At 45.3% G+C, this 72,089-nt stretch overlaps 1 protein-coding gene across 3 annotated transcripts; it reads right to left on the reverse strand.

Moving 5' to 3' along the window:
• Window positions 1-18,651: 18,651 nt before the first annotated feature.
• On the reverse strand, window positions 18,652-54,326 carry LOC147888975 (uncharacterized). 3 transcript variants are annotated; one of them, XM_087392636.1, is made up of 12 exons: window positions 53,416-54,326; window positions 53,178-53,290; window positions 33,169-33,352; window positions 28,497-29,206; window positions 28,324-28,403; window positions 25,421-25,514; window positions 25,235-25,345; window positions 24,986-25,141; window positions 20,514-20,636; window positions 20,102-20,257; window positions 19,409-19,748; window positions 18,652-19,090 (listed from the first exon to the last, which is right to left on the reverse strand). In XM_087392636.1, exons 1-11 carry the CDS (start codon window positions 53,858-53,860, stop codon window positions 19,413-19,415), a joined length of 2,508 nt encoding a protein of 835 aa, XP_087248762.1. In that variant the 5' UTR covers window positions 53,861-54,326; the 3' UTR covers window positions 18,652-19,090; window positions 19,409-19,412. The 3 variants fall into 3 exon arrangements, with proteins under 3 accessions (XP_087248762.1, XP_087248763.1, XP_087248761.1); XM_087392637.1 differs by lacking the exon at window positions 18,652-19,090 and having other exon boundaries at window positions 19,118-19,748; window positions 28,324-28,391; XM_087392635.1 differs by lacking the exon at window positions 18,652-19,090 and having other exon boundaries at window positions 19,118-19,748.
• Between the last annotated feature and the right edge of the window lie 17,763 nt (window positions 54,327-72,089).

The following is a 72,089-nucleotide window of genomic DNA, read 5'->3' on the forward strand; positions in this document are numbered from 1 at the left end:
TAAAGGTTCTATTTTACCTCTTTAATTTCATGCACAGTTATCCCATTGTTAAGAGAACCAACTCCTTGCCACAAAAGTTCACTTTGATCTTATTTAAAGCATGATAAGAGATTCACATTGTGTTATTGAGCACAAATAAGCCGCCCTTTATCTATCCATAAGGCAATTAAGTTGGAATATCATTGGTAGTGAAAATTTGTCACTTACATGTACATTTGGTGACCTCTTGGCTGGTGTGAGTGTATTAAAAAAATATTCCCCACAACATGCATTGCAATGCTCTAGAATTTACTAACTATGTGTCTCTATTAGATCCCTTTGATGTAGCAATGTTGTGCAAATCTATGACTGATGTGTCCTCTATCTTTGTATGACCTTTCTAGCTTCATATACCTTTAGCCATATCACACTTGCATTTGAGCCAAAAGAACACCTTTTTCCATTGTGCCTTGTCCAGTCTTAGGCTAACTATGTGACAATTTTTGGAAATGCAGCCTAATGTACCACAATTGTAGCATATCACCCAAACATTAATTTTGTGATTTAAAAATTACTACGATAAAAAAAGCCTAGGATGCCTCCTTGAGCTTCCTTTTTGTTATGTTTATTAAGGGTGCCATCTTGACATCATGCTTGCATTAAATTAATGCAAAGTTTTTAGAGTTCCACAAGAAGACTTATGTGTTTCATGGGTTGGAGGACTTTGGCGAGACTTCAAAAGCACTTGAATTCAATAATGATGATGAACAGATAAGATTCATCACCAAAAAGGCTAATGATTTATATTTGCTTAATAGACAAAAAAGGAAATCTAAAAGATTCATTCATCTCCTTTTTTCCAATAAACTTTTGATTTTATATCACTAGAAAAGGCCTTTGTGGAAGTTTTAGAAATATTTTATATTTAAAAACCTTGTCTACTTTCAACATTGGGTTTGGGTGGAAATTTCCTAGAAATTTACCTTCTAAGCAAAGGCCCTAAAATGCTTGCATATCCTTTTGTAAATTGAAAGCATGACATAAAGTGTATGGAAATAGTAGTATGGACATGTTATTGGGTATTGGTGAACCAACTCTTCAAAAATCTATTTTATTTGTTGAGTTTTTGTTTTGGATTTATTAAAAAGTCACACATTTCCTTGATGCATGAGAATGTTAAGAAGATAATTGGGGGCCCCAATTCTCTCATCATAGCAAAATGGTAATCGAGAGGTGTTTGCAAGTTCTCAAATTGTCTATACCATATATATGTGATTTGAACAATTTCTATGTATTAGAATGTCAATGACATTTGTCACACATAATTATATTCTCTAAATTTCCTTTCCTTAATGGGACCCAAATAGGTTGCATGATTTTCTATATGAGAACTGTGATAGGCTTAAAGAATAAATGTGGTATGCTACGTGCAAAGTGAATTTCTTGTTTGGAACATGTCTAAATTATCACTTAATTACATTCAAACTTATTGAGAAGTAGATGGAGGAGCTGATAAGTGGTGATGGTAAGCATGCACACAACTTGATGATAGTAATTTGAAGAGTAAAGTGCCAAAAGTTGCTAATCACTTGCCAAATAGATATCCATTTTTTCATTCTCATGATATTAGGACAAAGAAAAAATTGCTGCATACACACACAAAAAATCAATTGGGAAATTCTTAAGCTAGAAGTTGCCAATGATTTGCCATGACACATTTGTCATACCAAATCACAAGGTGAGCATATGGTTAGCTCAAAGCAACTACTTTAGAAACAAACACAATGGAATTTGTATTAATGTCTATACATGTCAAAAAATACCTCATGCTAAGTCATGATGCACCAATTTGTGCTTGTGTGAGAATTCTATCTAGAAAATAAATTAGCCTAAAGGAAACATACGATTGTGTACATAAAAGAAAACGTTTGAGTGATATTATTCGATTTAAAAGGGTAGTACATGTTCCCAACCCACAAAAGTGTGAATATGCTTATGTAAGAGGTTCAAAGATTGAACGCAATATAAGATCAAGTATGCCTATGGAAGAGGTGCAGATATGTAAGCCACGCATAATATTCATACAATTATGGGAATTTAATTCAATTTCCAATTTGCAATCAATAGAAGTATTTTTAATGCTATTTTAAGCACAACCAAATTTGGCATGTATTCCACGATTCTTAGATAATGAAGCAAGTTTAACTATTCAAAGACAAAGCTTAATTATAATCCTTATGTGTTAGGCAAAGTGTATCCAACAAAGGTGTTGAAAGCTATGGATTCTATAATTACCATGCTTAGTTATAAGGGAAACAAGGAAAGGCTTGACCATTTGGAAATATTAGAGAACATTGAATTATAACTCTTAGATCGAGATATACCAAATCCATAACAAGATGAAGAAATTAATTTCAAACCATAGAGATCAAGGTTCACACATATTTTTTGGAAAGCAAGAGCCACATGTTGTAAAGGAGACTTAGATGTCAATATAACCTTGCAACTCATATCTTTTAGATCATCCACACAAAACTGAATAAATGCCATAATCCAACCAATCCAACTTCAATGTTTTAAAACTAAATCTTTATCCATGCTTTGCCAAGTTGAAGGTAGTCTTTTCAAAATAGTTAAAAGTGATTTTAGATTCATAGCATTCCCAACATTTCGAATTTGGAACTCTAATGTTGAGAATTTGGAAGCCTAATATTAAGCTCAGAATTTAAATTTGCAACTTCAAGAAAAAAAGAGCTAGATTTCAAATTCTCAAAATCTTATTTACACTCAATTCAATTGAGTATTAAATCTTGTGGATTATGGAAATTTTCAAGAATTGAAATCAAATCTCTCAAAATCAAAAGTTTGCATTGCCATGTTACCCTGAAGTTTGAAAACTAGCAAGTTTATTTTAAAAAGGCTAGTAAAATTAAATTAAAATTAGCAAATCATACCATTAAAAATCAAAAACTAAATTTTAATTCCATCGAAGAAAAAAAAAGCTAGTAAAATTAAATTAAAATTAGCAAATCATACCATTAAAATTTGAAATCAAAACTCTCAAACTCAAAATTATATGTTGCCATGTTAACTTGAAGTTTGAAAACTAGCAAGTTTTTTTTTTAAAGGCTAGTAAAATTAAATTAAAATTAGCAAATCATACCATAAAAAATAAAAAACTAAATTTTAATTCCATCAAGAAAAAAAAACCACAATCTTTAGCAAAGTTTTCAAATATTTTGTAGATTTGACACTGGCCCTACCTACCTGCATCCTTAACTTTCTATAAACAAAGAGAACCGTTTCAATGCTAAAGGATGATATGGTCAACAGATTTATTAGGTTTAGCCACAATGACCCTAACTCCGGGGACCAAATCAGACCTTATAGCCTTTACTATAGAAGAGGGTAAGCCAAGAAGAGGGGGGATCTCTGTGGCCGAACCAATGGAGGCTCCAATCATCACAAGGAGTTAGTGACCCGTATGTCATCCACTAGATTGAAGCCCATAGAAAAAGGTGTGAGAAAAGTCTTACCGTTATAAAGTGTCAAGGGGATAGCCTTAAGAACTATACTTGCGACATTGGGAGAATCAAAAACCAACCTTGCACAAACAATTAAACATTTGAAAGGTGGGGAGTGAGGGCTGAAAGGTAAGGCAGCAAGCACCTAGTCCATAGCCTGAATCCTAGATGGGTGGGATCCATAGATGTGTGTGAAGAAGGTGGTGGATCTCTTGAACAGGACATTCTTTTGGAGCTATAGCAGCTCATCTTTATAGAGAAATTTCATGTTCTTGTGGTTGGTAGGAAAAGACAAGGATTGGCTAAATGGGGTCAATTGAAAGTGGAAGTCTGACTAAAACAAAGTCATGATCCAATTGTCACAGAGATAGGAACTAGAAGAAGTTGGGGGAAATAGAGAGGAAGGGAGAGACGACAGAGTGGGGAGGGAGAAGTCAACAACAAAGGTGAGGGAGAAGTGGGTAGCAAAGGTGACAGAGAGGGAGCAGAGAAAGGCTAATGGGGAAGGTAGAATGAGAGGGAGAGAGGTTGAGAGGGAGGGTAGAAAATATGCAACAGGTGAGAGGCATGGAGGGAAAATGGTTCAGGGGGAGGAGGTGGAATGAGAGGGATAAAGGAAAATGGAGGGAGGATGGAAGAGGCGGAGGAGGTGGAATCAGAGGGAGAAGGGCAGAATGGGAGCAGCAAGGCAGGGAGCAATTTGTATAAAGGGGGAGAGAGGTGGGGGAGGAGGAAAGGGGAAAGGGGGAAAGGAGTAGGAGGTAGGATGGGAGGGGCAGGGCAAGAGGCGGGATGGAGGGGTGGGAGGGAGGGGCTAGAGGCCAATAGCAATGAGGAGGGCAAGGCACAGAAAGGGGCAAGGGATGGCAGTAGGTATAGCCATAGGGGGGAGGGAGGGGGAGGGGCTATGACAGTGGGGGAGGTGCAACAATAGAGAGGAGGCATGATGGGAAGCAAGGAGTAGCCTGGTGACATGAAAGTTTCCAAGCCTATGTTGCCGCAAAAATTAGGGTCACTATATGTTATCTTGCATACCCTTACAAGTAAAGGTGCTATTTTACCTCTTTGATTTCATGCGCAATGATCCCTTTGTTAAGGGCACCAACTCCTTACCATTAAAGTTCACGTTGATCTTATTTACAGCATGATAAGAGATTCACATTGAGCAGAGTGGGAGAGTGCGAGGATCTACTCCCCCATAAGGACAGTGGGAGAATGTACCTCACCCTAAGCACTTGAATTCTCCTAAGAGGTAGGACATAGGCTCTAGATATTGATGAACTTAACAATTTTGAGGATGCTCAAGACACTGAGCATCGGATAAGTGCTATGATGTTAGAATTGATTCTATACTGGAAAACTATATATAGGAACTAGTCAATTTGCTCATAAGACAAAAAGCTTTTAGAACAAAGTAAATGTACAAGATAGAGATGAAATTTGATGGTACCATTGATAGATACAAAGCAAGATTAGTTTCCAAATGCTATTCTCAACCCAAGGGAATAGATTATGATGAGATTTTTACTCATATTGGGTGGAAAGTACACCAATTGGATATGAAAATAACCTTTGTTAATGGGGACTTGCATGAAGCAATTTTTGTGCTTTTGTGAGTCAACCTGTTAGGAAGAGAAAGTATGCAAGATGCATAAGCCGCTTTATGTACTTAAACAAGCCCTATAAGTTTGTATGAAAAAATTTATACATGTATTTTTTTTAATTTTTTAATTTTTTGCAAAAAAAAATTATACATATTTGACTAGTCAGGGTCTAGAATAGTCTCACTGAGAGTATCTTTTTAAAACTATCTCAAAGGGACATAATGGCTCATCTTTTCAAAAAATTCAATTGATTATTTTAAGGCACATCCGTTAATCTAAGTAACCTTAGTGCATCTAGCTTATTGCCCCTTCCCCTACCCAATGGTGGTGTCCCTCCTCCCCCTCCTTACACCACCATCTCCCCCACCTTACGCCACACCTCCCCCCATCACCCTCCACTCCCATTCCTCTGCCCATCCTTCCATCACGTCCGCCTCTCCACCTTGTATATGCTAGTGCATGAACCCCGTGCTACCTCCTTCACATCTCATTAACCCCCTCCTGTCACCTCCGCCTCTCCACCGTGTATATGCCAGCTCATGAATATTGAACATCTCGCTACCTGCATCACCACCTTCACTGTGGCCGGCACTATTTTGCTTGCCACTCGTCGTCCCAGCAACTACTGCACCCACAGTTATAACCTCCAGCTGCTAACCCATTTCCACAATCAGGGAGTTCACGAATGTCAACAGGTCCTCCATGCACCTGTTAAAGGGGGTGGCTTTGGCATGGATTCTTTCAGTGATTCAAATTGGACTGGGGATTATGATACCAAACACTGAATTTATGGACATTGTTTCTTTTTTCACATTACATGCATTTCTTGCTTGAGCAAGAAACAATCCACTACAACAACATCATGTGAAGCTAAGTACAAAACAACCTCCACAATTACAGTAGAATGTCTAGCGCTCAGGAGATTCATTTGATCATGGTTTGCAATTATCTACTCCCATACTCATTGACAATCAGAGTACTATTGCGACAGTACAAATCCTACTTTGATATACGCACGAAACACATTGAGATACATTATCACTATGTTAAAGAGCGATTGCATGCAAGAGAGATCAATTTGATCTACTATCCTATACACCAGAATGTTCCAATTCTTTTCACCAAGGCTCTACCCAAAGAAAAGGTCGAAGCTCTTGCTGCCTCGCACCTCCTCCCACCCTTCTGCCCTCCTGCCAGTGCCCCCCACCTTCTTCTTCCCCTCTTCTCCCGCCTCTCCCACCCTCCTTCCTCTTCTTCATTCCTTCCTCCTCCTCCTCCCGCTTGCTCCCTCCTTCCTCTCCTCCCTCTACTTTCCCTACTGCCCTCTTCTTCTCTCTCCTCTGCCTCTTTGCCTCGCCATCTTTCTTTTCCTTTTTTCATTTGCCTCCCTACAGCGGGAACATTCGTGTTTATTACGATGAAAGAAAATCTTGGTGGTGACCTTTGGTCTGGCCAGCGGGGCTCTATGGCAGCACCCTCGACTCCCACAGCCATCAAGGTTCTTCTTTCCCCAGCTGACAAGCAATAGGTAAAGCAGGCAGTTCAGTCCCTCCAGGACAAGGCGCTTGTGGGCAAAATTGTGGGCCTCACGCCTACACAGAGACAAGTACGAGAGTGGATCCAGGCGAGCTTGACATTAGAGGGTGAACACATCTAGGAGGTCACCATCTATGGATGAGGTGTTTTTCTCATCCAGCTGAGCTCCTCTGAAACCGCCTCAACACTTGTGGAGCAGAGCCCCATACTCCTTGGCCCGCACCTTGTCTACCTCTTTCCTTGGTATCATGGGTTCACAGTGGAGGACATGGATACGACACACCATGTTCCACGATTTTCGGTTACACTCCACTTCCCAGGGCTCCCCAAGGAGTATCCAACTATCCTCCCTTCCATTGGTCGAGCATTTGGCTGCTTGAGTTCCCGCCAGAGACGACCTCCGTTCTAGCAAATGATGAGTCCTCAGGATCAGACTGGTGGTGGAGAGCCCGGAGTCCCTCCCAGAGTTGATCCTTCTCAAGACCCTGGAAGGGGGCACACTCGCCAAAGGGTGGAGATCTCCGGGTTATTAGGCTCGTGTCTTTGATGCAGACAGATGGGTCATCTTGCCAGAGATTGCCCCCGTGGCCTCCCTCGTGCACCTCCCCCCCCCCTCCACAGAGTAGGCAGAGTCAGCAGGCCCGAGTTCAGCGCCCTCTCAAGCAGGAGCAATAGGAGTCTCGGACCCCATGGGTTACCCCATCAGAAGGGAACTAGACGCAGGTTAAAAAGAAAAAGCAACCAAGCAAGCACGCCCGCAAACGCTGGAGATAGAGGCCCAATTGTAGGGAGAGGGACAGGGTTGACCGAGAGGCCTCGAAAGAGGAACAGTAGGAGCCATCTCCCCCAGTAGTAGGGGCCCTGCCCATCCAACCGATTCTCTAGCTTCGGAAGTTCAACCTCTGCACCCACCCTTGCAACAGCAACGAGCCCCAGGAGCTCCAGATGCGGCGATGGTGGAAGCCGCAGATGCTAGCCCGACGAGGACTGTGGAGGAGCCGATCCAAAGCCCCGACGAGCCTGATCAGCAGGGGGGCCTGAGGTCATCCTTTTCCCTCCTCCTTCCCCCCCCCCCTCCCCCTCCTCCTCTTCACTTCCCCCCCTCCAGGGTTCCCCCCGCCCCCTCCCCGCCCCCGCAACCCCCCCTTTCTATGGTCACTCTCACCACCCGTCCCTCGCCCTCTATCCCCCATGTCCCTATCTCTCCCTCTCCCGCTGCCCCCCTCTCCGCTTCAGTAGTAGCTTCTTCCACTTTGACACCCCTGCCATCAAGCAAGGGAACAATGACGTCCCCTTCTACTTCCTCATCACAGTAGTAGGTCCACTCAGAGAGGATCCTGAGGGACGAGGCTCGTCCTCCCGACCAGCAACTCCCAACCTCCAGGCTAGGCATCCCTTACCGCGGGACTTCTGGAGGTTAGGACCTTGGAACTATCTGGAGATTCCAGACTCATACCCTCTACCATTGGAGGTCACGCTCATGGTCCTTTAGTCCGGAAAGGGGGGTTTGATCAATGCCATGGGATCTCAGACACACCCCGTTTGGAGATTTCCGTTTGCCTCCACAAGGTTGAAGTGGTCCCTGGAGGTGTTTGATGTGTTTTTTACGCTATTTTGGGTAATCAGATTATGCTCATGATGGACGAGTGGATGGAACCACAGGGACTAGATCTTTGGTACGCCCATGGCATGGAGGTCAACTTCCAGCTGAGCTTCACGCGCGAGGAGCCGGTGTGTGGTTTGGCGACCAGTTATCAGATTGCCAATGGAGGCAAAGGTGGAGCAGGCACACTTCTGGCCTCTCCAAACGTGCACGGAGTTGTTTGGGGTGGAAGCCTCCTTCATGATGAAGTGGGCACGAAAGATCGGTATTGAGCCGGTCTCCATCCTAGTACGACGCCGCACAGACACTAACTACTCGCCCTAGTTACCCCCGACAAAATCACACAAGACAGTCTTTCTAGGACAGGCACCCACTCACAAGAGAGCCTTGTTCTCGACTCCCCTGTCCTCATCAGCTGGACCATAGTGAGTTGGAACGTACACGGGCTCCACAACTGTGTTCGTAGCCATCCGCAGTACTTGATGCTCCGGCAGGAGTTGCAGAGGGCAGTGGACATCCTTATGATTCAGGAGCACATGTTTTAGATAGCAGACATCAAACAACACCATCACCTTCTTCCAGGGAGAGGTCCATAGGAGTGGTCTCCCGCAGTTAGACGGAGCGGAGGGGTCTACATCTTAGTCTCACAGACTTAGGATTGAGAGGTCTACGATTAGGGCAAGCTCATTCCAGGACGGGTAGTTTGGATGGGAGTTCGGACAGGAGAGTCCAAGATTGGAATCCTGAACGTGTATGCCCCAGCGTGTAGACAGCACCGCCCAACATTTTGGAGGAGGCTGTCAGAGTGTCTTTCAGATGTCGACTCGTTGGAGACTTCAACAACTTGGAGTTTGGGAAAGACAAGCAGGGGGGCGCCTCGTTCTCTGAGATGCCATTAACAGAGCGTAGTGCCTGGGAGCAGTTCATTTTCATGATCAGTGGTAGAGACCCGTGGAGAGAGACAAAGTTCAGCAAGACTCCTGGCAGCCTTCTCTTCTCCTTTGGACAAAGGAGACATGATGGATTGCTCAAGAGATTAGACTGCTTCTATGTTGGGGACTGGGCATTACACAAAGGCGGCGCTAGCGGGATTCTGGTAGGTACCACGATGTCCGACCACTCTCTAGTGGTACTTCACTTGGATCAGCCCTGCCAAGGTCTCCCCCAGAAAGGGGTCCGCATTCCAGAGGACCTCTTGCAAGATCTGGAGGCCTACTTCATCCCCTCACTGGGAGTGACCCTAAGATGGATGGGAGTCTTGATGGGATACACTGGCAAATGATCAAAGTGGTGGGACACTTGGGGAAGGAGTGGCACATTGATCCTCCCAATATCTCAAAGTAAGACGCCTCTAGATTGCACCTCTGGCTATGGGAGGGTAGACCCCTCAGGGAGGGCCAGTGGGACCCAGGGGAGTGGTTCTGGCCCTCCAAGAGCGACCTAGCTGAGACAATAGATGAGGTGCCTTTCTTTTCCTACACCACACGGATTGGCAGGAGACTTCAGATGGACTCGTCAAGGTGGACTCCCTCAAGGGAGAGACGCTGGGTGACGTAGAGAGGTTCTGGCCCGGGAGACGTGGGGGAGTAGTTCTGGCCCCAAGAGGTTCTCGCTCCACGTTTTGGACACGATTGTGATCTAGCTTGAGGCCGAGGAAGATTTCATACTTCTTCTAGTGAGTAGCCCATGGAGGCTTGCCCATCAGCCCGTGGTTGAAGCAGATGCGAGTGGAGGGGGGACAGTGCCATTGCTGCTCAAATGGTGTCCTAGAGACTATCCCGCATTGCCTATGGAGATGTCGTAGCGCAGCGAAGATCTGGATGAGTGCCCTCAAGATCATGACATGTATGCAGAGTCTCCACAGAGACCACACCTGGGGGATGGTGCTTTGGTTGATAGAGGGAGGACATGCATTTTAGATTGATGAGATCTCCCCAACCTACCGAATACAAGGTCAGAGCATACAGAGGATTGCACTCCACGAGGCAGTCCACCCTGATACCCTAGCTCCTCCTCCTCCTAGGAAGGACAGTGTTTGGGAGGTAGCCACCATCACGGCTTGGAACATTTGGGTGGCTCGCTGCAGTCTTGTGATGGGAGAGCACCCGTTTCCACCCTCGGCTACCTTGGATACCATCTTGCAGGATATCATTTACACTTTACGGTCCACCTAGGAGCATGGGACTCCAAGCTCCAGAACGACTATCAAGGCGTACTCGTTTTTGCAACGCTTTGCCTACAAGTGTTTTCTACATCTTCACTCCGCAAGGGATTTGTTAGCTGTATAGCCCCCCCACTTGGTTGTTAGCCCCAATTCCAAAGATCCCCTAAGCAGTGAGCTAGGCTTCTCTGGAACAAGCCGATTTTCTGTCTTTCAACCTTTTTCGGGTTTTTCATACTAAGCACCTTCGGGGCTGTTGTCTTGTATGAAATCTTTCAAGCATTAATAGAAGGTTCCTTTCTTTGAAAAAAAGGAAAAAAAAAAAGATTGAAGCTTTTCGCAAAACTTTGGGCTTACTCGTGTTGGGTACATGAGATCATAACTTGTACATCAAGACATTAGTATATCAAGGCCCTACCACTGTAATTATTAGTTAGAAGGGTTAGGGTTTCTTCCTTATCTGAAGTTTTCCCCCTACCCACATAGTGGTTGAGTTTAGGTTGCCCTAGGGTTTGTCATGCTAACAACCCTTTACTCTTTCACTTCTCATTTTAGCAACTACAGTTTATGGATCGCCACATTTTGCTCTCTCCTCACTTTGTTCTCCGCTCCCATCTCCATCAGCCTGGTTATAGCCAAGATCTCAAGAACATGCACTAGTTTAGCACTACTTCCAAGAGAAGCACCAATCTGAAAGGGCGAGCAATTGAGAAGAAAATCTACATGGGAATATCCAAATTTAAACAGCAGCCATACCAGCCCAGCTCCGCAAAGAAAAAGACACAAAGAAATTAGGGTCTTGGGGGAGGTTGGGGAGGGACAGAGGGATGAGGATACATGTGTTCTTTGTAGAATATTTAATAACCCCTCAAGTTTGTGATTTAAAACAGCCCAAAGCCCCCTCCAGACAATCTTTTGGGGACAGCAAACGAGAACAGACACAGAAGGCCAGCAAGTGGGAAAATTGAGGAAGGGTTTCAGTTGTGCTCCTGCGAGCTTCCCCCTCCCCCCCCTCGCCGTTAGCTCTACCTCCCCCTAGCTCCCCCCCCCGCCGCGACCACCCCCACTCCTCCCCCTCCGCCCTCGACCCCCGTCCCCCCTCCCCCCCCCCGCCGGCCACCTCGCTGCCCCTCACCTCACCTCCGCTCCAACCCGCCCCCTCGCTCCAGCCCGCCCCGTCGCCTCCGCTCCAACCCCGCCCCCTCGCCTCCAACCCGCCCCTCGCCTCCGCTCCAACCCGCCCCTCGCCCCGCTCCAACCCGCCCCCTCGCCTCCGCTCCAACCCGCCCCCTCCGCTCCAACCCGCCCTCGCCCTCGCCTCACCTCCGCTCCAACCCGCCCTCGCCCTCGCCTCCGCTCCAACCGCCCCCTCGCCTCCGCTCCAACCCGCCCCCTCGCCCCCGCTCCAACCCGCCCCCTCCGCTCCAACCCGCCCTCGCCCTCGCCTCGTCTCCGCTCCAACCCGCCCCCTCGCTGCTCCCTCGCCATACGCCCCGCTCCAACCCGCCCCCTCGCTGCTCTTTCGCCCCTTCGCTTCACCCGCCCCCCCGCCTCCATTCCGCTCTCCCCGCCCTCCGCTTCACCCCTTCACCCTCGCCATTCCAACCCCGCCCCCCCCGCCCTCCCGCGTCCTTCCGTATTCCCCGCACCCCGCAGCCTTCACCCCGCCCTCCGTTCCGACCCCCCGTCCCTTCACTTCGCCTCGCCCGCCTCACCCCAGGCTCCACCTCCCGCTTCGTCCCCCTTCTTGGGTGGCAGCCTATTTTTCCTCATCGGAAGCTTGCAGTTAGTCTTGGCGGTATGGCGGCCCCCTGCCCGGATCCGGAGGCCCAGTCGGACCCTCCCTCTCCAGATACCTACCGCGTTATCCTGACAGAGCAACAATCATCTCGTGTTCAGGAGGTAGCCATTGACTTTGCTCGTACCTCTGTTTATGGTAGAGTCATTGGACACTCCCCCTCCAGGTCTACCATCAGGGACTGGCTCCAGTCCACTCTCCTGCTAGAGGATGGCCATATTGAGGAGGTGGCCCTTATGGGAAGGGGCATCTTCTGGCTCAAACTCTCCAATGAGAAAGCTGCGAGCAATCTGATTGCCGGTTCCCCCACATCGGTGGATGGGAAGATCATCATGATAGTCCCGTGGTACCGTGGATTCAGCGCAGCGGATTTCGATGTTCGGTTCCGTATACCTCGCCACCCAGTGACACTAGTTTTTCCAGGGCTTGCTACTGAGCTGCGGCCGATTGTCAGGGACTTGGGCTCCCATTTTGGTTGGGTTATGCACGACACCTTTGCCGACGCGGTGACCACAGCAGGAGCTCCCCGAGTCCGTGTGGCTGTGGCGGATCCTGCGACTCTCCCTGCACTGATCGAGATTGTGACAGGTGCCGGCAGCATCACCCAGAGCATGATAGTCACCGGACAGCCAGGTCAGTGCCTGCGGTGCCACGGCTTTGGGCACTTGGCGACTGCTTGTCCACGCTTCGCCAGCTCGTCTCGACCCTCCCCGCCCCCGCCCCCTCCGCCCCCACCCCCCCCCCGGACAGCCACGTCAGGAGGAGCCGAGGCAGTCGGAGTCTGGTCCAGAGGTAGTGGGCGGTTGGACCGAGGTTCGAAGGAAAAGAGGAAAGAACAAGAAGATTTCGGATAAAGGCAAGGAGGCAGAGGTTACCCTTCCTGCAGCAGCACTCCAGAGACCTGACAGGCAGATGCCCCAGGGACCTGGGAGAGCTTCTTCTTCGACGGCAGCCCGCCCTCCACAGCCTCAGATCCTCCTCTCTCATGCCCCCCCGCCTTCTCCCTAGTTTCCCCCCCCTTCGCCCGACCCGCAATTTCAGCCCCCGCCTCCTCCTCCTCAGTCTCCTCCTCCTCCCCCTCAGCCCCAGTTCCAGATGCATCCCCATCCCCCCCCCCCCTGTCCCCCTCGCCTCTCCTACAGAGTTAGCTGCACCGTCGGCTTTCCAGCCGAGTGCAGCCCCCGCTCCACCTCCTCCACCTTCTCCGCCAGTCGCCTCCGTGGAGTCCGAGTCACCTATCCCGCAGCCCCCTCCCCCTCCCCCCCCGATGGCAGGACACCCGGAGTCTATACCACCAGCGGAGCAGGCTTCCCTTCCCGCTAGCCCCTCAGTGGCAGACTCAGCTGGGTCTCAGCTCCAGGAGAGAGAGCTTCCTCGAGACTTTTACAGATCTGGCCCCTGGGACTACCTGGATGTGGCCGACCTTGGGACCTTCCCGGCTTGTCTCGACATTAGTATCTTCCTGCTCCGCAAAGGGGCGGATGGGAAGATTGCTGCCTTGGCTCCCAGGGATGGCCCTAGCTTCGCTTTCACGTTCCTCAGCGATGGCACCGAGACCTGGACAGACAACTCGGTTTGGGAGGCTCTCAGAGAGCAGACACACGCCCAGATTTGCTCTTGGATAGGCCCGTCCGGTGGGCAGCTCCTCGAGACTCAGTGGTCCGAGGGCGATGTGCGCTTGCGGTGGCGTTGCGCTGCCAAACGCTTCCGACTGATTGTGATCCTCAGACCCCCCCTGTCATGGCCTCTCCCCCAGGATGTCAGAGCTTGGTCCCAACAGAAACTCCGAACCTTCTACGGGATGACCACTTCAGAGATCTCGAGCTGGCTCGAGAAAGCATTTGCTCATGGCACCAGAGGCCTCTCGCCATTGCTGAAGGTGTTGAAGAACGGGCAGGACGACCCCGTCTCCCCCTCCAAACCTTCTCATAAGCGGCAGCGCCTCCATTCCGATATGTCTGATTCTTCTTCGACTTCGACCGCGAGCAGACAGTTGTTCGCAGCCCCCCGTCCCTCTCCATGAGCCTACACCTCGTATCCTGGAATGTGAACGGGTTTCACTCTTCGGGCACCCGTGGTCCCAGGAAGCTCATTTTGCGACAGGAACTTGAGCCTGCAGTGATTGGTCGATTGGATGTACTTTTGCTCCAGGAGCACAAGCTTTCTGCGGCTCATTCCCGTAGCTGCGGGAAGGTTCTCCCTGGACGCTCCTACACTTATTGGGAGCCTTCGATCGACGCACAGGGGAGGAGTGGGGGTGTCTGTACCTCCGTGTGCGAGCAGTTAGCCCAGGAAGTTTTCGGTCACGGCACGTTGATCCCAAGCCGAGCCCTTTGGGTAGGCCTGAATTTGGTGGGATCCAAAATAGGAATCCTCAACATTTATGCTCCCACAGACCTCCGATGCAGAGCCACCTTCTGGAGGACACTTACAGGGATTCTTCCAGACATGGATTCCTGGATTGTTGGAGGAGACTTCAACAACCTGGAGACCTTGGAGGACCAGCAGGGCAGAGATCCGGAGTTCACAGGTATGGCTCAGGCAGAGCAGTCAGCTTGGGACTCTTTCATCTTCGCGACAGGAGGGAGGGACAGTTGGAGAGACCCGTCCTTCCAGCGTTGGCACGGGAGCCTGGACTTCTCTTGGGGCTTCCGCAGGGAAGGAGGCAGACTCCTGGAGAGGCTTGATAGATTTTATGTCAGTGATTGGGCCATCAGCAGAGGCGGCCAGGCGGGTATAGTTCCAGGGACGACACTCTCCGACCATGCGCCTGTGCTCCTATCATTAGATTCGGCAGCCCAGACTCTCCCCCCCCGATCATGCAGGATTCCCGACTCCATCTTCTCGAGGGTGGACGTGCGCAGCAGCATTTGCAGTCTTTGGGACAGAGACTGGGGGGAGGGCGTGGATCTGGTAGACTCGGTCGCGCAGGCTCTGCAGGAGTCCAGCCAGATCTGCCAGCTCGCAGCCCTACAGGTTCGACAGGATTGGTGGGGCAGAGAGAGCTCTTCGGAGGGACCTCGCCTCCATTCAGCGACTCCAGCAGGCTTCCCCGGGCTCGGAGGAGCTTCGGATCCAGGCCCTTCGAGCCAGAGCCCTCCTGGAGGAGACCCTCCAGCGTCGCTCCGAGTTCTCCTATCACGCCTCTCTCCTTCTGGGCCCGGAAGGGTGACCGGATGTGTAGGGAGTTCTTCAGGACGCACGGCCAGAGAGCTGCAGGTGATCAGCTTCGGAGTCTCAGGACAGCGGATGGTCACATCGTTACGGATCCGGGGGAGGTCCTGGGGTTGGCCACTGACTCCTACAGGACCCTCTTCCAGCAGGAGCCGCTTGCCCCTCGTGCTAGTCGTGCCCGTGAGGAGGTGTGGAGGCACATTCCATCCCTGGTCCAGCCTAGCATGCAGGCGACGTTGGCGCCGTTCACCTCGGATGAGATGTTGGAGGCCTTGATGGCTATCGACGGACAGAAATGCCCAGGTAAGGATGGGCTATCCCGAGCATTTTTCACCTCCTTCTGGGACCAGATCCATCAGCCCCTCCTTGCAGCTCTGCAGGGAATTTTCAGCAACGGTCAGATGCCAGAGAGCCTTTCCTCAGGACTGATTTGCCTCATCCCGAAGGGAGGAGATAGACAGGAGATCCGCCAGTGGCGTCCGATCACTCTCCTTACCACTGCCTACAAAATCCTCGCCAAGATGATCAGTGCCAGAGTTCGGCCTCTACTCCCAGACCTCGTCCATGACACTCAGACAGGCTTTGTCCAGGATCGCAGTATCCTGGATAATGTCTTCACCTTTTCAGAGGCGGCGGAGTGGGCTCAGTACAGCGGATCACACCTTGTCATTTTACTTCAAGAAGGCCTACGATCGCGTGGACTGGTCCTTTTTGGAGGGGACTCTGGAGCGGCTAGGTTTCCCGGCAGGTTGGATTCAGGGTATCTCAGCTTTGTACAGGACAGCGTCTAGCAGAGTCATCATTGGAGGCAGGATGGGTGAGCGCTTTAGCTTGGAGAGATCAGTACGTCAGGGCTGTCCCCTGGCTCCTTACCTGTTTCTCTTCTTCGCCGAGGCCATGACTTACTACCTTCGGGCGAGGTCCACAGGGCTCAGGGGTGTTCGCCTTCCACTCCGGGAGGACACGGAGCTTCTGGACTCGGAGTACGCAGATGATACAGCCCTTTATGTCCAGGACGATGAGAGGATGCTAGAGAGGGTGCGGATGGCCCTGGAGGTTTTCTGCTCGGCCGCTGGTGCGAAAATCAACTGGAACAAATCAGTTGGTTTCCTCACAGACCCGGGGGCGTGTTCTCAGTGGGGGCGATTTCTGGGTTTCAGATGGATTCCACGTGGACAGACAGCTAGATACCTTGGCTTCCAGGTTGGCCTAGACACCACGCCACCTCAGCAGTTTCTCCCGGTGCTAGACTCCATCCGACGGAAGCTGGCTTTCTGGAGCACTGCTAAGCTCTCCCTTGCAGGTCGTGCCTTGGTAGTTAACCAGGTCCTCCTAGCCACGGCTTGGTATGTGGCTTCCTGCTGGTGCTTCTCGAGATCCAGCGTGGCACAGCTCAGGAGGTTGGTTCGGAACTTCCTTTGGTCTGGGGAGGATGGGCATAGAGATACCAGAGCCAGGGTGGCTTGGCAGACAGTCATTCTTCCGCAGGCCCCGCTCACTCAGCCCCACTCCCCACTCGTTCGTAGCCTCCTCATGGTTTGGAGGCGGCTCCGCCTCAGTCTCATTCAGTCCCCTCCCAACTGTCAGGAGGAGATCGATCGCCAGCCGCTTATCTGGAACGGTCAGGTCAGAGATGCCGAGGGCCTTCAGTTGGGGGAGAGATCACATATCAGGTGGGACGGTTGGATGAGGGGGCCAGCCCGATCCCTTCGTGTTTGGAGGGATACGTACAGACATCTGGAGATGACTGATCTTGCAGACGCAGCTGGAGGTGCACGTGGAGCCCAGGCGAGACGCACGGAGATCGACGGTGCGATCCCAGCTGCTTGGTTGGTTCCACCTGAGCATCAGATCCTCATGCCTGGTGACACCCGCTGGCTGGGACAGTTCACCCCCCGTGGCATTCCATTGGTGATCGCAGGACGTTTGGATGACTCTATCTCCTTCTTCGCAGTTTCTGGGGATGGACGACTCAGGAGAGAGGGTGCGCTCATCGACCCCCTACTCCCGTGGCAGAGGGTTCGGGTCGTAGGCCTCTTGGGGAAGGTCTGGCGTACCGACCCTAGCATCGAGCAGGACCAGGTGCAGCTTTGGCGTCTTTGGCTCTGGGAGGGGCGGGCCTTGTCAGAGCTTGAGTGGGACCCAGGAGAGTGGTGGTGGCCAGAGCTTGTGACAGGACAGGGGCCGACATCCTTCTTCGCTTACAGTACGACTCTGGGCAGGCGAGTTCTCGGGAGGATGCAGAGCCGCCCCCCCACCCAGCGACCCAGCTGGTACGCACAGGGTATTTCCAGGTTCTTTTTGCAGGCATTCTGGAAGGCCTTGTGGGAGAGCTGGCGGCCGCGGAAGATCTCATACTTCCTGTGGCTTCTTGCCCACAAAGGTCTTCCAGTGGGGAGCTGGTTGAGGCAGATAGGCCAGGACGGTTGCTGCCAGATTTGCCATGCGGATGAGGAGACACCAAAACACTGCCTGTGGAGCTGCACGCGCGCCCAGGAAGTGTGGAGGTGGACTTTTGGGATTCTTACTCGCGCAGCACCAGAGCTAGGATTGATCACTTGGGGCGCGTTCTGTTGGTGCAGCACCGCACCTGGTCTTCATCACTTATTCGAGGCATGCCAGCAGGACCCCACTTTCCTTATTACACAGGGGACGTGGGGACCGCTCGAGGGCATCCCACAGCACCTAGCAGAGGCTGATATAGGAGTCCGGGAGAGGCAGCCAGTCTGGGAGATTATTAGCAGCATCACAGGGTGGCACATCTGGACCTCGCGCTGCGCGTAGATCCTAGGTGGCACCTCCTTATCGACTGCCCAGATCATGGCGGAGATTTGGAGTGAGATTATTCATACTCTCAGAGGCCAGTGGGACCAGATTCAGGGAGACTCCCGGGCCGGTCAGGAGAAGCGGAGACGCTTCCTCCGGGCTTGGGACACACAGGGCCTCTTCTTCGCGCAGACTACGCAGGGCCTTCGGTGGCATTACTCACCACCCCGATGGCTGTTCATTCATACTCGTCTTATCCCTCCGTGAGAGGATGGTTTATTTTACTACCTTTTAGGGCTGCGTCCGATTTGTGAACGCAGCCCGTCAGCTATAAGCTGACCTCTTGTATCTTGTTCTCGAAGTAATATAATTAGCACTGTTTTTTCGGCAAAAAAAAGTGGGAAAATTGAGTGAACAGGAAAAAAAACACCATCAACCCGAGAAGAAATTAGACTCACCATAAACCTAAAGTAAAAAGAAATCTCAACAGCAGCTGCAGTAGCATCATTCCAGTCCATTAAGCTTCATAGCCAAGCCCTGCATTCCTTACCTTATCCAGGGTGATTTGCTCAAATTGTGCACAATGAACCTCCGTTTGTAATTGATCTGCTGTAACATGCAGATCAATATCACTCACAGTGACACACACACACTTTTTTTTTTTGTGAAATCCATTTGTCATTATATTACAATGAAAAGGAAGGAACAACGAGCTACAAACATCAGAGCATGTTATATGACAAGAAGGCAGGATAATCTATATCCAGAGCGTGCAGATAATCATAAAACGATTGTCGTAGAGAGGCTGGAAGACGTGATATTTAGCCACACGCACACGCGCTTGTGCACACACACATAGTACACTTCTGTCCTTGCTCTGCAATTACCCAAAACAAACCTGCTTCTATAATTAGCCTTCTGGATATCTTATGTCTTAACACAGCTCTGCAAAAATAAAACAATGCACTCAGTAGTATATATTGCAACATTGGAAAATGAACATGAAACCTACTTGCAAGCAAAATCCTGTTAGCCCATTGGGCTTCACTCCCAGCTAAATTCGTGTTGCAGAAAAATTATCTTGTGGGGAAAATCCGTCTTGCATTTAAAATTCCTACAAATAATTGGGACATTGAGCATCGTCCAATTTGCCTGGTCCTATCTAAATGTTGTAGAGCAGTAGCTGTAATACACTTCAGCCGGTAACATAAGCATGCACAGACTTGTATACAAACAAAGGCCCTATAATAAGGCTTGTCTTACATGGTCATTTGGGCAGGTAACTCTTGGGCCTGTAGTTGAAGTGCTTTTGAAGTTGGCGCCGTAAAATATTGCCAATGAACTTCAAGCGTTTTCCACACGTCTTAGGGGATGGCAAATTTGAGCCTGATCCTCCTTGGGAAATACTTCTTTTACCCTTGGCCTTTACATGATCTTCATTCTCCAGACTTGTCTGTGCTCCCCACAAAGGGTCCAGACTCTGACTCTCCCCATCTTGAGTGAGTCCCTTTTTATACTTTTCTTTCTCAGTTTCTTCATTGAACCCATAGGTCTGGTCTTCGAATATGGCATCCCAGTTTCCAAATCCATGTTTGAGGACTCCCTACATAAAAGCAAGGCTATAAAATTAAAACAATCCGAGGTTCCACATGAAAAATGAGCTGCACCCACATAAGCCTGATGCAACCATTTCATTCCAATTATTCATTACACTAACTTTGAAAATAAACAAGCATTGTCACATGGAGAGGCCTATACAATACATGCTTTGCGAGAGATCCAAACCCAATAAAAATTTTGGACTTTCAAGTAAGCACAATAATTCCAGAGATTTCTCCCCTTTGTCAGGAGTTGAAAAATGAAACAACTCTTCCCGCATGTTGGTTACACGAGGAAGTAAACCTGCATCACCTGAAGACTTTAAGAAGCAAACACGGGAGCAGGAAGGGAGAGTACCAGAACAAGAAATCTGTCATGGCTTCCAACTTGCCACCAAGATGGCAGATTATGACTTTGATGTATTGTCAAGCCCGCATCTCTCCAATCCTCAGGGAAAAGACTCACTGCTTGTCTCAGTATTTCAAACAATTCAAGCCTTTCCCTCAATCTCACCTTTACATGCACAACAGACCAGACATTAGTTCGTCTCCTAATTCGATGTATATGGTTGTCAAAGGTTCAAGCCAAACCATTTGACATGTCTTAGTTGATCCACAAGATAGCTCAGATTGAATAACTATTTATTCATCTTAGATATGCATGCAGCATATTTCAAGTAGTCTAATACATGACTGGAGTGCACCTATTGAAAGAAGCGTGATACAGAGGACAACAATGAAGCAATGCATTCACAAATGCAGGCCCTTACAGCACTCTTTTGAGTAAGCACTGCTGGTCCTGCTTCAGAGGCATCTCCAATATCTATGTGATTCTTTCCCTCACTGTCATCAGACGATCCTCCATGATCCACAGAGCCTGAATGCTGCACCTTCTGCCACACCCATCATTGCAATAAGCGCAAATCATGTTTGCACTTTGAAATGACGAATAGGCAAACGCATCAAACAAACAAACACAAACTGATCAGTTCATCACAAATATCAGGTGTCAGCTTCTGGACTGATGTTGACGATCGAATAATAGGTGGCATTGCCTGATCGAATCACTTAGGTTATGCCGAAACAAGGTCCAAATCTCTCAGTCTGTTAGGATGCCAGCTTTGAAGATGTGAAAATCCACAAAGAGGGCCCCGGATTCAGAATAATACGATAGCCATCATCCTGTCAATCTTGCCCTTGCGAGAAAAGAAGACCTCATCCTATCGGTGCTACTCCAATACCTTTCTGGGAATTTCTCAAGATAAGCAGTGGAACCAAATGCCGCACAGGTTTTTTCTCCATAAAAAACCTCCATACATTATACCAATTCACCATAATGGCACGAACCTTTTAAGGAGACACCGGCTAAATTAATACAAACAACCACAAAAGAAACATGCAACATGCCACCACAAACCTTATTGAAGCATTATCACGATTCACACTATCTTGATATGGTTCTGATAGGACGAGCTGGACAAGGGATGTCTCAGACCTAACACCTGCTTATTTCCACAAAGATATATACTTGAGCTCCTGCCATATACCTAGATGAATCCAGGAACATTCCCAAACTCATCCTCTAAAAGCACAACATAGTGCAGTTTCAATCTCACGATAGTCACTCATAAGATTGAAAACCATAAACTCCATCACGCATAGCAAGGACTAGCTACTATGACATCCCCACTGACATCATCAGCACCCAACAGTGGGTGTAGACCATAGTATAAAAGTATGCTCTCACACATACAAATCCACACACCCACACATACTTGAGCATCCATTTATACAAAGTCTTCGTACTGAGTTTCTGTCAGCACTCCGGAGGTGAAGGGAAAACTCAGTCATGACGAAGGCTAGCACTTGAGCTCATGCCATAGCTACCACTATGATAGCATAAAAGAATTGAAAAAGGAAATCTACATAGACCAATTTGAGTGTGTAGGAGAGGAAATATGAGAAGAAATATACTGTGGCATATACCTAAATATAAATCTGTTTAGGTTTCGATGAGAAAGCACTTCTGATGGAACCTGTAACACCTATCACACCCAAACTAGAATATAACAAAAACCTCTAGCAAGGTGAAAACTAATGAGACCCATGAGCAACCTCACCAATCACTGCTTAAGTATGGGAAAAAACAGTGCCCCATTGACTGGAACATCACGTTGCCTACCCACACATGAAGCCCGTCATTACGTAAAGCACAAGCTCTTATGCAGCATGGAGGCTGCAGTACACATTGTGTTCCAACAAAGCATCACCAGATCAATCATCAACTATTAACCTATCTCCTCTCACATTCAGGCATTCCGAGCCTCCGGATTTATTGGGTTCTACAGCTACTTGGTTACATAGAATCTGTATATGACATTGATGAAACTGTATTCAAAGAGGGCTGTGTGTTGGAATATGGAAGCAAGAACTAGAACTAGAAACTGAAAATGAAATAACAAGACTGAAAGACTAGAAATACCTTGAGAAGAGTGTAGACAAGACACAAGCTAGACTGATTGATTACAATGATGTGACCCATTGAATATATGGGCCAAAGTACAAGACATAAAGCAAGAGTGCTTATGGGATAATTGTAGAAGTGCCACATGGCACACACTCAAGACATAAAGAATAGACTTAGACTTAAACTTAGACTTAGACTTAGACAATAGTACACTTAGTGTGCACTTATCTTCAACACCCTCCTTAAGTGGACACTAGGAGTAAGACAGAAAGACAAGACTAGAAGACAGACATAAAGACTAATAGACTGAGAGACAAGATAGAAGACATGACAGACAAAGATCCTGAGACACCCCTCCTCAAGTGATATCCTCATATGGGTCCACAAGGGTAGGGACAAGATGGATCTAAAACACAGTCAGATTAATAGACAAATAGACAGATAGACAAGACTAGATAGACAGAAGACTGACTGTAGTCAAATAGAAAGACCAAGACACTAGAACCCCTTGACCTACATCATCGGTGGTCAAGGTGGTAGACAAGTCATAGAAGTAATCAGAAAGCCCATTTCTCATCATGTGAGGAAGGAACAGGAGGATCAGCTGATGGAGATGTTGCAGCAACATGGGCTGAGGTAGATGCAGGGGCTGATGTAGAGGTTTTGGAGTAGCAGTCCCTCTCCCGGTGATTATCACGGCCACAAATGGTGCATGGATGAGCCTTGAAACAATCCTTCTCCATATGATTAGTTTTGCCACAATGGGTGCAAGGCTTTCTTACCTTAGAACTTCCTTTCTTTGCTAAAAAGGCAGTGTCAGTTACCTTTCGTTGTTGAGTTCTTTCTTCCTCTTGGAGAGCATTGATGATACCCTCAAGAGAAGGATTATTATGATACTTGAAGGTAGTGACAAGAGTAGCATAGGTGTCAGGTAAGCTTTTAAGAAGCACAGCAATAGCAATGTCTTCGGAGATGGGAGACTTGACTGACGCAAGCTGAACCATAAGACTACGAAGATAATTGACATGAGAGGCTATAGTAGCTCCTTCCTGCATATGTAGATCAAAGAATGAGATCATAAGTGCAATCTTAGACTTTTTAGATCGGGCTCCAAAAAGGGTATCCAAAGTGATCCATGCTTGAGGAGCAGACTGTATGTCGGAGATGTGATGAATGTAATCATCTCCAAGGCCGAACAATATGATAGCATAGGCTTTGTCGTTCTTGGCAGTGACAACTTGCTCAGAGGGACCTTCGGGCGCAGCACGGTGAACAATGTCCCAAAGACCTTCTTTCATAAGATGGCACTTGATATTGATCTGCCAAGTATGAAAGCTGGACCCATTGAATTTGTCGATAGATATGAGAGAATGAGAGGAAGATGCCATGTGGGAAGGTCTTACCTCTTGCTAGGATGCAAGGGCAGTGTCTATTCCCTTACAATATTGCAGAAATAAATGAGAGGAGAGATCCAAGAAGCCGGTTCTCTCACCACTTTGTCAAGGCCATAGCATATGACAGCCCATCAAAGCAGGAGGAACCAGCAAAAAAAAAAGAGAGACTGCTCAGCAAACTGAAAGAGGCAAAGCACAGTACCTTAATCCCAGGCAGAGGTAGAGGTGCAAAAAAGGACGCAGATCTTCGTGTAGATGGAGTAGATTTCGAACAGCATCTCGAAAAATCGGCTTGTGTAGGTACGGATTCCGTACAGTCGTACGGACCGTACAGACAGCTGAGTACTGACGATGTACGGACGGCGAGCGGAGTACGGAGTATGGCCGACGTACGGACGACGTGCAGAGTACGGACGACGCTGTACGGATAGCAGGTACGACAGCAGGAGCGGGTGCTAGACTGCACAGATCTGTCGGTGAAAGCAGGTGTTGCGCAGATCTGGCGTGACAGCAGGGTGTTGCGCAGATCTGGCGCTCAGATCTGTGACTGAGCTGCGCAGATCTGGAGCGCAGATCTGGCGCAGAGATTTGGAGCGGGAATACACACAGCAGAGTCGCGCAGATCTGGAGCGCAATGGCGGGGCAGAAAGAGGGGAAAATGTGAAGAGGGAGCGCAGATCTGGAGCGTAATGGCGGGGCAGAAAGAGGGAGAAATCTGAGAAGAGGGGCAGATCTGCAGCGGGGGAGAGATCTGAGAAGAGGCAGACTGAGGGGAGAGAAGAGGGATCAACCTAGCTCTGATACCATGTTGGAATATGGAAGCAAGAACTAGAACTAGAAACTGGAAATGAAATAACAAGACTGAAAGACTAGAAATACCTTGAGAAGAGTGTAGACAAGACACAAGCTAGACTGATTGATTACAATGATGTGACCCATTGAATATATGGGCCAAAGTACAAGACATAAAGCAAGAGTGCTTATGGGATAATTTTAGAAGTGCCACATGGCACACACTCAAGACATAAAGACTAGACTTAGACTTAAACTTAGACTTAGACAATAGTACACTTAGTGTGCACTTATCTTCAACACTGTGACCTATAAAACACCCAAGACCTTCTGTCCCTTTGCCCCAGGCGTTATTGACAATGGCCCCATGACCTTCTGCAAAGTCTTTACGTATATCAATGTCCAGAATCCATGGGCTGCACGTTTACATCCAGCCTGCTTGTGTCATCACAGCACCCCCCCCATATCAAAAGGTAGAATAAAAAATATAATCATATTTTCATGCACACACAAAATGAGCGTCTATCCAGTCTGAAAGCGAAGATCACACTCAAGCCCAGGAGATCAAAACAAAGTTTTATGAATTGACCTCTTGTGAATCTGAAGTCTCCAAAAGTTGTGTCATCTCTTTGACTAATCCATCATAGCATGCTTCCAAACTTGACTCTTTTTTATTCTTCAATGGCCTCACACTAGCTTGATCTTTAAAAAATTGCCAGCATACTTCATCTTCATGACCTGGTGTCTGCAAAAATTAAGAATCTACTTTGAAAGGGACGTTCCTTGTCCCAAAAGGACAAAATACTGTCAAATACTATAGAACTGCAATTTCACTTACAACAGGGAGGCCCCAAATAAGTAATATACGAAGGAAGTTCAACTTCTCTCGCTTGCTCCATGTCTGCCCTTGCTTCATTTTTCTTCCACTTCCCTTTTGGACGTTCACAGCCTGCAATTAGCAGAACTTCAGTCTTTCATGCAACCTGTGCACTATGCCCTGAAACTAAGTTCTTGATTTTCATACCTGTTCACCAATACGGCCAATATGCTCCACTAAACGTTTTAGCCTTCGAGTGAGTGTATTGGAATCAGGCCAAGATGAATCACCATCACCATCCCTGTATAGTTATGCTACTATGAGTCGTAAGCCAGTAATGAAACTTTAAGCCATATGAAATCTACTTTCTTCCAAAATAGTTTCCCCATTTCAAACCATATTTCACGCTTGAAACAAAGAATTCAATACACTCAAAGCCGTGGCATTACAATATCAAATAAGTAAACTCATCTTACACTTATCAGACTGCTGTACATAAGACCAACTAATCACCTTCCCCATCAGTCAAAAAGAAAATGTGCAATGAGTCAAGAATGCACATGAACTATTCACACTAGCAACCAAATGCAGTGAGGCCTTCAAGAAATCCAAGGTCATATCACAAGCACAGCTAAGGCATATGTACCTCATCTTGATCAGAACAGCAAGTGCAATTCCATCGTGTGTCTAATTCCAAAAAGACTTAAATCTCATTGGATACGATAGCTCTCCTCATGACCTTTATGGTGAGGTGATATATAGCAGGCTTGTATTTTTGGACATAAGGCAACAGTCAGCATACTCAACACAGGGCAGTTATTGTCCAATTAAGTTTGCATACTTGATCATGCTTAGCATAAATATGACAGGCCGAGGTTCATTTTGTTGGAGGCTTGTCAACTCCACTTCAGTCACTGACATTGCAGGTTCTAGAGGCCTACAATAAGTACCTCTCCCTATCTCCAATGGTTGTGTGACTATGTTTCCTGTCTTCCACGTCGGTAGTATCAAATAGACATTAAAGGCCTAGGAAGAGGGGAAAAAAGAGAGGGGGGACGGGGGGGGGGGAGAGAGAGAGAGAGAGAGAGAGAGAGAGAGAGAGAGAGAGACTTTGAAGCATGATACATATAAAAATATGTAGTTGGGTGAAGCAAGCAAAAGGAAGTGTCGTTGAAAATTGTGAGCTAGGCACTCACATAGAAGCTTGGAAGAGTGTACCATTGGTCATCACCCACTTGGCTGCAAAGTACCTGCACTATGCGCGCATATAAGAAACACCTAGCAAAAGAGAGAATGTGTGTCTTCTTTCAAATTGGGAATTGGGCGAAAGAGCAAAGGACAAAGAGGATTTGTGAATTCTCCTAAATTGATAATGACCCTTTGGAGTTCTAAACTCAGTATAATGTATATCAGCAGGATGGATCCTAGCCTAATGATACCCTATACATATGTGAATCTTACTAAAATACTTAGCTTCTTTCAATTGATCAAAGAGCTCATCAATGCCTGCCATTGGATAATTATTTTTAATTGTGACCTTATTTTGGATACAATAATGTATGCTCAATTGCATTATGCATAGACTTGTCTTCCATTTTTAACTAAGAGAACTAGGGCAGCCCAAGACAAACATGTTGGCTGAATCTACCCTCTTCTCAAGATCCCAGACAAATGCTACTCTACTTCCTCCTCTTTCAATCTACTCAAGACAGTAAGGTACTTTGGAAATCGAAGCATCTTATTGGGCCAAATCTATCCTCTGATCTACAAACCTCTCTAGATGTAAACCGTAAGAAAGAACCCAAGGAAAAGCATCAACAAATTTATATGACAACAATTGAACCTTTTCGTTTTCTTTTTAACTAAATGCAAAGAATATTCGCCTATATAAACAAAATCACAAAGAAATACCTGTGCATCGTCGTGCTTGACTAACTGCTCTTGCTACATACAACTGAATGAGAGCATCTCATGCTCACCATCAATTTTCCATCCTTTTGAAAAGTTATGGAGTTATTCAAATAACTCCTCTGTAGAGTATGGTGCAACCCGTAAAGCATTCCCTACCCGGAACCACATCCGTCATGTCCACATGCATAATTTGGATATTAAGAGTATCTTTGTACCCTTAAATCTCCGAATTCATATTAGTTTCCATCGTGTCCCAAACTTTCTTATCTCGACATTTAGCTATATACTCAAGCACACTAGGACATTCTGGTAACTTAACACTTCTTAATGAGTGCCATTAGGGGACGGTGGGGAAAAGGGAGGGCGGGCGGGGAAAGATAAGAGGAAATGGAAGGGACCTTTAAAAAGATCCCCAACACAGCCACATGCCACCAAGATGGCATTCCACATAGAGCACCTCCTCTCTCTAATTCAAAACGGTTTCATTAGACCACTCAGATACCTATTGATTCATCTTTCGCATGGATTGTGGGTTTCTACGGGTCAACTTCATCCCATAGGTTCCACATCGGGAAAATGCGAGATGTTCAATACAAGGTGTCACCACCATAAGATGAGAGTCTGTGTAATACACAAGGGGCAGAGACAAAAGAGTATGTGCTCATGAAATGCCCCTGATATTACGATATTGCCCTTTATATTTCAGAGGTCACATGTCTCAGACATACACTCATGGGATCAGTACCCAACCAGAGACACCAACAGCAGCAGATCATAGACATCTTCTGCATGGGAGAAAGCCCCTCAGTGGATGCCACCAGACACGCAAACCTGAGCCTGATCTCCACATATGCCAGACAAGCATGAGAACAGCTACAGGACCAGCAAGAAGTCATCCTCGGATGCGTCATTTATACGAGCAAAAACCTATGAGCAGGTTTATCCGAGCATGTTTTTCAAGAGATTTAAAAAATGGTATTTCTTTAGGAAACATGATTTTTGCACTTTTATTTTCACTAGAACTAAATCCCTTTATCACATAAAAATATATTAGATCAAACTTCCACATTCAAGAAAACTAGATTAAGCACATCCCACAGTACAAGTTTGTCAACCACTCAAATTCATACCAAGGCATTTCACAATGCCAGCGTCTTCAGAAGTGAAATACCATACAAACTCTCAATCAAAATCCAAACCTGACAATTGGATGGGCATCGAAATTGTGCTCAGAAAAATTCTGAATGCTTCTCTGGTCGGCATGATCCTGCAAGCCAAACTGCCAAAAAGGTCGAAGCAACAAAACATATACAGCTTACAATTTTGTGAAAGCACCAAAACAATGCTGAAGGCACATAAAACTAACATGTACCTTTGATCTGGCATTTGGCAAGAGTTTTTCACTCCCCAAAGGATCACACCCATAGAGGAGCTCAGTTTTAGCTTTGCACCCACTTGCTGCTCCTGATAGCGACACTTTTTCTTCCAAAGGGGGACCAAAAGCCTCTGCAAATTGTTCATCTGTTCGCAAGGCCTCATAGCTTCCAAAGCCATGTTTATAGATTCCAGCCAATAGCGCAAGATCTGATTCCCTGGTCCACCATTCACAGGGAAGAGTTGCATCACCCAAGGAGTCAATGGCGTTATAAGCATTCTCCTGCGTTTCTGGATTGGCACAAAGTCTGACAACATGACCCAGGTTATCTAGGAGCCTTATTCTCTTCAGCCATACTGATCCTGATTTCTCCATCCTTTCCCATTGACCCACGCGTTCCGTGACCTCTGGACCCATTTCAATGCCTAAATCTTTTGCTCTTTCTAGCAATTTTTCAACATATGCAGTTTCTTTCTCATCAGAATATGCAGAGCACGCACGAATAAATTCCCAGCAGCAATCAGCAATGTCCCCTAGTCCATGATGCATTTGTTTGAGTATGCCTCGCATGACACCTCTGACCTTTTCTGACCTGCCCAGGCCAAACATCAGGATTCCACGGCGAAGCGCTTCACGTTCATTGGCTCGCCAAGCTACCCTTCTCCGCAACGGACCCCTTGATGGTCCTTTCAGAGAGCTAGACCCATCTGTTCATTCAGAGAAAGTGTCTTGCTGAGAGAAGATACATAAGCATCTGCATTCTCACAGGCCCTAACAGAACATTTCATGAAAGCAACTTGTTTGAAACCCCCACAATGATTCCTAAGAAATACAATTTAATATTTTGCGAGACGAAACCACAAGTTTGAGACATGCATGAATAAAACCTGAGCAATGAACCTAGCTAATACCTTAATGGAATACTTGGGACTGACCGACTGCTTGATTCCAAAGCAAGCCTTCTATTTGCAAATGTGAAATTTCCGGTATAACTTATTTTTCAAGAGGAACACTCTTCATACAAAACGTTTGTACATATATAGAATATATATAATCATATGTATGAATTGCAGCATGAGTGGCACCCTTGGGGATGCAGACAGCTTGTGAAACAGAGGCACAAAGAGTATCACACATGAGCTCAGTTGTTGATTGCATTAGAATGAAGACAAGCCTCTTTCATAAGGATTATAATAGCATGTGTCACTAGGTCAACCAAACCTTGATTCACCCGAGCACTACCTAGGACAAAATGGTAAGTGAGTTCTAGTATAAAGTTGCCATCGAAATGAAGTTGACAAACACTCTTCTTCAAAGCATGTGACCAATCCTCTAGTTCTTTCTCGTATCCGAGCATCGTCCAAACACTGAGTATGGAACTAGACCAGATCGACCTCTTCAAGGATCACACCAAAAGAATTCAAATTCAGCTAATCCTTTTTCTTGGAATGTCAATCGCAAGTCAATTGATGTCATGGTTCCCCTCTAATTGTTCTGCCCTAACCTCTTACCGACCTTTGGCTTAAGTATGAAATGTCCCTCGCCATGAGGACAAGGCTAACACAAGTCCCTATCCTCCTATACTAGACTTCCTCATGGACAAATGGAAGCCACACAAAAAGAAGAATGCCAAAAATGCTCACAAGGATGCTCCTGACAGTGAGAACAAGAAGAGGAGAAGGGACCAAAAGATGGGTCTAGCTCTTTCACTTTCTAAGGATTGCAAAAAGAAGAAGGTTGACCAAGCGAAGAGGGAGGACCAGTCCGAGCTGGTACCAGCCAATGTGATAAGAGAATGACTATTCTTAGTGACAACACCATGTCCCACTCAGATAGAGTGTGTAGACCCACGTGATATGGTATCCATAGTACTTGAGTCCACATCCCGAGCATCATCTTATTTCTTTTCTTCAAGTGTTATTGATCAACCACGCAAATGCCAACAAGTAGATCTTTTCCCTTAGTAATATTCCTCTAGAGGTCTTCAACCTTGTTGAGTAGCTCGTCACATTTCTATTCATGCACTCCTTTGCAAACTTTTCAAGCTTTCTATAATAAAGACGTCGTAGTTTTCCCAAAACCCTTGGATATTAACATGCTTGAATTCTTGTTGTTAATTTCCTACCCTTTTTCCAATCATTTATTGATTTTTAATTGTGCTAGGTATTACTAATTGGAGGCAATAGCTCCAACATCGCTTATAAGCGTAGAGCCTATATTTCGTTATTGTTAGAATCCACAAATGTAAATGGTTTGGAGCACTGGAGCACTCTCCAAATTGAAAAGAGGTCACACAAACTCCCACATGACTTGAAGAGCGTATTCAAGACTTGCAAGAAGACGTGTATGTGAGTCAGTTGTTGGTTTTCAAATGCCTAGTCAATAAAGTATGTAGACTACTTTTTGGGTTGAAACAAGCCCCAAGGGATTGGTATGAAAAAATTCATACCCCAACTGAGAGTACCGTTTATGTCAAGAAAGACACAAAGGATTTGTTGACTATCATCCTATATGTGAATGATATGCTATATCATTATGTTAGAGAGAGGTTACATGCACGAGAGATCAATTTGATGTACTGTCATATACATCAGAACATTGCAGATTTTTTCACCAAGGCCCTCTCCAAAGAAAAGTTTATACCTAGATGAATCCACAAACATTCCCAACTCATCCTCTGAAAACAAAACATAGTGCAGTTTCAATCTCACGATAGTCACTCATAAGATTGAAAACCATAAACTCAATCACTCATAGCAGGGACTAGCTACTATGGCATCCCCACTGACGTCATCAGCGCCCAACAATGGGTGTAGACCATAGTATAAAAACATGCTCTCACACATACAAATCCACACACCCACACTTACTTGAGCATCCATTTATACAAAGTCTTCGTACTGAGTTTCTATCGGCACTCCACAGGTGAAGGGTAGACTCAGCCATGACGAAGGCTAGCACTAAAGGAGAAGGCTAATCAAAAAGTAGTCCAAAACCTCTTCATCCAAGCTACAACTGCTTATGAAGTCTAAACAATTTCATTTTAGTCTCACAAACGAGCATCTAAATCTATCTGATAGGGCAACGCACCATTTAAGATAGAAAGAATTATCACACTACCAGCAAGCCCCAACTTGGACGAAAACTTCACAAGGTGAAATTTGCATGTCCGCTAATACCAAGGCCCTCTCCAGAGAAAAGTTTGAAGCTTTCCAAGTGGCTAACTAACATTTGGTGATTGAGATCGTTCCTTCTGCACCAGGACATTGTCACTACAAGAGGATGTTAGAAATAATGTATTATTAAGGTGGTGGCCAATGTATAGATTACTTAGAAGGGTTAGGTGCAATTTTTATCCTTATCTGGGGTTTTTCCCCTAACTGTAGTTAGAGGTTGAGTTAGCGTTAGTACACGTGATCTAACCCTAGTTGGGTGCCACCCTAGGGTTTTGTCATGTTGGGCAGCCCCTGTACATTCATTCTTCATCTTGCACAACTGAGTTAAGCTTGCTTCCTCCTCTTGTGTTCTTGTGCTTCCATTTCTTCTACATATGGCTCAAAAGATTGATGGCCGATCTTTGAGGTGGTTTGCAGCCATCTACTCCCATACTCACTGACGGTCAACGTGCTATTGAGGTGGAACGAAATCCTGTGTTTCATGCACCCACAAAATACCTTGAGATTCATTATCATTCTGTAATAGAGAGATTGCATGCAGGAGAGATCCGTTTGATCTACTATCCTACAGATCAGAACATTGCATATCTTTTCACCAAGGCCCAATTCAAGAAAATTTTACTTCCATTTTATGATTTAAGGTCATTCCTTGTAGACTAGGACATTGTCATTGCAAAGGGCACTGGAAATATTGTAATGTTAAAGGCAGTGGCCAATGTATTTAGTAGTCATGAGAGTTAAGGGCACTTTTTCCTTCTAAGGTTTTTCACCCTAACCATAGTTAGTGGTAGACTTTAGGATTGAGTGAGTTTTAAGCTTTTAACTCACACTAGGGTTTTAGGGTTTTGTCATGTTGACAGCCCTTTGTCCTTTCATTCTAATCCAAGATTGCTCCACTTTTAGACTCTCTCCACCGTCTCCACTTTTCACAGGCCTGGCATAACTAGCTAAACATACACGTAACACCAGGCTTCCACGAGGATGGCAGCTCTAGGCAAAGACGTATTTAATACTTGAACTTAAAAATCATAAGATCCAATTATGACTGTCAAGTCCTGGAGTATTTCATTGACTTTTGTTTCCTAGCAAACACACCTGTCATGGAGCCATCCAAGAAGCATCTATAATCAAGTAGATCAGCTAGCCCCTGTTTCAGGTCAAATTTAGACTTCAGGTTCACATTCTAGAAAATTTCCCCCATCCACTGAGCTAATTTTCTGCAGCTTAGCAAATAGGAGTCGTCGACAAATTTGATCGAAGACCATACTTTATCATCCTTGATTAACTAAATTATGTCAAGTAACTAATTGCAAATAAGTTAAACAATTTGATTTGCTTGCAGAAATCACTTCATTGAATTCTATTCTTGCAGAAAGTTAGCACAGAGCATACAAGGTCTCAGAAACACATACTGTAGTTGTATTATGAAGTTCTATGCATTCTTTCGTTCTCTCATTTTATTCCATAAAATGTAAGTGTAAGCAAGCCACTACCTGCAGTAGCACTATTCTTGTAGTCCGAGGCTACAGCTGAATTTAACTTAGATTTTGGTACTGCTATGATAGAGCTTTGCATCTGTACATCAGATTTTGATGGTGAAAAATTTTTGTGTGTATTGTTTTCCTCGTGTTGTAAATGATCAAAACTGACCAACCCTGGTACTGGATCTTCAAGTTCCTGTTTTCAAACAAAACAAAATCACGTAAAAAACTAGAGCAGGGTTTCTTTTTTCCCTTTTACAACAAAATCTGTGTCCATATAGCTTGGGCTGAAAGAATGAAGGCAAGAAAAAAAGATGCAGGGCAACAAAGGGGATGCGCATAAGATTCAAGCTTTTTTTAAAACAAAGATTTTGCAATAGCTATGAATGTGATTTGTGTAAAAGAATATACCTTTGTAAGACTAGAATATATCCAATCATACAAATTTAGATTTTTTGGTTGTTCTAAAGTCCAAAAATCTACACAGAAAATAAAAGAGAAAACGAAAAGGAAGAAAAAAGAGGTAACAAAAACTTTTTTGAAAAACAAAAGGAAGACATACTTAGCAAGCAAAGCAACACTTTGTCGTCATCAGTGCCCAAGCATAAGCAGCTATACTAGGTTTCTAAAGACCCGCGGAGTCTCTTGGGCAAACCCAATGCTTACTAAAATACATCAAACAAACAAAAGAGAAAGAAAACAAGAAATAAAGAAGAAAGCAAGAAGGTGACTAAGCAAAAATAAACAAGCAAATCAAGAAACAAATCTTCCAAAAAACAGGAATAAAATCTCTCTCTCTCTCTCTCTCTCTCTCTCTCTCTCTCTCTCTCTTATTTAAAACACTTATGTACCACTCCCTACAAAGATGCAAAACTACACTTATGTACCACTCCCTACAAAGATGCAAAACTACACTCCTAACTTAGAAAGCACATGCATACTCAATCAAGCCCTCTTTTGGGACTAAAAGAAAAGTGGGCTATTCAGCTCCCCACTTTTTGTTTTCAGCTTATGTTCAATCATTCTAAACATGCCTAAGGCCGATCCACCATAGATAAAAGACCACATATATACCTCTTGTGTATTAGTAAAGCAATCAGTTAAAAGAAGCCCAAACAAAATCAAAGACATCAAAGGCAATAATTTTCTTCTCGACCATGCAAAGATCGCCTTATCTCCCGTAATGCAAACGGCTCATAGGCATCCCAGTGTACCTCTAACTTATGGAATAACAAGACAATGTTCAACATGTGGTGGTTCCATTATGATCCAATAATTATGGTGGTCGATAGCAGCTCTAATACAATCCTGATGCCCTATTCAAATATCTTTCAAGTTCTCCTTTAATTTTCTTTTGATTTCAGGTGTTCAAAACATCCCCGAAACAAAAAGTCATCTCCTCTCTGAAGAGTCCATTACAAGCCCAGAATACTCCTTGTAACACCCACATTTTGCCAATCAAAAACATGGATAGATTCGTAGGCAAAGCCTTAACATCATTCTGGAATTCTTAAAAGTCTAGTCCACAATGCTTCTCGCTTCCCTATAGACAGATTTGTATCTTATCACAGTCAGGTACCCTGTCTTTACACCACAAACCCAAAAGCGGCATATGGCACACATAGTAAAGACAAAAGAGAGTACGCTGCCTGCATACAGCTGCAGGAGGCAAAAGGTACACAAATCCCCTGCTGCTCCTGGCATTCCCTGGAATGACGTACATTTCTCATATTGTCAAATACCCTGGCTTTACATCACTCGCAAAATAGCATCCATGGCAGTGAATACGGCGGTGTGTCTGCGTGGAGATGTGGATGCACAGAGGCAAAAGAAATACAATTTGCTCTACAAAAAACCAAAAATATCTGCCCCAGACAGGAGCTGTCAAAAGTGCCCACCACCATGTCTCTTGTACATACTAAATAAAGTTACAAAGTCAAACCACTGAATGTAAAACAATATTAAAAAGACCGAGTTCTCGGTCTAAAAAGATGGTCAAATGGGCCTGTAAGCTGTTATAAAAATGCTCAAAGAAAATCCATTGTCCTTAAAGGGTAAAACCACCCACTAGCCATGTGCTCACAATCATCATCTTCAGAGATTCCTTCTTTCTCTCTACACGGACCAAGGAAACCAAAACAAAAAGTATGGTGATACCTTTGGACTATGGTCTTGCATGTTAAAGTTGGGAGGGCCTCTTCTCATATGCAATGTCGACGACTCCTTTGTGTGACAAATCTTTGGCATTGGTGCAAATATTCACCATTAATTCCCTAACCAACCTCCATGTTTATATTGTTCTTATGCCGCCCCTATGGTTGATCACTAGCCTCATCGTCAACACACACACACATAGATACTACATACATATATCTATGCATATATATACCCAATCGTATAAATTCAGATTTTGGTTGTTCTATATATTTTTATTTTTATTTATACTTATATTTATGTATAGAGACGAGAGAGAGAGAGACGGATCAAGACTGTCCAAACATAACCCATTGCTGTTATATTCAAGTTTGAATGTAACATGAACTTCGACGAGTTGTTTGGCAATGACTCTTTGGAATGGCCGTAGAGTGGTATAAGGAAACTCAAGGTTCGCAGTGGAAAATAAAAAGTGCACCTAGCCTTGGACATAAAAATCCCTAAACATTGTGGCATCACATAGTCTTTTCCGCTTCCATACCTTGAGTAGAATTCAAACTAATGCATTGATCCACTCCACCTAGCCTTCCAACCTCTAAGCCTGGGTGTGTAAACTTTAAAGAGGCCCTTTTCATACTTTCATAGTCTACTAAATTCTCAATGAAGAACCATATACATGTGCCTCCATGTCTTCAAAGCATGGATTACAAACAAGAGTTCTTTCTTATAGGCTAACTACATTTGACGTGCTCAAACCAGCTTTCTCATGTCGTAAGAAAATAGTCATCCTTCTTGCATCGTTATTATTTCGACAACCATTTAAACAACAAATCATTATGGCTCTTGTTAGAATTATAGATATAATTCAGTAGTGACCAATGTAATCTAATAAGCTTGTTAGGGGCACTTTTCCCGCTTTAAGAGGTTTTTCCCCCTAACCGCAGTTAGTTCACTAACTATGGTTAGTGACTACTAAGGTTTTGACACTAGGACAAAACCTTATCTCTCACTCTTTCAATTGGACTCTCACACTCTTCTATTGCAACTAAGCTTTCAAGCTTTCAGCTCTCAGCTCACTCTCTCTTGCTCTCTCTCTCCCCAAACACTCACATTTGGTATCAGAGCCTCGTTGAGCTCCTACTCCCTGTCCAAGCTCCTCCTCTTGCTGCATTCCCGTTGGAGCACGCCATCCGTACCTGCATGTACTCGTCCGTACCTATCGTACTCTGTCGTACCTACACGTACTCGTCCGTACCTGCGCGTACTGTATCTGCCGTACCTACACGTACCGTACTGCTCCTTCCGTTTCTGTACTACACGCCGTACAACAGTCGCTGTCCGTACTGCAGCGCCGTATCAGCCTTACCTGCATCAGCGCCGTACCAGTCGTACATGCCATAAGTTCGCCGTACGTACATACGTGAATCTGCCGTACCTGCTTCCGCACATTGTCCGTACCTGCTTCCGTACAGGTCGTCGTACCTACTTCCGTACAGATCCTGATTCCATATAACCTGCCGTCGCCGTACATCCTACAATCTCGTCCGTACCTGCGACCGTACGACCTGCTTATCCGTACAATCTATACTTGGTCGTGTGTATTCATTGTACCAACAGACATTTGCAGTCCTTTGCAGTTATTGGGGTATTTTTAGGTTCACAGTTACTTGTGAAGCAAACATTGCAGACAGATCTGCAGATTTGGTCTGAAATTTGGGGATTTATGCTGAAATTGCAAAATTTGGGGCTTTATGTGCTTTTGCCCCTTTATGGTTGCAATTTCAACGTCGAAATTTGGGGCTTTCAATTCTACAGTACAATTTCTTGAAGAAATTTGGGGATTTTGTAATTACACTGCAATTTTGCAGTGAAATTTGGGGCTTTCACAGACAGAGCGCAATTCTTGCAACATTTGGGCCTTTTGATCAATTTGCCCCTTTCCGATTGCAATTTCGGGCCTATTTTGGGGCTTTTGTGTTGGGAGAGCAATTTTGGAGATTTCAGTTCATACTGCCTTTCTTGAAGTGTTTTGCAGCACTTTTGGCAAATTCTAGAGAGTTTTTGATGCTTCGACAGATTTTCTAACAGTGCAAGTACAAAAATCTGAGTTGCATTTACAGGCAGTGCTTGGCTGTGTTTTTTGGGAGTTGTGCATTTCATTCCCAGTAAGGAAATTCAATCTTGTATTTGCTAAAATCTCTTTCTCAGATATGGCCCAGCAAAATCAGAATGATTTCCAGTTCAGTGGTCTTTCACAGGAAGACAAGTTGGATGGTACCAACTACTCCCTCTGGAGTTTTATGGTACGCAATATTTTGATTTCTCGCAATTTATGGGATTATGTGAATGGGGGTGAGATCCGACCAGCAGGTATGGCACCTAATACCCCTCCTCAGCAAAGAGGTGGAAGAGGTCGTGCACACGGTGCAGCTACAGAACAAGTTGGTGGTGAAGCTATAGCCACTACTCCAAAGCAGAAGAGATGGGATTCATGGGATGCCTTAGCTTTGTCATGCATCTCTCTTTCAGTGAAAAGATTTATCATTCCGCATATCCGGTCGTGTAAGACCTCGAAGGCAGCGTGGGATATCTTAGAAAGCATGTATGCAGCCCGGAATGATGCAAGGGTATCTTTCTTGAAAAGAGAGTTAAGTAATACACATATGGAAGAGGGTGACTCCATGTCAGTCCACCTCACAAAGCTACAGGATCTCAAAGAGCAATTATTGAACATAGATGAGAATATTCCTGATTCAGAGATAATTACCACCACTATGAATTCTCTTCCTGAGTCTTATCTCAGCTTCCATACCTCGCTGAACTTATCATTGAGGGGGGGTGCAAATCCTCTCACTTTTCATGAGTTGATAGGACTTCTGCTTCAGGAAGAGAAAACCAGGAAAAACTTGGCTTCACGTGCAGGTGAACAAGCTATGCTCTCAAAGTTTAAGTCAAAAACAAAGGGACTGGCAAAGACATCAGTAAATCAGCCTTCCAGTGGGTCAGGACAGCCTTCACAAAAGACTAAAAATGATGCAAGTAAGCCCAAGAAGAAGGGTTTTTGTCATTACTGCAAAAAGCCAGGTCATCACATTGCAGAATGCAGGAAAAGGCTTGCAAAAGAGAAGAAAAACAGCTCCGGTATGGCTGTTTCAGATTCAGCCTGCAGCCAATATACCTAGATGAATCCAGGAACATTCCCAAACTCATCCTCTAAAAACACAACATAGTGCAGTTTCAATCTCATGAGAGTCACTCACAAGGTTGAAAACCATAAACTCCATCATGCATAGCAGGGACTAGCTACTATGACATCCCCACTGACGTCATCATCGCCCAACAGTGGGTGTAGACCATAGTATAAAAATATGCTCTCACACATACAAATCCACACACCCACACATACTTGAGCATCCAGTTATACAAAGTCTTCGTACTGAGTTTCTGTCGGCACTCCGGAGGTGAAGGGCAGACTCAGCCATGATGAAGGCTAGCATTAAAGGAGAAGGCTAATCAAAAGGTAGTCCAAAATCTCTTCATTCAAGCTACAACTGCTTGTGAAGTCTAAACATTTTCATTTTAGTTTCTCCTCAACGAGCAGCCAACTTTGTTGGACAGGATTATGCCTTTTTATCTTGCATTTCAGATTCTAGGCTGGCTGCTCCAGATGCTCGGGATAGTACAGCCACTTGTAATGATGATACATATGCATTTTTGACTTGCAGTTATGACTCTACTACGGATGCATCTGCTTTCAGTGTCAATGAAACACTGAACACTTGGTATTTTGACAGCGGTGCATCCAAGCATATTGTTGGGGTAAAGGCACATTGCCACCCCTTTATTAAAGATATGACACCTATGACTGTCTTAAGACAGTCATAGGGTGAAAAACCTAATCCTAATAAAACCTATGAGTTTGTGGTGTGGCTCATCACTTCAAACCCACATCTTTTGTGTCACCTCTCTCTCTCTCTCACTCTCTCCCCGTTGTACTTCTCCCTCTTTCCTTTCCTCTCAACTGGTATCAGAGCCTTCATCTCTCCCTCCCCACTCCTGCCTACCTCTCCCTCTCCCCCCTCCTTATTCCCTCGAGACTCGTGCCCTCAGCAGCGTGCAGGCAGCGTGGGTGGATCTGGGCATTGCGCAGGCAATGCGGGCTGCAGCGGGGTAGCGCGGGCAGCAGCGCGGGACAGCGCGCGTGCGGGCAAAACAGGGCGGCGCGGAGCAGCGCCAGCAGCAACTCGCTGTGCGCAGCACCGGTGCGCACCCAGGCAACCTCAGGGCCTCGAACAGGGCGGCGCGCAAGGGGCTCGTGTACGGACGTACGACCGTCCGTACCACCGTACGGACACCGTACGGCCGTCCGTACTGTACGGACGCCGCCGTACGAACTGCGTCAGGGAAGTGCATTTCGAAATTTCTTTTGGATCTGTATCCTGCACAGGTACAGCAGGTACAGTGGTACCCTACACAAGTACACAGGTACAAAAAGTACAACAATTTTGGATCTATACCCTGCACAAGTACAACAGGTACAGTGGTACCCTGCACAAGTACACAGGTACAGAAAGTACAGCAGGTACAGCAGTTTTTCTTTGGGGAAAGAAGAAAAAGAGAGAGCACTCTGCTCTTCACATTCCCGGCTGTTCAGTTCTTAAAACTGTGTGTTGTAGGTACAGCAAGTACCCTCCTGTCCCTCGTGCTTGAGGTGACTAGTACCACAGTGTGTGGTGGTTGCACAGTTATCTTGTTTCGAGAAGGTCAAATGCCTTGATTTTGCAGAGGGCTTTTATGCTTTTGCTGAGTGCAAATCTCAGCTTTTGGGTGACATTTTCAAAGGGCTTTTGCCTGGAAGTTTATGCAGTGTATGCCTTGAGGCTGTGTGGAGCCAGGGAGCTCACATTGGTCTTGTTTCCGCAGTGTATTCAATGACATTTCTGCAGGTCACATTTTGTGTACGACACATTGAAAAATCTCAGTTGAGCCACGCTTGGCCACGGCGCATCGAGTTTACTCCGTCCCTAACTGTCCATCGTTGACAGTGCTCAAAAGATTTTCTCTTCAGTGTTTGTACGTTGGGATCTGTGTTGTTATTGTGTACACAGGGCCGTTTATGCATTGCATTGTCAGGTGAAAGTGCCAGGAGAGCGCTGTATTTTGTATGCTACCTCAGTGTTGAGGTGTTTTTCACTTGGCACAGGTGTCAAATCAAGGGGCTTTTGCCCAGATTTTGCTTGAGAGCACTTGAGTTACTGTTTGAGACCTTCAGATGCCTTTTATCCCCTTGACAGAAGGGTGATTGCTTGGGATTTGTCCCATTTTCTGTTGCAGGTTTGTGACAGGCTGAAGTGTCTGGAGCCTCTTTTCAGTGAACAAAACAGTGTATGACAAGTGGTTTATGCATATAAAATCAGTGCAATACCTCATCTGAGGTGGGAGAAGTGTCCAGGACAGCAGTGTTTTGTGCTTCGTCAGCTGATGATGCACTGATAAAGCACTTGTGGAACAGCTGCAGCATTCTGAAATTACTGTTTTATGCCTATTTGAGCACGGTACAGTGTGTCAGAAGGTACAGTGACTGGAGGGAAATTTTTTCTGTTTTGCTAGCAGATTTTTTGACAGTAAAAACAGCACTATTGTGAGTGCTCCTGGCTCTTGATAGAGCAGGTTTTTCTGAGAAATCAGAATTTTATTCAGTCTTTTTTGACTTATAGGGAGTCAGGTACTTTCCTTATCTGATATGGCATCAGGGGGAAGTGAATCATCAATTCTGAACATAAAGAAATTGGAAGGGGCACACAATTATGCATTATGGGCAGAACAGTGTTTGAATGTACTTCTGCTAAAGAAGATTTCTAAGCCCATAAGGGTGAAGGGTGTCAAGCCATCTGGGATGTCAGATGATGAGTGGGAGGAGCTAGATTTGTCCGCGAGGGCTGCTATCATGCTTACTCTCAGTGATTCTCTTGTGTTCAATGTTCAGGCTGAAAAGACCTCTTATGGCCTATGGCAGAGGCTAGCAGAGTTGTATGCCCAAAAGAGTTCAGCCAGTAAGGTTTATTGGTTGAAGAAGCTGGTTGATCTTCGCATGAAGGAAGGTACAGCTATGACCTCACACTTGAGTGAGTTCAATGCCATCTTTACACAGCTGATTGCACAGGGGTTGAACCTTGATGAGGAGTTCAAGGCTACTTTCTTGTTGTGTACCCTCCCTGAGAGTTGGGACACTTTCAAGACCACCCTGTCTAATTCAAATGTCACTCTTATATATGCTGATGTAGAGAGCTCTCTCCTTATGGAGGAGATGAGCAGGAAAAATAATGCGGGCAGCAAGTCTTCAAATGCTTTGCAGGTACAGGAAAGAGGCAGGACTCAGCAGAAGGGGAGATATGCTAGTAAGTCCAAATCCCGCAGTCAATCCCGTGGCAAAAAGGATATTGAATGCTTTTATTGTGGCAAGAAGGGACATGTGAAGTCTAAGTGCTTCAAGTTTATACGGGATCAGAAAGCCAAGAAGGCTGAGGCAAAGGATGCAGGCAGTGGAAGCAAAGGCAAAGGCAAGGCCAAGGCAGATGACTTGGATGCAGTGAATGTTGCAGCAGAGGACAGTGACAGTGACAGACATGATGTTTTATGCTCTTCTGCTGTAATTGCACATACATTGGTTATTGATGGCCATGACATGCACACCTGGCTCTTGGATTCAGGTGCTTCTTTTCATGTTACTCCTCATAGGGAGTGGTTTACTTCCTACACAGGTACTAATGGAGTTGTTCACCTTGGGAACAACTATGCATGTCAGATTGCAGGGATTGGCAGTATACAGATAGTATTCCCTGATGGACGCATATTTATGCTTGATGGTGTTCGCCATGTGCCGCAAATCAAGAAAAATCTGATTACCACTGGCTTGTTGGATGTGGCTTGTTGGATGACAGTGGTTACCACACCACATTTGGGGATTCCAAATGGGTGATTACTGATGGCCAGGTTGTAGTGGCTGAGGGTTATAAGAGTGATACCTTGTACCCTCTTTATGTTTCCAGTGTAGGTAATCATGTTGCTGCCATAACCGAGCTGCCAAAGGTTTCATTGTGGCATAGCCGGTTGGGACACATGTCCGTTAAAGGAATGCAAGAACTGTCACGTTTGGGTTATTTGCCGTCTCTTTCATTTTCAGATTTGCCTACTTGTGATCATTGCATATTTGGCAAGCATTCAATGACTCCTCATAAGAGGAGAACTCCCCAAAATAGAGCACCGCTTGATCTAGTGCACACTGATTTGTGTGAGATGCCACAACTATCACCAGGGGGTGCAAAGTATTTCATTACGTTTATTGATGATGCCACACGCAAAGTGTGGGTCTATTTCTTGAAGCATAAGAGCGATGCCTTAGATGCTTTCAAGAAGTTTGTCGCTCAGGTTGAGAATCGGACAGGTCGCAGGCTGAAATGCCTCAGATCCGATAATGGGGGTGAGTATGTGTCACATGCTTTTGTGTAGTTTTGCGAAGCTAAGGGCATTAAACAGGAACTCACAGCCCCTCATAATGCATCTCAAAATGGTGTGAGTGAGCGGATGAATCGAACTATTCAGGAGAAGGTTCGATGTATGTTGTCCTATGCTGCATTGCCCCATGGCTTTTGGGCAGAAGCCGTGCAAACAGTAGTTCACATAATTAACAGGTCGCCAAACAAGGCTTTGGAGTTGAAAGTGCCAAAGGAGGTGTGGTCTGGCAAGCCACCTTCATATAAGCACTTACGTGTGTTTGGCTGCGAGTGCTTTGCTCATATACGCAAAGAACTGCGCACAAACTGGAGCCAAAGTCTTTCGGATGCATCTTTATGGGTTATGGTGACGAAGGTGAAATGGGGTACAGGTTATGGGATCCCGTTAAACGGAAGATTATACGCAGCAATGATGTCATCTTTAAAGAGGATAGTGTACACAAAGAACCCGTGCAACCTGTGGAATACAGGAGGGTTATTTATGATGATGTCTGACAGCAAAGAATGCCCATTTATATGCAGCAGCAGGCTGCTGCAGATAACCCTGTTCAAGAGGGTATACAGGCTGAAAATCAGCCAGATAATTTTGCCAATGATGCACCACTGAATATGCCAGCAAATGGGGCTGTAGAACAGCCAGATATGGTGGTACAGCCACCCGTCATGCATGACGAATAGGCTAGACAGCAGCCTAATCCGGAACATTTTGTTAGGAGGAGCACCGTGTACAACGGCCTCCTGACAGGTTTGTTCCAGGAGCCAATAATGTGGCTGATTTTATTATGCTGACAGATTGTGGTGAGCCTTCCAGCTTCAAGGAAGCTATGGGAAGAACAGAGAAAAGGAAGTGGGAGAAAGCCATGCAGTCAGAAATGGACTCCCTACTTCAAAATGATACATGGGACTTGGTGCAGCTACCTGCAGGCAGAAAGGTTTTGCCATGCAAGTGGGTTTACAAAGTCAAAGTGGATTCAAATGCTTTACCGAGGTATAAGGCCAGATTGGTTGCCAAGGGATTTAAGCAGGAGAAAGGCATTGACTTTGATGAGATCTTTTCCCCTGTAGTCAAGATGACTACTTTGAGAGCAGTGTTAGCTCTTGTTGCTCATGAGGACATGGATTTATGTCAGATGGATGTGAAGACTGCTTTTCTTCATGGAGATCTCCATGATGAGATCTATATGAGTCAGCCAGAGGGATATGCTGTTAAAGGGAAAGAGCAGCTTGTGTGTAAGCTCAAGAGGAGCTTGTATGGACTCAAGCAGGCACCAAGAGAATGGTACAAGAAGTTTGATGCCTTCATGCAGTCCCAAGGGTATCATAGGTGTGAGACCGATCATTGCTTGTACACCAAACGGGCAAAGGATGGCAGTTTGATGCTACTCATTCTATATGTGGATGACATGCTAATTGCCAGTAAATCTCAGCATGAGATTAGTGCTTTGAAGAAACAACTGCATAAGTCTTTTGACATGAAAGACTTGGGTGATGCAAACCATATTCTTGGCATGCGGATTACTCGTGACAGGTCCAAGGGACTTTTGTTTCTGTCACAGAAGGAGTACATTGACAAAGTACTGCAGAGGTTTAAAATGGAGGGGGGGAAGTCTATTAGTACCCCGTTGCCTCCACATTTAAAACTCAGCAGTAAGGACAGCCCCAAATCAAATGATGATAAGGCTGAAATGGCCAAGGTTCCGTATGCATCTGCAGTTGGTTCTTTGATGTATGCCATGGTCCCCTCTCGTCCGGATATTGCTTTTGCGGTGGGAGTCATCAGCAAGTATATGGCAAATCCAGGCAAGCGGCACTGGGAAGCAGTGAAAGGTGTCTTGAGGTATCTCAAGGGTACCAAAGACTTGTGCATATGCTATGGTAGGCAGGATGCATTGGTGCATGGTTTTACAGATTCAGACTATGCAGGGAATGCAGATAACCGGAGTCTACTACCGGTTATATTTTCACATTTGCAGGAGGTGCTATATCATGGGTGTCTCGGTTGCAGAAATGCGTTGCACTGTCAACTACTGAAGCTGAACATGTTGCAGCCACTGAGGCTTGCAAGGAAGCAATATGGCTTACTCGGCTGGTGGGAGATTTGGGCATTACAGGAGATATGCCAGTTTTGCATTGTGATAGTCAGAGTGTTATCATGTTGGCAAAGAATCCGGTCTTTCATCAGAAGACCAAGCACATAGATGTGAAATATCATTTCATCAGGGAGGTACTGGAAGACAAGCGACTTGAGCTTGTGAAGGTGCATACTGATGATAATCTTGCAGATTTGCTCACTAAGAGCTTGCCTACAGTGCGGTTTGCACATTGCCGCCACATCATGGGATTAGGATGAGACCATTCTTATTTTATGGTCTTGTATACAGTAACTGTATATTGCTGTAATTTTTATTCTTTTCTCCCCTTTAGGCACATTGGCCTTTAGGTGGGAGGTTGTTGGGGTAAAGGCACATTGCCACCCCTTTATTAAAGATATGACACCTATGACTATCTTAAGACAGTCATAGGGTGAAAAACCTAATCCTAATAAAACCTATGAGTTTGTGGTGTGGCTCATCACTTCAAACCCACATCTTTTGTGTCACCTCTCTCTCTCTCTCACTCTCTCCCCGTTGTACTTCTCCCTCTTTCCTTCCCTCTCACATATCACTTCTAGGAAGTGTCTCTTTATCTCCTTGCATCCACCTCAAGTTGGTAAGAAAATCACTTGTGCCAATAACTCGTCATATTCAGTACGTGGCACAGGAGAAGTTGAGCTTACTGCCATTGATGGCTCAGTTTTCAGACTTTCAAATGTCTTATATGTGCCTGGTATCACCAAGAATCTTCTTTCAGTGTCCACTCTTAACAGGGCTGGATTTCAGGTCATCTTTGAGGATGACAAATGTGCTGTCCGAGACAGGGAAAGTGATTATGCCTTGAGATTATCTGGTACTCTGCTGCGTGGGCTTTTTCAGCTTGATCTTTTTGAGAAAAGAGCAGCCCATGCTCTTGCAGTTTCTACTCCTACTGCTGCCATGCAGAATGTAGAATTATGGCATGCCCGATATGGCCACATGCATTACAACAACTTGATGACACTTCAGAAGCACTCTATGGTTGATGCATTGCCACCTCTTGAGATACCTCCTCCACATGCCTGTGAAGGGTGCATTTTAGGCAAGATGCATAGATTCCCCTTCAAAAAGGATGGTTCAGTTAAAGATGTACGCAAATTACAGCTTATACACAGTGATGTCTATGGTCCCATGAGGACTCCATCATTGGGTGGTTATCTCTACTTTGTTACTTTTATTGATGATTACTCCAATTTCACTTGGGTCTTTGGGCTAAAGCGCAAATCAGAAGTGTTCATGGTGTTTAAACATTTTCAGCCATGGTTGAAAATGAAACCGGACTCAAGATCCAGACATTGCGCACAGATAGAGGTGGGGAATACTTGTCTGCAGATTTTGATGCTTTTCTGAAAGGCAAGGGTATTGTGCATCAGCTCACAGTGAGGCTGACCCCTCAGCACAATGGCAAAGCTTAGAGGAAAAATAGAACTCTTATGGAGATGGACAGATGTATGCTGAAAAGCAAACACATGCCTCACAAATTCTGGCTTGAAGGTCTGATGTGTGCCAACTACATTTTAAATCGGGCTCCCACTAAGGCTTTGAAAACAAAAACTCCCTATGAGGTCTGGAATGGGAGAAAGTCTTCAGTGGATCATTTCCGAGTCTTTGGATGCCTTGCATATGCTCATGTGCCAGTTGAATTTAGGCACAAGTTGTCAGATAAGGCAATTAAGTGCATATTTGTTGGGTACAGTGCAGAAAGCAAGGGGTACCGTCTCTACAATCCTGCTACACGCAAGATCATTGTCAATAGAGATGTGATATTTGCAGAAAATTCAGCTCACACTCAGGCTGAATTTCATATGCCTTCTTCTTCAGAGGATGTTTTTAAGGGGTTACTACCCATTGCTTTGGGTTCCCCTGCTCATATTTCTGATGCGAATCAGAATTTACAGGCACCTCCCGATGCTCCAGTTCAGCCACAAGATGTCTTGCCACCTCCACAGGCAATGGAACAGGTGGTTCAGCAAGAAATTGCAGACATACATGCAGCAAAAACAGTCCCAAACTGGCTGTTACAGACTCTCAGAGAGAGTAAGATTGATGCTCCATTACCTGGCAGGACTCGCAGTGCAGCAAGGCACATGGAAGGTGCTAATTCAGTGGAATCAGCATATGCAGGAACTCTTCTCGATGAGGAGGATCCTGCAACATTCGAAGAAGCAAAGGACAATGTGCATTGGATGAATGCCATGCACGATGAGTTGCAGTCCATTAAGAAAAATCAGACTTGGGATGTTGTAGACTTGCCACCAGGTAAACATGCCATTGGCACACGATGGGTTTTCAAGGTGAAACGGAAGCCAGATGGCTCCATTGACAGATACAAGGCAAGGCTGGTTGCTAAAGGCTATGCTCAAAAAAAGGGCATAGATTATGAGGAGACTTTTGCTCCTACATCCCGGATGACCACCATCCGATCTGTTATTGCAATGGCTGCACATTTTGAGTGGAATGTTCATCAGTTGGACATAAAAACAGCCTTCTTAAATGGACTTGTTGGAAGAGGTTTATGACAAACAACCTCCAGGCTTTGAAATTACAGCAAATGCACTTCAGGTATGCACGCTAAACAAAGCTTTGTATGGGCTGAAACAGGCCCCTCGTGCATGGTATGCCAAGATTCATGCCTTTTGGACCAGCAAGGGGCTACACAATAGTCCTACTGAGAGCACCCTCTACATCAAGATGGATGGGGGGGAAATTTTAGTCATCCTTCTTTATGTCGATGACTTACTGCTCACAGGGTCCAATGAAGATAATATTGCAGATTTCAAGCTGATTTGCAGACCACCTTTGACATGTCAAATTTGGGGCTGCTTCACTTTTATTTGGGGATCCAGTTCTCTCAAGAGAGACGTGGCATTGTTATGTCTTAGTCCAAGTATGTGCAGAAACTCTTGGACAGATTTAACATGCATGATTGTAAGCCCATAGCCACTCCCATGGAGCGGGGGCTGAAACTCACGATGCATGATGCAGGAGAATCAGTTGATGCCACATCTTACAGTCAGGCTGTTGGATGCCTCATATATCTCTGCAACACTAGACCTGATATTCAGTTTGCAGTATCTCAAGTGAGCAGGTATATGCATTGGCAGGCAGTTAAGCGCATCTTCCGTTATTTGCAGGGCACGAAGTCTTTTGGCTTGTTATTTCCCAGGGGGGGTGACTTGCAGATGCATGCCTACAGTGATTCAGATTGGGCTGGTGATTATGACACTAGGCAGTCCACTAGTGGCAATTGTTTCTTTTTGGGTAAATCTTGCATTTCCTGGCTAAGCAAGAAACAATCTACAGTGGCTACCTCATCATGTGGAGCTGAGTACAGGGCAGCTTTCACAGCAACAGTTGAATGTGTCTGGCTACGACGTCTATTTGCTGATCTTCATCTGTCTTTGGAGGGTCCTTCTCCAATTCTCACTGATAGTCAAAGTGCCATTGCACTGGCAAAGAATCCAGTGTTTCATGCTCGCACGAAGCACATTGAGGTTCACTATCACTACGTCAAAGAGAAGTTGCATGCAGGAGAGATCAATATGATCTTTGTGTCCACACATGACAACGTTGCAGATATTTTCACCAAAGCACTACCACGTGAAAAGTTTGAGGCATTTCGCAGTGCCCTGAACTTATATCCGTTTGGTGATTGATCAGCCTTGTACATGACATTGGCACTGCAGGGGGGTGTTAGAATTATAGATATAATTCAGCAGTGACCAATGTAATCTAATAAGCTTGTTAGGGGCACTTTTCCCTCTTTAAGAGGTTTTTCCCCCTAACCGCAGTTAGTTCACTAACTATGGTTAGTGACTACTAGGACAAAACCTTATCTCTCACTCTTTCAGTTGGACTCTCACACTCTTCTATTGCAACTAAGCTTTCAAGCTTTCAGCTCTCAGCTCACTCTCTCTTGCTCTCTCTCTCCCCAAACACTCACAGCTCTAATAGTTTTAACAGTCCCCAAAATTTCTCAAGTTCATCCCATGAGGGCTTTTCCTATCCCTTAAGATGTCCCATTATCACATCTGCTACTTTAATGCGATATCTATCAGATCCAAGATAAATCTATCGATATGTTTCCCAAAAGTCCATTCTAAACTACCCTTACATTCGCCACATCAATTTGGATCTCATCCTAGAAGCAAAAAAGTACCTTCATTTCACACTTGGAAAGTTTCTGCATGTAATCATTGTTTTCTAAGCTACTTGATAACCTTTTAAAAATCCTGCTATACCCTTTCTTGGTCTTACTAGATGTCATTGTCCAAATAGTCGAGGTTTGCTTTTCTAGCCAAATGCCACAGCCAGAATGTTTCTAATGGCTGTCCCTTGCAGGACATGAAACATCCCCAACGAGGTCAAGTCACTTTTGACCTTCGAAGGGTGTAGCCCATTTGCGAATACACAACCCCTTGGGATTGAGCTAGCAGCACACCTCCCAGCCATAGGCTCAATACTACGAGCCACCCCCCAAGCCTGAGGTCTAAGCCACCGCAAGAGCAGGGTCAAATCACGCGTCCCATACCATCTAACCCTTTAATTACATCTCTTGGCCAACAGGTCACATCCACACGAGACATCCAACTCCATGATAATCAAATACGAAGACCAAGGCTTGTATTTATAAGCCCTCTGCACTCTTCAGAGCTCACTACCCTTGCAGCATCCCACAGATCCTTAACATCCTCATATTCCACCCCAACATGTGCACACAAGTGCAAATGATAGACGCATACTTAGCAAGATAGGCAAACCAACATGTACAATATGGTCCACAATTTGTGCACTATTCAAGTACAAAAATACGCTCCATCTAGGCAGCCAACTACTGCACTCACTCTCACCTGCGTGCACTTTACATAGGGTTAGGGCGTAAGCCAACGAGGCTCCTTTATACAGAAGTGGCAGGGGCAGTCTGTTCCCCTGCATTAGGGGGCCCTTGCAGGCCCCTAGACGGGTCTCCAAGTAGGTCCTCATGAGCCCATTTTTCGCTGTCCTCCCAGCCCTATGGCTGTGCATTTATCTGACCATATGACAGTCTGTCCTTGCTGCGCCTCAATGCTGCCCATGTGAGAGCCCATGCATAGCCCTTCATGTGGCAGTCCTAAGTCACATATCTTGGCTTCACGCAGTGTCCATGTGCCACATCAGTCCCTTAACAAAATCCAAAAACGATTCCGAGGTGCGATGCCCCATTGCACTTATCATTTGGGGCTTACAAGACGAGCACTAACCCTTGTCTTCTGACTTGAAAACCATCGAAGACCTGAATGGCATCAGTAAACGCTTCACCTTTAAACAGCATGTTTTAGATGACACGACTGTAGAAGCTACATGTGGGCATTGGGAGACGTGTCATTGAGTTTCCAATTCAATTTAATACCTAAGAAAAAAATAAACCATATCAAGGTGTCCCAAAAAATGTTAGGGCAGGCTATTATTGTGGGTGTGCCCGCCCGGAGAGGATAGGTAGAGGCAGGTGGTAGGCTGAGTTGGATAGCCCAAACTGGGCCCCAACCAGGGTGGTCAACCGACCTGCATGGTCATCTCAACCCGACCCTAATTCAACCCAACCAGGGTCGGTGTCAGCTGACCTGGCTGGTTGGTCCAATGGCCAGCCAAAGCTGGCCGACAAGGCTGGCTGGGGGGCCTATAAATGGGTCCCCCCATTCTCCACTGTCTCACATTGGGAGCTTTCCCTTGGAGTGCTCTCTCTCTTTCTGCCTGATTTGCCTCTCTCTCTCTCTCTCTCTCTCTCTCTCTCTCTCTCTCTCTCTCACCTCTTTTCAATATGCTTCCGTACATGCACACCTCTCACATGGTATCATTCCCCATCGTTGATGAGGGATCCAGGGAGCACGAGGGACTGACAGATTAAGGGTATTGCTACGTAGAATTTAAAGAGCTAATTCAAGGCAGCAGGAGCAGACTGCCAAAGGAGAACTGAGGCGGCAGTTTCAAACAGCCTGCCCAATACGTTTTGAGGGTGATTCGAAGTGCTGATCGTTGTCTGCAAGGCCTGTTTTAGGGCAACAGAGAACCAAGGCGGCTTTTTGAGGCAGCAAGATTAGTGCTGCTCAGTGCTTGCAGCAGCCTGGCACATCTGATCTGCAGCAGAGATGAATCAGCCACTGTGCAGACAGTTTGCTTGAGGCATGGACATCACCAAAGGGTGCTGCTCACAGGTTTTTCTACTAGGCGCAGAACGCCCTGCACAAGGAGACTTGAGGCTGGAGTTTGGAGCAGTTTGAGGGGTCAGCAGTTGGAGAAGGCAGCAAGGGTGCAAGTCTTCTCTTTCCCAAACCCCACGTACCCTTTTCCACTCTTCCTTTCCACCTAGTAGGATGTTTTTTGCCAGGATCAAAAGCAGGGTGGAAGTTTGAAATAATTCAATTGGACCCCTGTTTACGAGTAAGGAGGATAAGCTCGACGGCATAAAGTAAGCCATTGGAAGCTCAAGATATGGCTCATCCACAATGGCTTATGGGAACTTGTTCAGAACTATGAATGGAAGCCTGAATAATGTCTCAAGAGCTCTATGCTGCCCGAGAGGATGAATTTCGGGAGGAGCTCAAGGATTGGGAGGAGCAGGACAAAAGGGCACGAACAGTGCATACAAGGTATGGTCAAAATTGAAGGATCTCTATGCGAGGGATTCGGCGATGCGAGCTATCACTTTGTAGGGACAGCTATACAATCTCGAGTTCCCCTAAAGGAGTACCATGCAGCCATTCTTGATGCAGGCAAAGGTCCTCCATGATCAGTTGTAGGCAATGGGTGCTGCCCTCACATCTCTTTAGTTGGCTGCGTTCATCCTACCCTAGCTTCCCCAGATTACAACATGGTCTCCCAAGCTTGACGTGCCAGGTCACAACAAGTCAGTTAAACTTTGATGACTTGTGCTCCCTTCTTGAGGAGGAATCAGTTCTCGTTAGCTCCGGGTGACTCTACATGGCACTCTAGGAGGTGAAGCACTTTCGACAGTGCACAAGAAAAAGTGGAGCAAGTGATACAAATGTGGGAAGAAAGGGCATCTGGCCAGAGATTGTCGGCCAAAGGCAAAGCTAACGACCTGGTCAGAGTCAAACTCATCTTCCTAGTCATGTGGTTCCCAGACAGCAACAGTCGCCAAGGATCGCCCGAAAGCACCAGACTTCTACCAATAAGACAGTCTCCCCCCATGGGTCAAAACCAGAGAGGGCACGTGGGCAGGAGTGCAGGCTGCAAAGCAAGGTTGTAAATCTATGGACCAGATGTGTTCGGAAATCATTGATTGACGTCACAGAGACTATGGACACATCATGTTCCGGAGTTCGTTGTTCGAGGCTCCTGTACGTGAGTGTTCACGAGAGGATACAGGTCATGGTGTTATCATTATACCCCATTGGGAACTCAGTGCAAACTGCCCCGGAAAATCACAGCTGAGAACATCTCATTTGCTGTTTGAGGTGGCTTTATGGTTCGAGGATCCAAGCTATTTGGTGCTCTCTCCGATGTGAATCCAGCAGGTGCACTGCTATAGGGTCCATGGTTGCATCTCCATCGGCTTGCTTCTTCAGATCATTGTGCTCACCATAATCTGCAGAGAGGGTGTTAGAGTTAGGCATCTCATAGTGAGAGGGCTATTCTTGTATGCGCACCAGCCCGGAGACGATAGTATAGAGCAGGTTGTAGGGCTGAGTTGGACCCAAATTGCTCCGACCAGGGTGGGTCAACCGACCTGCATGGTTGGGTCAACCCGACCTAACCAAGGTTGGGGCAGCTGCCTGAGCCAAAGCTAGCCGACCAAGCTGGCTGGGGGCCTATAAATGGCTCCCCCCATTCTCCACTGAGTGTCTCACATTGGGGCTTTCCCTTGGAATGTGGTCTCTCTTTCTACCAGCCCCGTGGCTGTGTTTGTACCCCTGGATATACAGTTGCTATTGCCCATCTCTCTCTCTCTCTCTCTCTTCAGTACGCTTCCGGACATGCACAACTCTCACAGAAAAATCCCACTACCAAAGACACGGCACACTCGATCACCTTGTCATGGTTATATCATATTGCAACTGCAGCTTCACAGAACTGAAAATGTACTCTCTAGAACGCTGACAAGTGACACTGCCTCAATTCACAAAGAAAGTGGGTTGAATCATTGTGCCGGAAAATTTGTGTGAGCCAAAGGGATGCTCCGTGGACCTAACAAAGAGAGCCCAGCAAATTGTCAGGAACTAACCTGACGCCACTGTCTCTGAAGAGTTAGCAATGCCCGACAGTGCAGAAGACAGTCCTGGTAATGCTTCAACTCCACTTCCTTGATTTTGGCCTTTCTCTGGTAAATAGTAGTAACTGGCATGCCCAAATGCAGTACATGAGGACTATTCAATGATACGTGGTAGATAAAGAAAACGTTCATAACATCATAAAAACTTTGCTTTGACTGGCGTTCACAGTTTCAAAGGAGTCTGAAAAACCTTGCACTTGATCTGAATCGGGCTGCTGCTCCGAGCTTGTAAACGAAGAGGGAGTGGAGACAATGCGGGAGGCGCTGCTAGCCAAATGGACAGTCTCCTGCTTCGACACACCTCGTCTTGCAGAAGCAGCTGTCCTACTCGATCTGAAACGCGCTCGTGAACCAAAGCCGGGAGCGGTACCGGCCAAACTTCTCCTTGCAACTTCTCCTTCCGATTCTGTGGAGGAATCATCGTCCATGCTACATTGAGGGGAGCTGAGGATGGGTTTCAAGGTCTTTAACACGCCCGAGCGCACCTCAGGGCCATCGAGGGGGACGCGACCTCTCTGGTGAACCAAAGGGGAAGGAGAAGAGGACAAGCCCCAGTCGTCATCCTCCACTTCTTCATCGTCCTCGTCGTAGTCGTCGTCATCGTCCTCGTCGTGCCCAAGGAGACGAGTACCCATCTTTAAGTTGTGCAGGCTACTGCCTCGGCTGCTCAGCCATCGTCCTCCCTCCTCCTCCTCCTCCTCCTCCTGCTGCTGCCCGCCTTCTTGCAAAAAATTAGCTTTACTGCCTCGGCTGCTCAGCCATCGTCCTCCTCCTCCTGCTCGCCTTCTTGCAAAATGTTGGGCAGATTTACTGCCTTGGCTGCTCAGCCATCGTCCTGCTCCTCCTCCTCCTCCTGCTCGCCTTCTCGCAAACCCAACGAATCCTCCCGTCGTTCCTAGAATGTGCCCGAAATGTAGAATGCTTCACAGCCGATTCACACGCAACAAGTTCTCATTTTCGGTTATTTGCATGAGAATCTAAGACCGCCCACCTTGGCACAACCCAACAGCTTCACGCTCATCCTGCCGAAAAGGATGATTCTTTCAGCGACCAGCAGAAAATGTAGCATCACATTTCCCGTACTAACATACGATGGATTCACCTAGCTGTTAATTAATGATTTGGCATAGAATTCATCACAAACAATTAGTATAAAGCTCCAACTTTATCCACGACGACTTTTATTAGTTAGGTGAGGGGCAAGCATCGACTAAAATTAAGCTAACCTTAACGTCTTAGCAGCTCTTAATCGATACATTTTGTACTATAACACAGTGGCGCATTTGAGAAGGGCGGTGGCGCGTTCAAGAAGCTTCATGTCCAAAATCTTCCTCGCTCCCCGATGAGGAAATGTAGCGACGAGGGGATGTACTTGAACAATGGAGGAGACAAAGAGAGGGGCTCTGAGCGGTGGGGAGAGGGAGGAAGAGTGGATAGCGGTGGGAGGAAGAGGGAGAGAGGGTTGAGCGGTGGAGAGGGAGGAAGAGTGGAGAGCAGTGGAGAGGGAGGAAAACTGGAGAGCAAGAGACAGGGGAGGGAGGGAGAGGGGGGGAGGAGGGGAGTGAGGGAGGGAGAGGCTGAAAGAAAGTGAAAGGGGGGATGGAGATACGGGCTAAACGATCAAGCGGCGAGGGAAGGGACGGGCATAGCGGTAGGAAGAGGCAGGGCAAAGAATAAATTAAACAAATAAGTTAGCTTAGTTGTGATTTTGGGGGGGCCGGGGGGCGATTCTCGAGGCACAAAGCTCAACTTTGCTCTGTGCAAGCAGTTAGGGCAGAGGTCTTCCGCAATTTTGTACGCAAAATTAATCGGAGCTCTGTAGTGAGAGAGGAATTTTCAAAGAGAGTAGACCCCATAGGAGTAGGGAGTGACTAGAGAGTAGGGAGCGACTAGAGAGTTTACTAAGGAGTGAATCTTCATGCAAAGTTTGCAATGAGTCGAAAATCTTTGTCTCCTCCCAACCATCCAAGTGTAACGGAAAGAACGAGGACAACCATACTACAACAATCACACTTAGCAAGAGGGCAACAAGGAGCAGTCGCATGCAACCATACTACGACAATCACACTTAGTAAGAGGGCAACAAAGAGCAGTCACATGAGAAGTTTATCACAAGGCACCAATACTAGAGACCAAAGTAAAGCCAAATGAGGAAGCTACTTACCTCCAACACAAAGCTTGGGGAGAATACCTTAATCATCCTACCAGAGTAGTAGGTAGGGCATCGTTAGTCAAGTGTCTAACTACTAGAGAGGAGAGTGGGATCGACAACGTCGATTGAAAGCGAAAGCTTCATAAATAGTGTTAAAGCTTAAGGATATCACAAGCTATGTGGATCAACAATGAAAACCTTGAAAATTATGTCAAGGTCATGAGATGAATGATCATATAGTGCTTTTTAAGGGCTTTCATTGATAAGCAAAGTGTTACGAAATTCTAAATGGAGAACCCTTATGCTAGTGGTATGGGTTTAATAAGGAAACCTTAGCAGATTTATGCTAATCAAAGGTATCTGATAAGTCATTTGGTGAGATATAGTTAAGGTAGGTCATCTCAATTTCCTTTAGGTAGATTAAGTTAGGCCAACAAACCATTGCTTTGTAAAATTTAAACAAGACTAAAGGCTAGGAAGCCCATATCTATAAATCAATCAAAAACTAAATACAATAGGTGGCTATAGTCACTAATACGAAGGTAAGATAATTCATGTTGAGATCTAATTAAGAAAAGGTTTGACAAGTGCTATTCTTTTGATTGTTTTGCACATTGTCTTCTTGTGTGTGTGTGTGCGCGCATGCATACGTGTGCGTGCATGCATTCGTGTGTGGGTGTGTGTGCATGCGATCGTGTGTACGTGTGTCGGTGTCTATCTTTGCATGTGCACGCACGTGCATGTGTGTACATATGTGCACCTACCCTTCCCCGAGTCCAGACAGCTTAAGAAAGTAGGGTAGTGAGCCCTTGCTTTCTTAGGTAAGGGATGATTTCCCCAAGTCCAAACAACTTAAGAAAGTAGGGTAGTGAGACCTTGCTTTCTTAGGTAAGGGACGATTGCCCTTGTTTAGGCTAAAATCAAGAAAGGGTAGCACCTACTACTAGTAAGAATAAGGGATACCATTGAATGGTTTTGCGCTTATGAAATCAATACAGTTTTTACAGGTCCTCCTTCAAAGGAAACCAGTAAAATGGAGCATATGCTGGATACCTTGAGTTGCTTAAAATGGTGAGGAGGCAGGATGTCCATTCGTTTTTGTTTTGGTAAAGGAAATTTGGGAAGGGAAATAGGCAAATTGGACCTCAAAGAGTCTAGTTTATGGTGAGAAGAGGGAAAGAATGGGTCCCTTTCCTTGGTTGTCATCACCATTGCACTCTTGTTTGGAGATGAACTTGTCTCAATGGGATGACTACCACCACGGTCTGTCAGTACCAATTATCCTTCTCTACTATTATCGCACTCTCTCAAAGAGGCACTTTCCAAGTGTGTTTCTCTTAAGAAGTTAAAGGACATGTCACTGTGTGGCAACTTCTCGAAGTCTTTGGCAGTTTCTTGCATTGATGTTGCGAGTGGATTCTTGCTTTTATTATGCAGACATCTTCTTAAAGCCTTTGGCAGCTTCTTTCATTGAAGAGGTAGAAGTGATCGACAAAGGGAATCGTTTGCTTAAAATGTTGTAAATAGGTCGAAGAAATCCAGATCAATGGCACTTGCAAGTAACAAACATTCGATGGAATGTAGTGCTAGGGAGTCCTTCACATCAATGGAAGGAAGCACCAGAGTGGAGTTGACTCATGAATGTGCTATCTGAATCTCTCCAGAACTCAATTCCAAGACAATAGTGCATAAGTCTAAGATCTTTCATGTTAAACTTTGCAGATAAGTCTTGTTTTAGCTTTCTGATGAAGCTATCCTTGCTTCCAGTCACAATCAGATCATCTACGTACAAAAGTGCAATAGTAATGTCTTCCCCTTGAACTTTGTAGTAGAGAGTATGATCTGCATTGGACTTCTTGTATCCCAGATTAGCAAAATACTTATCAATTCTACTGTACCAATTTCTGGGTGCTTGCTTTAAGCCGTAGAGGCTTTTCTTGAGATGGCAAACCTTATTCTCCTTTCCTGGTTCAACATAACCTGCTGGTTGTTGCATGTAGACTTCCTCGTCTAGATAACCATTAAGAAATGCATTCTTGACATCGAGCTAGTACACATTCCATTTGTTGAGTGGAGCTAGTGATATCAAGAACCGGATGGAATCCATCTTTGCTACTGGAGCATAAGTCTCATCATAGTCCTAACCATATTATTGTGCAAATCCTTTTACACCAAAATGGCAAACTGCTATGAATGAAGAAATGGATGCTTTATATAAGAATAATACTTGGGAATTATGCAACCTTCCACTAGGAAAGAAGGCCATAGCAAACAAATGGGTATACAAAGTGAAGTACAATCCAGATGGCAGTATTCAAAGATACAAAGCCATACTAGTCCACTGCGTCTTCGAAGTACACTGGCTCTTCTATAGCCATGATGGTTGTCATAAGAGCATAGTTGGTAGTTTCCACCTGAATTACTATGCCTTTCTGAGCACATGTCAATCTGGCTGGAGGTCTGCTTTCCCTAGTAGACCGTCTGAGCTGCTGTGGCTCTGCTTGAGGTGTTGCTAGCAATGCTTACTCTTCTTCATTAACCTGTTCTGTAGATGATTGCGAAGTCGATGCTTCTATCTCTTGTGTAGGTGAGGTTTTCCATTTGGATTCCTCATCAAAGATTACATCTCTGGAGATAATGACCTTGCAGTTGATGGGATCATACAACTTGTATGCTTTGCTTTCTTCACTGTAGCCAACCAAGATGCATTTGCGTGACTTCGCATCCAATTTCTTGTGATGATCATCATGTATGTGGGCATATGCTATGCAACCAAATATGCGAAGATGCCCAATGTGTGGCTTGTGTCCAGTGAATGCTTCATAAGGAGTCATACCCTATATCGGTTTGGTAGGAAGCCGATTAAGCAAATAGTTTGCAGTGGCTATTGCTTCCGCCCAATATTGATTTGAAAGATGCTTTTCACTAAGGATTGCTCTAGCACTGTCTGCTAAAGTCCCATTCTTTCTTTCAGCTCTTGCATTCTACTGAGGAGTATCTGCACATGTGAATTGTCTTCAAATGCCATGACTTGTGCAAAAGTTCATGAATGCTGAAGACATGTATTCACCTCCTCGATCTGATCTCATGACCTTGATCTTTCTGCCTATCTGGTTTTCTACCATGGCTTTGAATTCTTGAAATCTGGAAAACACTTCAGATTTCTCTTTCAGAAAGTAGACCCAACAATATCTGGTGTAGTCGTCGATGAAAGTCAAGTAATAAAGCGAACCATTGATGCTGCGGATCTAGGCATAACCCCATATATATGTATGTATCAAATCAAGAATACCTTGTGCACGAGATGTACTTTTGACAAAGTTGGTTCGCTTTTGTTTGCCAAAGCAGCATGCTTCGCAAACTTTTCCAAGGAACTGTAGCTTCGGAATCCCAATTGCCATATTCTGATTCTTGAGATCTAACAAGTACTTGCAGTTGACATGACCATATCTCTTGTGCCATTTTGTAGATAGTGGCATCTGTTGCGGTTTAGCTGACATGGCATGCTTTTCTGGTACTGTAGCTAGCATTCTATATAAGCGTCCTTCCTTGACACCTTTTGCTACTAGCTGACATCTTTTGGATTTATATGTGATAGTGCATTCATCACCGTTGAAGATCACTCGATAATTGTGTTCCATCATTTGACCTCCTGACAAGAGGTTCTTGCTGAGCTTCAGAACATAGAGCATATCTTTCACCAATCCTTTCGTACCAATGAAATTGTTCATAGGGATAACACCTATCCCTTGAACTGGATTCGGTGTATTGTCTGTTGTGTAAATGACATTCTTTTGACCTTCTAATGGTTTCATCTCTGTGAACCATTCCTCACTCCAAGGGCTTTAAGCAAAGAGCCAACATAACATAATATTTTTAAAGGGAGACACAGTGTCTTCACCACCAAGTCCACTTTCAAAGTCCAAAGTCCTGGTGCCCTGATCATGCATGTGTCTCTCCTTCTTTGTTGTGGAACCGAAATCCTATCTTGTTTCCCTACGAATGCATCTAGGCCATAAATTCTAGCATGCACAAAGATGAGTTTGAGCTCCATTGCATTGCTTGATATACGAATGGCACAAACATGCATTACTTGAGTTGTAACAAGATAGAGATACCTTCATGTAGCTTCTTTTCGGTGTGAGAGATTTTGTTAATCGAGTAGTCTAGCCACCATGGGCATCTCTCCACCTCCTCCCATTGCATTTTAAAGACTAGCACAGTCTCTTATGGCCAGGGGAGATCATCCCACCCACTCAGTTAGTTCGACACCTTAGTTATCCTTTGGACTGGGGACTTACTTATCGACAGCAAATTGATTGGGTTCTATTCAAGCTCCGGAAAAAGCTTGAATATTGGAAATTAGCAACCTCGCCTTTACATGTTCGTCTCCGAACAATGCAGTCCATTCTTGTGGCATACATTCAATTTTGTTTGCCTTTAATCATGTTCACCAAGGTAGATCTTGACTCCTTTATGTTTGTTGTTATGGAAATCTTTTGGCGTTCCAAACATGGCAGAAAAAGTCTCAGACTGCTTTCAGTGCACCAAATTTGTTCCCCTAAAATGCATGGAGGATTGAATATCACTAATATCCAGGTGCACATCCTTACACGGGGAAAATGTTACTGCAATTACTGAAAGGTGATTAGCCCTGGGCTCTCATGATTCAATCTCCGGTCACACATATTAGTACTCCTGCTTTTGGTCATTGACAACCCACTCAGTGGGATTTCTTGTTTGAGTGCATTGATGGCACTTTGCATGGCTGCCCTATGGTCTCCAACTTGCTTCTTGACTAGAAGTATATTCCGTCTCACCTTGAATGGCATGGTCGACAATCTCTGATGGGTAACTCTTTGCGGGCTAAAAGCATTCACTGGTCAAAAGTTTTTCAACTTTCACTTGCTTTACAGGAACCTCGTCATTCCTACTTTATTTTTTTTAAAGGGATCAATACTGTTACGACTCGAGTGGGGAGACTACAGGTTCTCTTGTTATCACGGATGATCCATATAGGCGTTGGAAAAATAATCATGGCACATGGATTCCTATGGATTGTGATGTAGTAGACACAAAAGAGGTAGGGATACATATGTCATGTGAGATGATGCACCGCTATCGATATACCAAGGATCCTGTTCCACTTGGTCGACTTGATAGCTAAAATCCTCTTCGGGATTGAAATCAGTGTCTGGGTACACTGTATCAGTTTGCTTTATTTCCTCATTTGCAAGAAACATATTCCCATGTTCATTTGCAAAATGACTATGACTATAATGTCCACCAAGATGATTTCCTCTGCCTCAAAAATTCCCTCGATTGTTACTGGATTGACCGCCTTGGTCGTACTGCTTCTTGCGGCAATCTCTTTCATAGTGTCCAAACTTGTGACAGTAGTTGCACTGAATGTTTGACATGTTGGTGGCAAATGATGCCGGGAATAGCCAAGAGGCTTTACAAGGCTGAAATGATGTGCACAATGCCGTGAGATAGCCGAATAGGCTTTACAATGGTGGCATGTGTGTGTGAAATCAAGTGCTATCTACCCACTAAAACAATCTGCAATGCCTCTGTACTTTCTGAAGTCTGCTCACTGAACTGATGAGCGTAACGTTTCAGGTAATGTGATGATGTGAAATCGTATGTGAGCGTATGGACTGACTCCAAGTAAGTACTAGTCGGGAATTTCGGGCATGGCTTAGATTGGCAACTTAGGGAAATTCAAAGCGTCCCCTTTACGACAATCTAGTCTACTCTAATCTAGATCTATACCAACTATCGATCGATGAAAGAACAACAAATAATTCCTTTTCTTTTATTCTTTTTAAGTGCTGGGTTAGATGCGTCGATGTAGAGGCGAATGTGCGTGAAGGAAGTGGTTTTGCTGGCAAGGCTCAAATGTGAGTGTAACTTGCACCGAAATGTGTGTGTGATGTGACGAGCGCATAGAGCACGAAAAATTGAGCAACTTTCCTTTTTGGAGCGCCCTCAAATTCTTCTTGGATCAAGAGATAGGACTTGATCTAGGTGGAGGGACAAAAGGAGTGCAAATGGTGCTCAATGATGATGTGTCACTGTGGGTCACATGCAGTGATGATGTGGCACTGTGCCTAGCAAGAGGTGTGCCAGTGGAGCCATGTGCTGAGGTGGCAGGAGTGGTCACATGCAGTGACTATGGAGCATTGTGTGTGCCTGCAGAGGTCCACTGTGCCACGTGGCACAGATGATGTGGTAGTTGATGATGTCAGCAAAGGTGACATGGCAATGATGACATGTCACTGATGACATGGGCACTGGGGATGTGGCACTGATGATGTGGCACTAGTGATGTGGCACTGGTGATGTGGCACTAATGATGTGGCATGTGGATAAGGTGTGCCACGTGGATGTTGAGGTGTCCTTATGTGGATAAGGCTACCACGTGGCAGTCTGTTGATCACACATTGGCTAACCTAGAGTGGGTTAGGTGAATAAACCTTACCTGGGTTGGCTTGACCAGCCTTATCCAAACCCCTAGGTGTGGTTGTGGTAAGGATGAGGTGAAATGCCACGTGCCTCTGCATGGGCAGCCAAAACCTTTTAGATTCCAACTGTGAGTGACGAAGATTTCGGTCGATTCGAGACTTCCGCCGCTGACTGCGAGGACGAAGAAGAGGCCGTATGCCTTGGAGGTGTTGCAAGCTTGTTAAGGGAGCCGTGCTGGAGCGAGGAAGAAGCGTGAGGCTTGGAGGCTGTCGAAGGCCGTTTGGTGCTTGCAAGCGTGGGAGCTACGTGAGAGCTCGAGTCGACCGAGGCTGGAGTACGTTGTTTAGAGCTCTGCCGTCTGTGTGAGTTGCTATGAGCCATGGAGGAGAGGCTACATGGAGTCTCTCATGGCTAGCGCGCTGGTTGGTTAGAGAGTTCTAGTGGTCGATGGAGCCCTGGAGCCGAAATATGAAGTCGGTTTGAGTTGCCCGGAGGAAGCTATTGAAAGAGCTCAGTGTGGTCAGCTGAGCGTAGAGCTGTGGAATCCTATCATTTAGATAGAAGTAGATGTTGCAGGGCTCTGTTGGAGAGTTGAGTCTGCATTGGAGACTGTGATCCGTAGGAGCTTGGATTCATCCTTGGAGCTTTAGAGTTATGCTGGTGATGGCGAGAGGCGTTGGAGAGTCGTCTTGCTTCAGAGCTCGTTGAAGAATCGTTAGGTGTTGCCGATTGATGTGGCTGAGGAGCTAGGTAAAGCTCGAAGTAGATGGCAGAGGAGCCTATAGATGCTACATAGAGCGTAGAAGGCAATACAGAGATTTCACTACCCTTTTATTCGTGGATTTTTGGGTGATACAGATGCAGATGATACAGGATTTTTGGGTGATACAGGATCGGCCGTCTTAATTACAGACTTGTTGGATGTTGCATGTTGAAGCTTTGCATGGTCGTTGGTCCAACTGCAACTCAATGACCAGCACATTGGATGCACTAGCTTGCGGAATGAACAATGAACAGAAACGTACTCTCTTCCGTCTTCACAGAGACTAGAGACTCCATCACATAAAAATTGAACTGTCTCACAAGGCCCTCTTTCTTAATGAAATCCTAAATAGACAAATGCAAATGAGGAGTTCTCTCACTCAAATGAACTGAAACAAATGATAGAAATTTTCTATCAATGAATGGAATTTTTCTCTCATGGAAGAGAAAACTCGATCTCTCTATTTCTCAAACTATCATACTCTCTACTCCTCACTTGGTGAAAATCATTAACATGGAGTATTTTTGCAAGGCTTAGCATGCATGTATTTTTTATATTTTCATGGATCGAGGAATCTATTAATTGTATAGCCCAATGCATGCACTATTATGCCATGAGTTGGGACCTTGTGAAGTAGAAGTAGGCTGAAGCTTTTGTTCCTAGTACCTCACAAATAGCTAATTCTTAGTATTATTCTCAAATTTTAATAGAAAGTATCATCCTCTTTTTAAAAAAAGGAAATACAAATTGGAAGCTCACACTCTTTAACCATACTACCCTACATACTCCCTTGAATAAGAACCAGTATGCTATGTGTAGAATTTCCAAAGACAAAACTATATATAAAAAACTTTGGCCCAATCTATAGAAGATAAAGGCAAACTTGATCACTTTCTACCTCATCCTCTCATGGTACCATAAAGTCATTCCTTGTGTGCAATTCATGGGTAGATGTCCCATCATTGCAAGGAGAATCCAATAATGGCCTTTTTTGGAACCCTCTATGTGCCTTGCTCCTATCTCCTAAACACTCTGTCCAGTGAGAACATGAGGGACTAATAGTAGGGAGGAATCAATTCCTATATCTCCTGGCTTGAGATGTGCCCCCATCCGTTAAGTAGGCAAGGAAGATCATCTCTATAGAGGTAGGTTCCCATAACCCATGTGAATACTTGACAAATCCGTTGCATCATTGTGACAATTTGAGCGTAGCATTACCAAATTTTGTGGCCATGGCACAACTCCATAGTAGTGCACAATCACCTCTAGGTCTGCTATTCTGAAATAGTGACATGTCTCATATTTCTACATTGTCTCCAACCATGGACCCATGGGGAGGGACCTATTTGTGAGCCCCAAGCCAAAAGAAGGAGACCTTCAATCAGAGGCTAGTCCACAAATGTGACTAGAAGTTGGCAAGGATCTTCTGCACCACAAATACTGCTCCAACCAATGTCACTCTTACAAAAGCCTAGGGGGAGACAACTAGCTATAAACCTCTACCATTGTAGATGGTGTAGTAGGTGCTAACTAAGGGGCTAGTGCTCTCTCTCCACCCTAATAGAGGCTAGCCTGAATGAAGCTACCCATCTCCTCATCAAAGGAGAACCCCTCCTAGTTAACGGGCCATCCATGAAAATCCACGTGTGCAACAACATCCATTTTCCTCCTATCCATGGGGTGTTTCTAAAAAGCCCTTGCTAAAGAAAGGGTCTCCATGGCACTCATCCTAGATTGAGACCTCAAACAATTAGCTCTTCCAAGAGGGCTTTGCTACGCCGTGTGTGCAAATATGCAATCTCGATGAAAATAATAAGAGGCAATGAGTTAACCACCAAACTTTGAGTTCAAGAAAGTCTAGTCTACCCTGCCATAACCCTTGTTGAGATCTAAAAATAGGATCATGAGACATTTGAGATTCCTCATCGGCCTAATCTATGACCACCCAAAAAGTGAAGATGATGTCTAAGATGTTCCGCTCCGAAACAAACCAACTTATCTAAGACGAAGGGTCTTAGATGTAGACTCAAGACCTTGGCTAAGATCTTATAGGTGGTGTCTAGAAGGATACCTAAATGCCACTACTTTATGTAAGTTATGTTGCCTCCTCTTGGGGAAAACGCATATCCAAAAAGGAAGGGTGAAAGATCTCATAGGCCAGACGAAGCCGAGTTGCTACTAAATCCCAAAATTGTTAGGAGAAAATAGGGGAAAGGCCAGGAATTTGTGCACTTGAAGAGTGTTGAGGGTTTCACACAATTCACATTTCGAAATGGGAGTCGAAACCTCTCATCATGGTATTTCAAACCACCCTAAGGATTTGGGTCCAAACCTCCCCTCCTACACTCTCCATCTCTACCTCAAGGTTAATGCCTCTACCATGAACAATTGATCTGATAACCTCCTTTACCTCCTCTTGCTAAAGGAAGCCTAGGATTTGTGCTCCCCATTATGAGAAGCTCTCTTGTGGCTACGAGGTACTAGTTTGACATACTCGTAAGACCTCCCCTTTGTCTCCAATGTAGACTCTATATCCTTTGTAGCCCTCTATGTCTCCTTACAACCATCCCTTGTCATTCCACCCACCCGATAAGGCAAGGCATGATACTTTTAGCACCCTAGGACTGCTATAAAATACTCCACAATTACAATGATCGTCGCATAGCCTTGAAAGGGAGGCCAAGTAGGTAACTCTACCCATCCATGTCACAGTTTTATGAGTGCACCTATAAGCAAGGTGTGAATCAACAACCGAGCTATGTGACCTTCAGTTGCATGACTAGGTTATTTATATCCTTCGTCTTTGGCTAGATGCTACAAGATGCTCTCTATGGATTTCTATGTGGGGAGAGGCCAAGCATGAGCTTTGCTTTCCCCTTAATATGCCTCAGATAGGTAGGGTCTTGATCAAAGTCGTAGTTGAAGGGTGTTAATTTTTAGGCATTGCCTAGCAGATGAGGGTAGCTTGTCGATTCAAATGAGTTGGGGCTACAGGCTAAGAGCGTGACCGATGATAACTTTTGCATATAGGTATACATACATTGATTCTTCTCCTTCAAAACCGCGTTCAAAGACTATTAGATCAGGAAGATTGGGACATGCCACAACCTCCAAGAAGGCCGTGTCCCCCACTCAACCCTTCTCCCCATGCGATTGGGACATGCCACAACCTCCGAGAAGGCCGTGTCCCCTACTCCACCCTTCTCCCCATGCGTCGGATAGAAGTGAGCTAGCAGGTGCACTCGCTGAAGATTGTGCTCATCCACTATAGCCCCTATTGCAAACATTGGTTTATGTTTCAACATCAAAGGTTCAAAATTTACCTACGTGAAGCCACAAGAGGCCATGGTAGATGTGGTGCTTGCATTCACACTCTATTCAAGTGCCAAACTACCACCATCATCGTGTTCGTGTCTGCAACCTACACCTCTACTTCTCTGGGATAAACCACCACCACAATCATAACTTCTAATTTGTATTGGTTTGTAGGAATATTGTCAAAGCATGACCCCAAGACTCACATTATTTTGTTAACCATCACCATTGTTATAATGGTGATAGCCAACATCATCATCATCATGATCATCACTATGTTGTAAAAGATAACTTTTGTTATGTCCCCTTTCTTGAAGGAGGCAAGGCAAACTAGACAAGAACCCTAATGAGGTTATAGATTACCTGTGAAGACATGTAATGCCAGAGAAGCCAACTTGAATGTTGTTGTGAAGGTATCTCTCTTGCAATAAGATCTTTGGTTCTGCAAAGATGCTCATTTAGCAGAATCTAGGTCTCCAACTGAGAGAGCGAGAGCTTTTATCTTGTAGGAACAATCCCAAAGACCACATTGATCTAACCAATGGGAGTGCGATTCAAACACATGACATGATGAGTACCAATCAAATCCATGAGCTAACCAATCCACCACACTTAATAGGTTTGCCTACTTTTGTGTATTTAGACACATACACATCCTTTTTTAAAGAGAGAGAGAGAGAGAGAGAGAGAGAGAGAGAGAGGTTTTTTACTGCAAGAATAGGGCACCAGTTACAAAAATTTTAGATTAGAATAAAGCATTAAATTTCACTCCTTTCATGTTTGGACAGAGGCTAACTGCCTCATGCTACACTATTAAATTGCTAGTCTTCAGACTCGCGAAAGTACAACCGAACTTCTGGACTATCAAAGGTAAGTGAACACTGATCAATCAATTCACCATAACTGCTAAAACTCGCAATAGTTTCATCCATGATACAGCTGTGCTGTGATATCACTACTACCACAAACCCTGTATCCGATCAACACAAATGGAATTATGTGTAGGCAAACTCATTCCACCCTCGAGCATGCGGGTTAGAGTTCAACTCCCACATAACTCATGTCTAACCCAAGCTGTCCAGACCTCCAACATGCTGTCATGTGATCCACCATGTAGATGGCCAGACTCTCAACCTCTGGTCCAAGCCAGTAGACCTTCAATGGATGAGCACTCAGCTGAACTCTAATCCACAATAGCATAGGCTGCTCTTACATAGAAGAACCTCCTGCCATAAACAACCTGCCTCACCAAATATAGCATCCCTCTATTAGTAGAGCCCCTCTATAAATAAAATTCTGGCTAATCCACTTGGGCCTTTGCTATTGCCCAGTCCTTTAGACCCATGTTAGCCTGGACTAAGTATACTGAGCCCCCAAAGATCATCACTCTAGAGTGCACTATAGAATCAGGCCCTCATCTTTGAGGTCATTATTTAATGCAAGCATAGGGCACCTATTACAAAAAGTATTAGATTTAAATAATGCATTAAATTTTGCTCCTTTCATTTGGATAGAGGCTATCTGCCTCACACTACACTATTAAATTGCTAGTCTTCAGACTCACAAGAGTACAACCAAACTTCTGGACTATCAAAGGTAAGTGAACATTAGATCAATCAATTTATCATAACTGCTAAACAATTGAAAAGAGAAGCGAGGAAAGCATAGAAAGAGCATCACAAATGTTGGGTTTGTCAACCTTTGAAGATGGATACTGCCTCATTACAAACCAAAAGGATGCTTAGTTGTACTCATGAAATTCCAATGTTATGATCATACCAAATTTAGACCCATTGCTTACTAAAATACATCAAATAAACAAAAGAGAAAGAAAACAAGAAATAAAGACGGAAGGAAGAATGTGACTAAGCAAAAATAAACAAGCAAATCAAGAAACAAAATCTTCCAAAGAACAGGAATAAAATCTCTCTCTCTCTCTCTCTCTCTCTCAGATCGGAGAGGCACATATGCACATTATGTGACATGCAGGAGGTTGAGACGGAGGAGCACTTCATCTTCAGATGCCTTGTTTACTATGAGATCCGAGGGCGTTTCTACTGCCTCTTCAGAGATAGCTCTAGGTTTTTTGTCCCGATTCCTCTCCTATCCAAACGAGAGATCCTTGGCAGGCTTCATCCATGAGGTGGTTAGGCACCGTGAGAGAATACTTCGATCTTCTCAGAGCTCTATCACGGAGTTCTTCCGGCCAGATCACATGGACCCCCACGAGACGAGGCTAATACATGATCATGACCCAGAGCCAATGGCCCAACAGCCCAAACAGAGGGTGGACGTGCAGATTACACTTGGGGATCTCCCCTTTCTTCTCATGGAACACTAGATTTAGGTCCAGAACGCTATAGGAACACCAAATTCAGTCCCAAAATGTTGTGGGACAACACATTTATGTTTGGAATGCCATATTTAGGTATGGAACACCAAATTTAGGTCCGAAACACGATGTGGAATGCCAGAACGCTAGGAACATGGTAATTAACTGGTTGGGAATGTTCCAGACATTTCGTGTTGCTCTTTATCACTCAGATCGAGCCCATGGCAAGAGAATCATGAGCTTTGAGATACAAAGAGAAGCGAAAGAATATAAAGTTTGACAAGACAAGTCAATATACTTTAAGAAAGGCATAAATAGTAAAACATCTTTGTACATGTACAAATTAGACATTCTGGATGTCGGAACGCCATTCCATGGTATGGTCAATACTCGAGCGAGAGCTCAGCTCCTACACAGAGATGCATGGACAGCGAGCACTAGGAGAGGCTGGGTTCTGGACAACGCTACACTCTAGACCATATCTTTACTCTATGGGCTATCATCGAGGAGGCGAGATCTAGATCCGAGAAAGTTTATGCTTGTTCGTAGACTTTTGGAAGGCCTTTAACACAGTCCCACGGTCTTGCATGATCGCACAACTTCAGGAGATGCAGATCCCAAGAGAGTTGAAGAGACATGACATGGGGAGTAATGAGTCTATATGAGATAGTTAGAGGGAGAGTTTGTGTCCCTTGAGGCTAATTAGATTAGGTCCAGAGCATGATAGGAGTAAAGCAAGGATGCCCCCTCTCACCAACACTATTTGGGCTTTATATTGATGAGATTACGACTTTCATTGACTGCATAGGAGGTGAGAGATCGATGCTGGCAGATTTACTAGTGCATACACTGCTGTATGTAGATGACATAGTCCTTCTATCCTCATCAGTAGCAGGCTCCACCATGGTATGGCTGAAGTATCCTGGATACAAAGACACCTAGAGGCCCTAGAAGTGTTTTGAAGAGAGAGAGACCTGGCAGTCAGCCTTGGTAAAACCAAGGTTATGATCTTTAATACCTCACGAGCAGCACTTCATCGACACAACTTCACCTACTGAGGGGAGCCAATTGAGATTGTATAATCATACAACTGTCTAGGGGCAGTCTTTATAAGGCCATCCTTAACAATGACCTACACAGCTAGGGGAGCTCGACTTGAGCCATAGTGCTTCAAGCATGATTTCCATACCCCCCGACGAAGGGGTGGCTATTTGACACACTTGTGAGACCTACAGCCATGTATGCACGTGGCACCCTTCTCGGATGATGATCTTTCAAAGCCTCATTAGCAGCACTTTGAGAGGCTTTAGGTGACTATGGGGTCCAAGATGATCAGGAGTAATCCATCGGTCCGTCATCACACCATTTAAGGCGGAGTTCGCCATGACACCGCTCCAATTGATGCCATCTTCTAGAGTGTCACCTTAACAAGGTTTGGGCCTTACCAAGGTGAAAATTACCAAGGTTGGCATTGGAGTCATCTATACAACTAGCCAAGACAACATGGTATGCATGTGTATCTAGATGGTTTGAGAGACAGGGTATTTAGATGGACAGTCCCCCTCCCTTTTAGCACAGCTTGGATTCAGATGGTTTAAGAGACAGGGTATTCAGATGGACCGTCTCCTCCCTTTCATATGGTTGGACCTACTCCAACTTTACACATCACGGACTTTTTCTTTTTTTCTTTTTTTTTGGGGGAGGGGGGAGAGTTCTCCATCAAGACAGTTCTACCGGGACCAGTTCCTGAAGTGTTAGAGGACAAAATGATTATCAGATCTCCATACCTAAAGGATAGACAAGTCTCAAACATGCCCTAAGGATTGCTATGGACAGATGTGGGTCTAACCCCATTAGCTTAGAATCGAGACAAGGAAAGCCACAGGTACGCCTAGAGAGCAGTGGATTTCTAGGCTATGCACGTTGGTGGGTGAGGTGGAGCCAGAGGAGCACTTCTTGTGCATCTGTCTGGTCTATTATGAGAATTGAGGGCAATATTGTTGTCTCCTCCAGGAGAGAGATGATTTTGGGCCTCTCTCCTGGCTGATTCACTTCCATGACAAGGTTTGCATTGGCCTCTACCTGATGGAGATGCGGCTACAGAGAGAGTCTACTGCATCAGGTCATACAGTAGAAGAGACCCCTACACAAGAGACAAAGGTGGATTGTACTCATTGGCATGTCACAAGTTTCTATGCATTCAAGTCTGCCCTCGGACATAGAGGTGTCACCAAGTTGTAAATACTCCAAGTCAAAGTTCTAGTTGACCATTTATTTTATCATAATTATGAAGCTCTTCAATTATTTAACTATGCTCAAAGAGTTATTTTCCATTTGTCAAAGTGTTGGCTTGGGTCAAAGATACTTAACTCCAATTAAGTAAGCCTAGCCTTGGTTAGGGAGACTTGGCTTAGGTCAAGAGGGTTGACTACAGTTAACTAGAGCATCTTTGGTTAGAGACTGTTGACTTCGATCAACAAGGCTTGGCTTTAGCCAAGGAGGGTTGACTTTGAGAGTCAATTTAGGGGATCAATCATCCTGAAATTCAGATTCAGCTCACCCCAGGCATGGTATGCGAAGATACATACATTTTTTATAGCCTGTGGCTTTCAGAACTGCCCAACCGAGGCCACTCTTTATGTCCGAAAGAGTGCATCAGATTTTCTAATTCTGATTTTATATGTGGATGACATGCTTATCACTGGGTCAGATATGGAAACAATTGCAGATTTCAAGGTTGATTTACAGCAGTCTTTTGCCATGACACATATGGGCCGGTTGCACTATTATTTGGGCATACAGTTTGCATATGTTGAGGGGGGTATAATGATGAGTCAGTCCAAGTATATTGGACAGCTCCTTGATCACTTCCAGTTCAAGGATTGCAAGCCAATTTCTACTCCCTTGGAGCCTGGCTTTCGTTTCTCCTTCGAAGATGGAAGTCCGCCATTTGATGCATGCCTTTATCAACAGGCCATTGGTTGCCTTATATACCTTTGTCATACCCGGCCTGATCTTCAGTATGCCATTTCCCAATTGAGCAAGTACATGCACAAGCCTAGTACGCAGCATTGGCAAGTAGTAAAATGGGTCTTTTGATACTTGAAGCCACACAACATTTGGGTTTACTCTATGGTTCAAAGGCCCCACTTATTTTGCATGCATTTACGGACAATGACAGGGCATGATGTTACGACACTAGGGTGTCATACAGCGGCAACTGTTTTATGCTTGGAGCTTCATGCATCTCTTGGTTCAGCAAGAAGCAGCATACAGTTTACACATCTATTTGTGAGGCTAAGTACAGAGCATCTTTCACAGCTATAGTAGAGTGCATTTGGCTATGTAGAAACCCAGTGTTTCATGCGCGGACAAAGCATATTGAGGTCTACTACCACTATGTTCGAGAGCGACTGTCTAGTGGAGACATCCAATTGTCCTATGTTCCCACGGAGGACAACTTGGCAGATCTTTTCACGAAAGCTTTACCACGGCCCAAGTTTGAGGCATTTTGACATGCTTTACACTTGGCTCCTTTTATTATGTGAGGGATCATTCTGTACTTATCATAGGTTGCTATATCCCTCTTGGACGAATATGTGCAACCATGATGTAGTTTCCAGGTATTCCTAAAATGTTTTCAGGATACTTCAGCCATACCATGGAGGGGGGTTTATTAGCACTTAGCCCTGGTATGTGCCTTGTAGGTCAGGTCAACTCATAAAGTTGACTTCATTGATCAACCATATGGTTGACTTGGGGGCCATTTAGGCCACCCCTTTGTATTTTTTCCTTATCCATTTGAGTAGTACTACATTTTGCTCCAACTTGTTG

Source organism: Dipteris shenzhenensis, chromosome 21 (assembly GCF_047967505.1).
Source record: "Dipteris shenzhenensis isolate YYH24624 ecotype China chromosome 21, Dip_SZ_1.0, whole genome shotgun sequence".
NCBI lineage: Eukaryota > Viridiplantae > Streptophyta > Polypodiopsida > Gleicheniales > Dipteridaceae > Dipteris > Dipteris shenzhenensis.

Coding starts and splice junctions, on each gene's coding strand:
- LOC147888975 (XM_087392636.1), bottom strand. CDS start 53,860: ATGGGTACTCGTCTCCTTGGGCACGACGAGGACGATGACGACGACTAC. Junction 53,291..53,415: donor CGATTCAGATCAAGTGCAAG/GTTTTTCAGACT, acceptor TGGGCATGCCAG/TTACTACTATTTACCAGAGA. Junction 25,346..25,420: donor TTGGCCGTATTGGTGAACAG/GTATGAAAATCA, acceptor TGCTAATTGCAG/GCTGTGAACGTCCAAAAGGG.